The 72,089-nt window shown below is 36.9% G+C and overlaps 4 protein-coding genes and 1 long non-coding RNA gene across 5 annotated transcripts; 2 read left to right on the top strand and 3 right to left on the bottom strand.

Moving 5' to 3' along the window:
- Positions 1-17,580: 17,580 nt before the first annotated feature.
- Positions 17,581-18,471, top strand: LOC140835399 (uncharacterized). Its single transcript, XM_073200890.1, has one exon. The coding sequence runs from the start codon at positions 17,581-17,583 to the stop codon at positions 18,469-18,471; it is 891 nt and encodes a 296-aa protein (XP_073056991.1).
- An 840-nt stretch (positions 18,472-19,311) lies between these two features.
- Positions 19,312-20,204, bottom strand: LOC140835398 (serine/threonine-protein phosphatase 7 long form homolog). The gene is made up of 4 exons (XM_073200889.1): positions 19,887-20,204; positions 19,684-19,802; positions 19,510-19,597; positions 19,312-19,392 (listed from the first exon to the last, which is right to left on the bottom strand). Exons 1-4 carry the CDS (start codon positions 20,022-20,024, stop codon positions 19,312-19,314), a joined length of 426 nt encoding a protein of 141 aa, XP_073056990.1. The 5' UTR covers positions 20,025-20,204.
- A 5,018-nt stretch (positions 20,205-25,222) lies between these two features.
- Positions 25,223-26,191, bottom strand: LOC140835397 (uncharacterized). Its single transcript, XM_073200888.1, has one exon. It carries the CDS (start codon positions 26,189-26,191, stop codon positions 25,223-25,225), a length of 969 nt encoding a protein of 322 aa, XP_073056989.1.
- Positions 26,192-29,056: 2,865 nt separating this feature from the next.
- Positions 29,057-35,927, bottom strand: LOC140833381 (uncharacterized). The gene is made up of 3 exons (XR_012118450.1): positions 35,809-35,927; positions 35,672-35,704; positions 29,057-29,251 (listed from the first exon to the last, which is right to left on the bottom strand). It is a non-coding gene; the product is annotated as an uncharacterized lncRNA (long non-coding RNA).
- Positions 35,928-50,743: 14,816 nt separating this feature from the next.
- LOC140835395 (secreted RxLR effector protein 161-like) lies at positions 50,744-51,328 on the top strand. Its single transcript, XM_073200887.1, has one exon. It carries the CDS (start codon positions 50,744-50,746, stop codon positions 51,326-51,328), a length of 585 nt encoding a protein of 194 aa, XP_073056988.1.
- The last annotated feature ends 20,761 nt before the right edge of the window (positions 51,329-72,089 follow it).

The following is a 72,089-nucleotide window of genomic DNA, read 5'->3' as shown; positions in this document are numbered from 1 at the left end:
AGAAAATATGAACCTGATCCATCGCATGTGCTTGCACCTGATGAGGTTGAACTGGATCCTTCTCTTTCCTATGTCGAACAACCTGTTCGCATTATGGATCGAAAGGAGAAGATATTGAGAAACAAATCGATTCCTTTGGTACGAGTGCAATGGACACGACACGGTGTTGAAGAATCAACGTGGGAATTGGAGAGCAAGATGCGAGATTCGTATCCGCATTTGTTTGATTCTACTACATCTATTCCATTGTATTCGATGTATAATGATCCTTATTCTGATTTTAGTTTTGATATGTACTATAACTGGTGACATATATATGTTTGCCAATGTTATGTATATAGAGATGTTTGAGATTTCGAGGACGAAATCTTTTAAGTGGGGGAGAAATGTAAGGACCGTGTATCGTATTATCGTAAATCCTATGTGATTATCGATAATTAATGGAATTGTCATGTGATTATGTATTTGATGTATATCATGACAATGGAATTGAGAAACAAATATTGTACATGAGTTGATGTTGTATGAATTTGATTTGAAAGGCCGGACGCCAATACGTACAAAATCAAACATTCTGTACAGAACATGTGGCGCCCGAGCGGTAGAAAATTACCGCCCGAGCGCCAGGGTATCTGAAATGAGTATTCGGGCAGAACACCCCGCGCCCGAGCGGTAATGTTCGACCGCCCGAGCGCGGCACAAAGAATTCTCGAGGACAGAACATGCGGCGCCCGAGCGGTAACTTTCGACCGCTCGAGCGCGGAACAACTTACGTTCGGGGACAGAATGTCTCGCGCTCGGGCGCGAGAATTCTACCGCCCGAGCGCGGAAGCGGTGGAAGGATAAGAACGTTTTGCTATTCGATTTCTTCATTTCGTACGTAGCAACTTCGAGAGAGACACGAGAGAATTCGATTTCTTTCTTCTGAATCGACTTCTAAACGCTGTCTAAACGCGAAACAAATTATATATTTGTTATCTGCGCGTCGAGGGCTTCTGACTGAGGTAATTTTCTTCGAGTTCCAGCAGCTTTAAATATCATAGTGCTGGAATAGCATGTATTTGAAGTTGAATTTCTGATATGTAGTAGAATAACCGACAATAAACTCGTAATCGAAGTCGGAATTAAATTATGATATGATTATGATTTGATATGAATTTTTGAAGTTTCAAATGATATTTGAAACTCATATTATTGATTTTGGAGTATGTTATTGATTGAAATGAATATGTAATTGATGTAGATAAAGTGTATCTTCAAGCTACATCAATTGGAACGAAGAATTGAGGTATGTTGCGACCGGGTAACATACGACAGGTATCTGTATTATATGATATATGATTGGATTGATTGGATTGGAATACGTGTCTATGTGCCTATTGGATGATTTGATGTGGCATACATGACATTGAGATTTGAGTATCGATGTATAAAATAAATATTTTGTTAACACACATCATTTTATGCATACATCGATACATGACATGCACGTTGAGCTATGATCCTTGGATACCCTGATATGATTTGATTGGATTCCGGGGTTTGTGAACACAATGCTATGTTTGGTATTATATGACCCTTAAAACATAGACATTTGTGGCCCCATATGATTGGATATGAGATGTGGGATTGACGACGCTTCGTCGACGTTGTCATATGTGTATTCCCATATCGGCCAGTGTGCCAGCTCGAGCATTGATTTGATTTGATAGCGATTCGATTGATTCTGACATGTGCTCAGTGGATGGGCATTTGACCCTATACCTCCACGACATACATGCATTGCATACCATATATCATTGTTTAGATATCTGTGGTATATATGATTGGTTGTTCCATACAGAGCTTTGCTCACCCCCAAGGGGGGCTGTTGTTGTCTTTGTGTGTGGACAATGGCAGGTACTCCAGGATATCAGGAGGTCAGAGAGGGCACTTCTGGAGGAAGCCACAGCTTGGGCTGAGGTTTTTTGTTTATGTCTTGTTCCCAGTATATATGTATATGTATCTATATACCGGGGCATGTCCCGAGGATATGAGTTGTTTGTATATGATTGGTTTTGATTATGTGTGGGCGTGTTTTATGAGTTGAATTTAGATACTATTTTTAGTATTTAAATATCAGAAGAGATGTTTTGGGCTCGTCGTAAAAGAAATTTTAAACCCGTTTTCCGCTGTGATTAATTAACCCTAATCAAATTGTGTTGTAATAACGATTAGGAGCTAAGGGCCCCACACCAGCTGATTGTCCAATTGATAGGTGATTCAGCAGAAAAATCTCAGAAGCCTGGACAGCCGAACAAGTGTTCAACTGACGAAGAAACCCAGCTGATCAGTCCAACTGAACAAAGTGTGAAATCGGTTCCACTGACAAGTCAACTGATTTCACCAGCCCAAGTGAAAGATCGGTTCAACTGACCAGTTCGAAGCCTTAGTTAGAATCCTTCAGTTATGGATGAAGAAAAACTCTTTCAAGTGGATTCCAGCTATGCGAGAAGGTACAAAGCCATTATACAGTTAAAGGCCAATAATGGACGTTGCATCAGAGCATTAAAAACAAAACGCTTCAGAAGGGCAGTCAAAAAGACGAGACACAAAGTCCAAAAAGCCAATTCAAATGCAACGGATACAATAAATGAGTCTCACTGTACGATCAGTTTTCCCGCCTATATAAAGAGAAGATCGGTAAAGACTCAAATATAGAACTCAAGAGAGAAAGGGCACACTTCAAAGTCATATCAGCTTAAGAGAAGCACTCAGCCCGTTCGAGGGAAATCTTTACAGATATATCAGCTTAGATTAGAAGCTTATTTCCCTCATTGTGTGAGAACATCCTTGTTCAGTTCTCACACACAAAAACACTCAAATACAGTCTTGCACAAAGACGCTAAACTTGTGTATATAGTATGTTGGGATCGGTTAGGGAGATCACCGTTGAGCTACAATAGCTCGGTTCTTGAAATATTGAATACCGATGAATTAAATCGAGTTTGGTTAAAAACCAAGTGGAAGATACTCGAAATAATCCTTCGTAGAAACCGATTAAATAAACTATTTAAAATATATGCAAGTTAAATGAGTAAAAATATTTTAGTTGAAGCATTTTATCAAACACTTGTATGCAATATTTTGGTATTTGAAGAACACATAAAATGCTTCAACAATGCATCCTTAAAACAATGGAAATGATAAGTAAATGCAATAAACAAATAGACACGAATTTTTTTATGGATGTTCGGAGATTTAAATACTCCTACGTCACCCCTTCTTCCCCTTGGGAAGGATTCACTAGAATACTTTGATTTATACAACACTTTGTACAAACCCATTCAGCTAGGACTTACCCACTGCCTAAACTGAACTCCTAGCACTCAAGATTGTAGGCATCACCTCACAATCATCATATTGTTTAATGTCTCATATGCAAAGACTACAATCACAAGTTTTATGTCTTTGTGCAAGACTCACTCAACTAATCTTGAACTTCAACTCTCTTGTATATGTGTGAGTGATTGTGTGTGAGGAATATATCAGTTACAGTGTACATCTCAAATGTATCCTCACACAAGGGCTTGTGCTCTCAACTAGCTGATGACTTCATGCTAACTGCCCATGCTTTAAATCCTCTTCAAAAGCTTTTGTTTGATTTTTAATATGTTGTAATTATAAGCCCAAACAATGATATATACGTTAGACACAAGAATATGATCGTTTGGAAAGTTTTTGTACTGATTTTGAAATTGCAACGGTCAAATTCAGCTTGCTGGGCATTTTCCCGACTAGTCAACTGGTCAACTCAACTGGTCGTTCAGTTCAACTGGTCAGCAGCTGGTTCAGTTCAGTTCAGTTCAGTTCAGTGGGTCAGCAGTTGGTTCAGTTCAGTTGGTTGGTCAGCTGGTCAGCAGCTGGTTCAGTTGGTTCAGTTTCAGCTGGTGTGCTGATATCAGCCTAGCTGATTTCAGTTTGTGCAGAACCAGTAGCTTCATTGTCATTTATCAGCATCGTACGCTTCGATTCAGACTTTGACTTTTGAAGATGATTTGTAGATTTTGTCTTATCTTTCCAACGCATACTGAATCGCTTCCTTTCCATAACCGAGCTGAGAGATATGACCAAAATACCTCAGCTGCTCAAACCCAACTGATTGCTGTTTTCGTGTGATCAGTTCGGTAATTGAGCGATCAGTTAGACCATGATAACATCCGATTTTGCCAAACTGACGTGAAATACAATTTGTTACAAATTGAGTTTTCTGATCAGTCCAGTTAGCAGATTTTCATTTGGATTATCCAGCTGGGAGATATCATCAAAACACCAAAGCTCGCCAGAAATTAAGTTTGTGCAGAATTTAGTTTCAGCTTGCTTCTTGTGATTGAAACTTCACACTTGAGTAAATATGTTAGAAACACAATAACAAGTTTTGTTAATATCAAAATCAAGATTGCGAACATTAAATGTTCCAACATAGTCTTTCTCACATAGACATTAAAAAAATGTTGACTGAAAGGTGTTGCCTTCAGTCTAAGTCTAGGAGTTCAGTTTAGGCAGTGGGTAAGTCGTAGCTGAATGGGTTTGTACAAGTAGTTATATAAATCAAAGTCTTCTAGTGGATCCTACCTGAGGCGGTAGAAGGGGTGGCGTAGGAGCAGTTGAAGTCTCCGGACATCCATAACATATCTGGTGTATTTAACTGATTAACTATTGCTTTCAAACTGTTTTGATCTGTTGGATTATTCATCAGTTCAGTTGATATCATAACTGAACTGAAGAATGCAAAAACTAATATGTCTTCTTTCGATTATTCAGTTTACATAAGATAAAATGCTTTCTAAGTTAACAGTCTTATTCACGGAGGATTACTTCGAGTTTCTTCTGCTTGGTTTTTTCATCAAACTCGATTTAATTCATCGGTGTTAATATTCTTAGAACACGAGCTATTGCAGCTCATTGGAAAATAATTTGTTTGAAACATCCGAAGATGCTTAGCAAACGATCCTTCAAAGATCAAAAGAGAAAAAGATCATGTCCACTGCTTAGTATAAAAGCAAAATTATCAGTGTGTGAGAACACCTTCGTGTTGTATTCATAATTCAGTTCTCACACACGCACACACACAATCACTCACATATACGGAAAGCGAGCTTATTGACTAGTCGAGTGAGTCTTGCACAAAGACGTAAAACTTTTGTATGTAGTCTTTAACACATAGACATTAAACAAGTGTTGGATGGAAGGTGCTGTCTTCAGTCTAGGCTAGGAGTTCAGTTAGGCAGTGGTGTAAGTCCTAAGCTGACACTACAAGAAAAATGATTTTCCACAGCATGTCATCAACAACATGCATTTAGAGCACGCCGCGAATATTATTTTTCACGACATGCAACCGTATGTGCGCTGTTGATAGTGTTGCACTTCAAAGAAATAACGGCATGCATTAAAAGCACGCTGCGAATAGTAATATCCGCATAATGCATTTATGTGTGTTGTTAATAAATTATATAAACGACAACGTACAGTTATATGTGAGCTATTAATAACATATGCAATTTTCGCAGCACACAATAAAGACACGTCGTTAATAGTATCATTAATAGCGTACATGTTTATGTGCGCTGTTAAAAGTAAATCATTTTTTTTAAAAAAAATCGTGTTAAGACATTAACGACATACATTTATCGTACCCTGTCAATAGTATTATTCACGGCATGCATATTATTAGCACGCTGCGGAAAATGGGTCTGATTTTTTAAATTAGCGACAATTTTGATAAACCGTTGCTAATATAACGGTATGGTCGCAATATTTAGCGACAGTTTACAATAAACCGTCGCCGATTTTTAAATCGGCGACGGTTTAATAAAAACACCGTCGTTTTTCGTGAAGGTTCCATTAAATCGTCGCTAAATATTGCGAATTATCTATAAATATCCGATTTCCGTTCCATTTTCCTCCACACCACTTCACAACACTTAAAATTTTTATCTCTTATATGATTTTAGTTTCGATTTAGGTACGTTTTTTTGTTTCAATTTTTGATTAATTTTTTAATTGTTATTTAAGATCATGAGTATTGTTATCATAGTTGTTTTATAGTTTTTTATTAAAATTTATTAAATTATAAAAGTAAATTTTTTTTATTTTTACTACAACTTTAGAAAACCGTCGCGAAATGTAGCGACAGTTTTGTAACCGTCGCTAAATTGTCGCTAAACTAGCGTCGGATTATTTAGCGATGGTGTTTTCGATTTTGAACCGTCGCCATGACAAAATCATCGCTAATTTTTAGATGTTCCATGAATATTAACGGCGTACATTGGACGCTGCGGATAGTTGTAGAACTATTTAGGTGAGGTTGGATGATTTGACTGAAAATATTATGTTATTTATTCATAAATAAGGATGATAGATCAAATATTGTTGTAAAAGATGATTGATGATTCTAACGATGCTATGATACATAATATTGAAAAGTAATTTAATTTTATGAAGTAATAATTTTTAAAAACTTTCACTCTTTCTTATTTTATTTTTTTAAAATGTTTTTTGAAGGTTTGACTTCTACAAGAAAATGTAGAACGACGAAGAAGACAGAAGTGGAGTTTGATACTTGTCACTTGAAAGTTGAAAATTATTTTGTGATGTTTGAAGACTTTTTGAAGAGATTTCATTATAATGTGATTGAATTAAATTATTATTATTATTATTATTATTATTCTTTGTTTTGAATATTTATTTAATTATTGTGTTAAAAATGTATATAATGTAATAAAGTTTAAAAAAATCAGGTTGGGTTACACGGGTTATTCAGGTTAAGCGGGTTACTTCAGGTTGGGGTTCACTATTTTTGCGTTGGTTTGATTTTGAGTCGAGTTTGAGTAGAGGTTTTTTGGTAATAATATGCTTCAACCCAACCTAACTCACCTGAATTGATACCCCTATAAATTTTGGATGTATTTTGATCTCTCACTGTGTCAAGGCAGTTAGCTTTGTGTTATTCACTAGTATTTCTTTCTGCCTGTAAACAAAATATATTTTCTAGTGAATCTTTTACTATGAAGCACCGGACATGTGTATACACTTGTATAATTATTTGTGTCTTAATATGTTCACGTAAACTATTTGCATGACAAATTATTTAATTCGCTAAATGTTGTCTCAAGTATTCCAATACTGCTGACAATACTTATATCTGAAATATATAATTCTCCAATTATTTATTATTTATATGTTAAACAATTTTTTCAGTTTATACTGTGGAAATGATTGACCTCGCATCAGCAGTAGATCACCATCATATAAAAAATAAATGAAATTTTTAAAAAATAATAATAAATTAAAACTAAAATTTGATTATTTAAAAGTACAATTTTTTTTTTTATTTTAAAAAATACGTGTGTGATAACACACATATATAAATAAATTAAAGAACTTAAATTGATTGAGTGGACGTCTTTTTCAATAATAACATGTACTACTTTTCATACGCTTTCGAGCGAGCACAGTTCCACCACTTAAACAACTAATTTCCCCAAATTCATTAGAATTTAATAAAATGTGTAGTATTCTCTCTGTTCAAAAATATATATGTGTGCGTGTAAAACTAAAATTACTATTTTTGAAGAAAAAACAGAGAGAATATATATATATATATATATATATATATATATATATATATATATATATATATATATATATATATTTATATATATATATCTTCATTCTAGACAAATTAAAAATTAGACATTTAGTCGATAACTTACAATTGAGTCTAGACTCAATTGTAAGTTGTGACAACATATTATTTATCTTTTTAAATAAAAATATCACATATAATTATACATGATATATTATATTCCACAAAATACCGATTGCTAAAGTTGGTCGTTCTACTTGTTGTGGTCTCCTCGCATGGATTCCAATGAAATCGAGTGGGTTCGTCACGTAAAGTTGCTCTCATGGAAATGGTTTTTTTAATTAAAAAAGGAGCACAATAAAATCCATAGGGCAACAATTCTCCGACAAAACTATTAATTTTATGCTTAGTGGATGATTATTTCATTAATCAGGGTTTTTTTTTTAAAATGGAAATATGCCCTTTTTTAGCAAAATATTGTAATAGGTATCTGTACGAGAAGAGGCTGACGTGAAAGCTACAACAAGGTTAATTTAATCTAAATCAAATCATCAACATTTATTAAGGTTTAATGTTAATTAAATTGCAGAAATTTTAAAAGATGGTTATTTCGGGTAGTTTGGCCTAAAATCACTACTCAAAATTTGAATTTGATATCAGTCTCCATGTCAGAACTAATTATTAAGAGATCCCTAATGTCCCATATTTTTAGTTTCAGCTTGAAAATATAATGAAACGACTTGGTATATTTAAATAGCTTCGTTAACATTTCTGATTTTCCATCCACCATCACCGTAACCGTAACTGTCAACCGTCCGTTAGATTCTCGGTGTGAAGATTGGAACTTGAACCTAACTCAACCCCAAAAGCTAGCTCAAGAGAGGAGGATTGTCCAAGATCATACATACAACTCTCATGTATTTTATCTAACCGATGTGAGACAACTAACACACCCCTCACGTCCAGGATTGTACATGTGGAGCGTGAAGTTTACAAATGGCCCTATTATGGGCAGAACGAGTGTCCCAACTATAGGCAAACACACCTCTCTCACGTCCAGGAATGAACATTTGGGGCGTTGAGTTTACAAATGACCCAATTATGGGTAGAACGGGTGGTCCAACACGTAACGGTGGAACCTGAGCTCTGATACCATGTAAAGATTGGAACTTGGACCTAACTCAACCCCAAAAGCTAGCTCAAGGGGGAGGGCGGTGGAACCTGAGCTCTGATACCATGTAAAGATTGGAACTTGGACCTAACTCAACCCCAAAAGCTAGTTCAAGGGGGAGGATTGTCCAAGACCATATATACAACTCTCAGATATTTTATCCAACTGATGTGGGACAACTAACACTCAGCGTCTCTTCTTTCTTCCGGAGTTGCTTCTTTATTTTGGTGTGTATTCTCCTCAACCAGCGAGCCTTCCGTGTGTTGATTTATCCTCTTCCAACATCTATTCTTCTCTACATGTGACACTAGAATGATTGTAGCTTAGGTCCGACGAGTTTAATAATTTTTTGAGTTTTTTTGCCTCTAACCGATCGCCGGAGAGCCATCTGAAAAATTTCAAGCGACGGATTATTCTTCTCAAGCTTCGAGGCAAATATCTGGCGGGCCATTTTTCTTTCCATTACTCCTTTTGAACTAGTGCTTTCAGTTGAAAAATCATGTACATGAGTTTTTGTAAAAAAAATTGGATAATGAATTTTATATAATTGTGATATTTTGGTTTATCTCGTAGATAAATTTTTGTAGCTTTTGTCCAATTTTCGAAGTTAATTAATATGATTCATTGTTAACATACACAATTTTAATTTTTTGAAGACGATGATATGATTGTTTTTTATGTGAGCGAAATGTGGATATCTAGCGCTACGCTGAAGAATCCTGGTTTATATTCACTGTACAAGAGTGTGTGTGTATGCATATGAATATTAGTTTTTTATTAATTGCATAAATATTTCGGTTTAATTTCTATACTGTTAATTTTTTTTTTTTATCAATACTGTTTGTTTTATGATTTTGTGCCCTTTTTTAAAGTTTTTGGAGGAATGGTTCGAAAATGAGTAGGAGCTAAGACGAAGGTTATTACCCTGTAGGCCGTACGAGTCACTAAGATGTTGCTCTGCTTCAGTTTTTGGGTGTACAAAGGAAGAACTTTTGCCGGCTTTTTTTCAAAAATATGATAAATTAATAAATTTTTATAAAAATACTGCAAATTGAAATTTTTTATAAAACTAGTATAATCCGCAAATAACTGTTCATAATTAATTTTAGAAAAAAACAATACAAGAACTTCTGCATATAACAACACACATATTGTTAGAGTAGATGTCCTGCAAGCCAACGGTTGACTAGGGAATCTATTGACTCAAGTGAAATAAACAATCTTTATTTTAATATAATTTAACTTTTAATGGCTTCGTTATACGTTATCTGTATACCAATGCAATCAGCATAGATAAAGTCCTTGATTATGCTTTAATACAAATGAATTGTAATTCGATGTTGAAACTCATTTGTAAACACTGCATATTCTAAATTTGTTCCTAGTCGATTCAGCCGCCTAAAACAGTGATAAAGGCCGCTTGAGCTCGAGACTAGCATCTGTGATATTGTGTACTGCGTTTCTTGGTAAGGGCATAGAGATGTCCAAACATGCAGATAGGTAGTCATATGATGATTATACCGAACAACCCTCCCTCGGACTTTCCAAGTGGTTATCATTCATCGAGAGGATAAATCCGTGGTTATGATTGTACACCATTAGTCCTTACGACCTGGGACAACACTGAGGCTCTATACGCTAGGGTTGTGCTTTGACTCGTTTACCGGCTCCAGGAGAGTCATCAGGTGGCGAGGTTGGGTACAGTTGCGACATATATAGGAGCCAGTGCATTGTAGTCGGGGATTCAACGCTCACCTACGGGTGTGGATATCCTGTGTGATCTGATCAAATAATAGTGCATGGAATCTCTGGCCAGAGTATGAGATGTACGTTAGAGAAGGAGTTCTCAAATAGTACACGCGATGCCACTATTATAGTTATCACATAGTTATCGAATTAATATGCAACCCTCGATGAACCAATGGTTGCAGATTCGATCGGGATATATGAGATGAAGAGACTGTACTGTACGTTAATCATAATCAGCTGGTTCTTGCAGGCACTATCAGTGATACCTAGGGGATCATGAGGCGATGCTACTAGACACTCTTACCATGATCCGATGGGTGCAATCAGAAATGAGTTCTGACATTCTTGATCAAGGTGTTGATGAAAAGAATGGGGCTAACTAGGGTAAACTCGAATAAGAATTAATATTATGCTGAATCACAAAAAGTTGTGAACCCACGGCTAGCTGTATCCCTGAACCATTGAGGGTCACACAAGCACTGGATCATTTGTTCCCGTTGAGAGAATAAATTCAAGAAGTTGAATTTATGTGATATAGTAAATTCAAGGAGTTGAATTTAAAAGATAGTAAATTCAAGAAGTTGAATTTATGCACGATTCATAAAATTTGGAGAGAATAAATTCAAGGAGTTGAATTTATAGAATTTAAATTATTAAACTTAAAATTGGGTTTATTAAATATAAAATTTTGGAGGTGATAAATTCAAGGAGTTGAATTTATAATTAAAATATTAAATTCAAATGTTGAATTTATAATTGATTTAATTTATTAAGATCAAAAGTTGAGTTTATTAAATATAAAATTAAATATATTAGAAGTATATTTAATGTGTTTGTAGGAGTACAAGTCTAACATATTAAATAATTAAAGTTATTAATATAGTTTGATTAATTAATTAAACTAGCTGGACTAGCCCAATTAATTAATCAAGTCCATTAATGTTAATTATGGAATTTAAATCAATGCTATTGTTTTTAAGACAATAAAAGAAAATTGACCTAACCTCCACTAATATTCCAAATTTTTTCATTCAAGATTTGCATGCCTAAAGAATCTTTCATTAACTTAATTTATTCAATTAATTAAGTAAAATGAATGTTTAGTATTAAAATAAGAATATTTCTAATTCTTAAAAAAGGATTATGCATTCGGTGTTTTTGTTTTTTGAAAAGCGAGAATTGCTTCTCTCTTGAGATTCATCCTTTTCTTTGTTGAAGAAAAAAATTTCGGCCTCCTTACTCTGAGAAAAGAGATTGAGCCGTCTCTCATATTTTTCTCTCCAACGCTAAAATATCTTCCAAATCTTCTAGTGCAATTTAGAAGAGGAACAGATCATCCAGTCGTGGACCTAATTAGAAGGAAAGAAAGGAGTCTCTTGAAGAGAGTTCATAGGGATTCATCAAGAGCTAGATCCGTTATACCGGATCAGTTGGTGCCACGTGATTTATTCACCAAAGGTATAACTTTTAAACTCCCTATGAATGTTTATGACAAAACCATACGAGCGCCCAAAGCAAAACATATTTTGATTGTCAAAATAAATAAAAAAAATTTAAAACTTTCGCTGCGTTTGGGCGTGTAGAAAACCGGGATCCAACACATACAACAACGGTTTTTGTGAAAAACCATTGTCGTATGTTTTTTAACAATGGTTTTAGCGAAAATCGTTGTCTTTGGGGGTACAAAAACATCTTTTTGGAGTCGAAGAAAACGGTTTTTAGAGTCAATGACAACGGTTTATGGAACCGTTGTCTATTAGCGTATTTTTTTTTACAATCCTGTTGTGGGGACCCGGGCTCTAACTCAATTCTCTTTGGGATTAATTAGATCTTTGCTAGAAAATGTGGGTCAAAATTTTGCTTTTAATATCATAAACAAATGTATATAAATCATACACAAGATCTATCTCAAATTTATTTCATTAAAAACACATACATGTCTTGTTCTAACATTATTATACCAACTAGTGTTTTTAGTACAACTACATATCACATATACGATCACTAGTAATCTTCTACGCCCGAAATCACCACGTTATCCTGATCTCTCATCCTCGTCAAGTTCTTCTGGACCCTGATCATGTTCCCCCTGTTGTTATGCACACATACAGACACAACAACAGCCGCAAACTCCGGTGAGAACAAATCCCAGTATAAAACATGTATACATGCATGTCATGCAATTTCATACAAAATCATAACACATGATTCAGTAATTATGACACATTAGTGAATACAGATAAAACAATTCGACTCTTACTCTTCAACTCGACCATATCTAAATCTAGGGATCCCGGTGTGAATAAGACGTAACAAGTCTCCCACCTACTCTCCCAATCGGGGTGGCGGTACGTCTTATTCCTAGACTTTGACCCTGTCTGTATCGAATATCTACAATCGGAGTCGATCTTCTCCTATACCTCGATACCACCGAACATCTAGAAACTTGGCATATCTGCCAATGACTCTCCTATCTCAATGCTTGTATATAATTCAACATAAAGCACAACATAACAAGGTATAGAAATCTAGTATGTGATTAGTGGGAAACTCGAATCAAATCTAATTCGAGTCGTATCTTCGCGAATCAACATGAATTATATCTTTCGTTGTTCAGTCTTTGTCAAGATCGGAGTCTAGAAGTCAAATCTTGCCGATATCAATCTAAAATGGCAATGTCAAATAGCACAATATCAATTCACAACTCAAACCGATACATGTACATATCAATATTCAATCTCGGCACATTTCGACGGAATAACAACGTAATCTCGCGATACCGGTCATCTCAACAACAATAATCAGTCACAATAACTCACAATCTTCATCATAAACACCTATCAATGCTGAAAGCTGCATATCTCAAATTCGATACATGCTGAAAATTAATAACAATCGCATACAATGTCCGTTCTACGATCCGGTTGCGAATATCATTTCACCATAATCATAAGAACACATGATGGTACTCAAAATCTGATTTCTCCAATCATCTCACTTCAAAACATGCTGAAATGTAAAAATAGTTACGTCCTTTCGAAGCTGGTGATGATAGGAATACGAATCTAGTCTCGGATCGAAAATCGGATGGTGAGATCTTGTGCAAGCTAATTTCTAAGCTAGGAGTACTTTGAAGCTTTCCTGGGGTTGTTCTCGGTGGTCTGATGCTGAAGGAATGAAGAATATGCATGTTATATGTCTACCAAGCCATGTGTCAAGTTAATATGCATGCTGGATTTCTCGCACCACCCTACCGCGGGTGCGCTACCTTTTAGACCGCGGGTGCGCTGAGACTACTGGATCACATCCAACAATTCAGAAGGAACGACCGCGGGTGCGGTGCATTTTGTACCGTGGGTGTGGTGACTCTACTGTATTACTTCCACAAAATCAGAAGAAACAACCGCGGGTGCACTGGCCTTTGGACCGCAGGTGCAGTTTCTTTGCTGCCCCAACAATATATTTTGCACTAAAATCGAATCGCAACATCGCTTCTTCGACCTTCGATAAATACATCAAATCATGCATTAATAATTGCTGATTACCAACTCACATCTCGGGCCTTACATTTCTCCCCATCTTAGATATGATCAGATGGCAGAGATGTATGTTAGAGAGATAGTCAGATTACATGGTGTGCCGAAGCCGATCGTATCAGATCGTTAGAGAGATAGTCAGATTACATGGTGTGCCGAAGTCGATCGTATTAGATCGTGTTTTTAATGAAATAAATTTGAGATAGATCTTGTGTATGATTTATATACATTTGTTTATGATATTAAAAGCAAAATTTTGACCCACATTTTCTAGCAAAGATCCAATTAATCCCAAAGAGAATTGAGTTAGAGCCCGGGTCCCCACAACAGGTGGTATCAAGTGTAGGAAATGTTGCAATATTTAGCGACGGATTTTCTAAAACCATCGCTAAATGTAGCGACTGTTTTATAAAAACCATCACATTTTTAAAATTAGCGACGATTTTGTATAAATCATTGCTAATATTAGCGACAGTTTTAAATAAAAATGTCGCATGTTTAAAATTAGCGACGGTTTTACAAAACCCGTCGCTAAATTTAGCAACGGGTTTATTAAAACCGCCGCTAAGTTTAGCGACCGTTCAAAGCCAAACCGTCGCTAAATTTTAAAATGCGACGGTTTTTCATTACATTCGCCACAAGCGATGGTTTATCAAAACACCGTCACACACTTTCTATAAATACCACCATTCTCGGTCTATTTTTCTCCATAAAACTTCAAAACACTTATAATTTTTTTCTCTCACACGATTTTATCACTTCACACAACACTTAAAATTTTTCTCACCACTTCATAGCACTAAATTTTTTTTTCTCTTATACGATTTTACTACTTCACAACACTTAAAATTTTTCTCCTTGATACGATTTTAGTTTCGATTGTTAGTTTTTTTTAGATTTATTAAATTATTAAAAGTATTTTTTTAATTTTTCGAAACAAATTAGCGACGAAAAATTATGGTTACTGACCGTCGCTAAAATTAGCGATGGTCTTGATTGCTAATTAACTACGACAACAGATTTTATCCGTGGGAGGAGGTCACGGATTTATTGTCCGTGACCCCCCGCCCGTGACTCCTCCCCTTCTATTTATTTGCACAATTCCTTTCATTCGGTATCCCATTTTTTTATTTACGTCCCTTCCATTCGGTATCCATTTCTCTTTTCCATTCGGTATCCTATTTAAATTCTTCTGTACCATTCGGTAATTTAATTCGGCGATTTGTTGGTTGTCCTCAGCATTATAATTTGTTGGGTCATCAGTGACATATTCTTCCGTCTTCGGTATTTTTATTTGCGCAACATCAATATTTGTGTTTGTTGATAATAATTCTCGTCGGTTTATTATGCTCATAATTTTTTGTTATCAAGACTTGTGCAGTATTATTTTATTTTATTATTGTTGAATTAAAATTTTTTTATGTTGTATTTTTTGTAAGAATGTTTAACATTGACAGATTATTATATTGTTCGTTGATTAATCATTTTTATCATAAGAGCAAACCTTAAGAGGTAACGTTCTTTTTTTTGTTCATTATATTTATTATTGTTCGTTTATTGACTGAACTAAATTTGATTGACTGGATTTACCTATTGCAACAATTTATATTATTGAAATTACCTTAAGATTATTTTCATATAACTTTTTTCATGTAAAGGTATTTGACCTACGAATTTTTCATATAAGTTGAATAATAAATGTATTATCATATAAGTTGAATAATATTCTTTAATTTTATATGTTACTAATATTTAGTAAATGTATTGAAACCTCCAAATTTTTTTTGTATAATATTTCTGATATTTTTGTAATTTATTGCTGATTCAATTAGAAATTTCGTACAACAACATTTGAAAAGGTAATTTCTCTAATTTCTTATATTTTAGTTGTATTATTTATATTTTATTAATGTAATTATAATTTTGTTCAGCTTCATTATACTATTGATTGTAATTTTGTTCAGTTGCATTATACTATTAATTATAAATTTGTTCGGTTCAGACATGGATACTGTGAGAGCCTTACTTTACGTAGGTGGCTATGCCATTATTGAAGATGGTAGGGTTGGATATAGTATCTCCTCGACCAGGCCCATTAAAATCCCTCGGTCTACTACATTTTCTCAATTGGTGAATTATGTGCATCGTAAGTTTGAGATCGACCAATCAAAATTCTGCATCAAATTGTCAACGAAATATTGTTATAGCTCGTTATTTCGTTACATTGAAGAGCATGTCTATATCACAGATGATGATAGTCTACAATTTATGTTTGAGTTGCCGACACTGGATTACATGTACTTGTATGTTGATTCATCGCCAGTGTTACAGAACGTAAGTGATTACGATTTTGATGCAGTCATGCCGGTAATAACGCAAGGTTTGGGAACAGCTGGTTTAAATGAAGCGGGACTTTCTATGTATCACGTCGATGAACAGTCAGCTCTGACATACTCTGGGATCGACACTAGTCCTTGGGATCACCATATCACGGGTCACACTGAAGAAGACTATGCATGGGGGATGAATAGAACACGAGAATGGGATTTTACTTCAGGGGGTTGGGATCATCATATCACGGTTATATCAGGATTTGATGTCGCATGAGGTTCTAGTAGAGCAGGGGAATTGGATGAATTCATGTGCTGATGAAGAAAATACCACAAATGTCAGACATTTTGATAGTTCTGTTGGGGCTGCAAATATTCCCGCCCCAATTACAGAACACATGGATGAGGATAATGATTTATTTAGGGACAGTTCGTATCATGTCATGAATAGCGATGATGATTTGTATAGTACATTAATTGACGGAGAAGATGATGATGATGTTGACAATACAAATGAAGGGACATCGGCGTGTGTGTTAATGTCTGGACCAAGTATGATCGAGAACATTCCTATTACACAAGAGCAACATTTACGTGAAATTCCCCAATTTTTCAATGAAGTCTACGACGAACAAATTCCAGATTCATTTAGTATTCCTTCTGCATCATGAACAAACTTTTACAATCCTGAAAGGCCAGAGCTCGGTGTAAAAATGGTTTTTAAGAGAAAAAATGATTTAATAGCTTCAGTGAAGGATTTTTCTGTTCGAGTTTGAGACGTGAATATATCGTTGTCCAAAGTTCTCCAACAATTTGAAAGGTCAAATACAAGGACAGCTCCGAAGGTGGCATTGTGTGTGGGGACTTTGAGTATCGTTGAAAAAAAATTTAGGCAATTTCATCATCAAAAAATATGGTGATGATCATACATGCATGTCTAACCAAGTCGGAATAGATCACCACAACCTTGATGTAAACATGATAGTCAGTACACTTTTGGGAATCGTGCGTTGTGATCCTGCATACGAGATCAAATATGTGCAAGAAAGTATTAAAGAAAAATATGGGTATGATATATCGTATGCTAAGGCATGACAGAGTTTGAAACGCGTGGTGGAGGTAGTTTATGGCACATGGGAAAGCTATGTAACTTTGTTTCCTAAATATATGGAAGCTTTGTCGAAGTACAATCTAGGAACTATTGTAGAATGGAAGCATCTTCGACCGTATGACCATCCACATAAAGTTTTGAACTTTGTGTTTTGGGCTTTCAAACCATGTATAGATGGTTTTCGACATTGTCGCAATGTAAACAGTGTAGACGGTACCCATATGCACACCAAATGTAAGCACAAACTACTCATAGCAATAACATTGGATGTCAATAACCAGGTTTTTCCGCTAGAATTTGTGCTTGTAGATGAAGAAAATTATGAGTCTTGGCATTGGTTCCTCGGTAATGTTGCACGACATGTTTCTAGAGGGTGTAGTGGTATGTGCCTTATATTTGATAGACATGCGGGTATAACAAGTGCAGTGCAAGATCTCCCTGACTTCAAGCCTCCTCGTGGTGTTCATCGTTTCTGTTTGAGGCATGTTTGCTCTAATTTCAATAGCATGTTCAAAAACATTCATTTAAAAGACTTATGTTGGGAAGCAGGAATACAACACCAAGTAGCAAAATTTAATGCGACAATGGAGGCAATTAGAACAAATAATACAGCAGATTTCATGTATTTGTCAAACATTCCAAAAGAAAAATGGTCATTGTCTCATGATGGTGGATGGAGACGACGGATAATGATGAAGAACATGTCTGAGTGTATTAATGGTGTGTTGAAAGGGGTGCGACGTCTTCCAATAACTGCAATAGGTGATATGACCTTACAGCGATGCGTGTACTATTTCATTAAACAGCGAGTGCGAAGTGATAAGATGCTGGAAAAAAATCAACCATTGACCGACTATGCATACTCTAAATTTGATATGTGGTCGAAAAATTCAATTGAACATCGAGTAGTAAGATTTGACCAAAGGGATAAACAGCATCCGTCGTGACAGGAGGAAGACCAAGTCGTCAACATCACGTACAAGCTGTCAACATTTCTACGCGTGATTGCACAAGTGGTAAATTCACAATATTTGGAATTCCTTGTTCACATGTTATATGTGCAGCAAAATGGTTTGGTTTGAATCCCGCACAGCTTGTACAACCATGGTTTACACTGAGCGAATACGTGAACACATACGATGGAAGATTCTACCCTATTCATGATGAACAATATTGGGATGAACCTACATTCCAATTACAACACAATAGTGTTCGTCGACAAAGGAGGCATGTTGGTAGAGATCGCATGACACACATAAGAAACGAGATGGATCAAACATCATCAAGGGATAGACAACGTGGGAGGCACAAGATTTACAATAACTTATTGTATGTTATTTTTAAACCATAACATGTGAAGTTATTAATGTAATTACAAAATTTTGTATAAAAATTGTATATTTACGTACATATGAAGATAAATTGAACATGTATTACGATAAATTGTCGGTAATTTGCATCAACAGGATGGTAGCCTATGATGTTGAAGGTACCACTGGCGGCAAGAGCACTATTTTGTGAAATACGATGATTCCAACCAACATAGTCCACTGTGATGGCAGGTGTAACAGGTATGACATAATCCCCACCCATCACAAAATTATATTTTTCAATCCACATTTTTACAAAATCATTGTGATATGTCGCCTAATCAAAGTTGTTTCGGCCTTGTCGCGTCAGTTTATGGAATTTGTCGAAGTTAGTAGCATGTGGCGGAATGCCCTGACGCATTCCAAACTGTCGGAGACACCGCTCTGGTCTATGCATCTCAACTATATGAAAATTTATCAATGTGCATGCTGACCGACATAGATGAATTCTATTTCCATCAAGAATTCTGCCAGCCTCTGGGGATTCCATATCATAAACTGTCCATAGAAATTGAAGAAAATAAAAGGAAAAAAAGATTATCAAGTTGATAATATATAATTCAGAGTGAATTTTTAAAAAATTTCAAACTCTAAACAACTGGTTTGTATATCTACCTGCCCTTCTACCATCCTATTAAGTATATCTCTCATTATACGGACAGAATGATGGGCCGTGTGTATCCAAGAGAATCCGCGTCTCCACCTGCAATTTAGAAAAGTACACAATAGTTTCATTAAAACTAAATAACAAAATAATAATAATAAATTTTAATTATTTCTTATTAGTACTGTACGCCGTATGGTAGGAATGGTATACCCTGAAGCACATCCGCAGCCTGCTCTTCTGAAATACATACCTGTTGCGCTCTAGCATGGCAAAGAAGAGTAATTCTAGACCACACCCAAATCTGTAATAACATACAACAAAAATAGTCAAATCATAAGAAAAAATAAGTACAACAAATGTAATGACCGTAGAAGTGTAAAAATACCTGCAATATCTGAACATGGCCACACAAATCGACCTTTAATCTCATTGATGTGTCGCACAACTCTCTATAAAGATATGCCAACACAGCAGAACCCCAGCTAAACATATTCACTAATTCTATGTCCTCAAGAAACTGCATACATAAGTTTCACAGCAGCACTTTCCGAGTCCCGAAACATACCTCCACCAATGATCATTAATGCAACACAACAGGAATATTGTGCCACGTCCTCTTCAGTACCTTGATCATTAATCATATTATTTAGGCAATGGTCTAGCAGAGCGATCAGATAAAGATGTGCACCTTCAATCTGAGAATATGTAGGCGTAAAACCCAACCAAGTAGCGCAGATCTGTTATAATGTATGTTTGTTGTATGCGGTATCTGAACCAGTGATCGGAATGCCATCAATATTCAACCCCCAAATAAGGGCAACGTCCTGCAGGGTGATTGTTTCCTCGCCCACGGTAAGGTGAAATGTGTGAGTCTCATGACGCCATCTCTCAACAATGGCTGTACGCAAATGATTATCATTATATTTAATAGGACCACATTGAATGACACCATAGAAGCCCATGCGTGCAAGACACAGGCAGACACGTAGGTGAATCCCAGCATTAAGCAATCTCCAAAGACATTTGTCAGACCGGCGTGGCAGAATTATTGCATCCATGTTTTCAACGTTGATATTATTTGATATGTGTCTACCCCGCAAATACAACACATTATCCGTATTTACAGCCATCTTGCAAACAAAAAATCATTAGTTAACAAATATTATATTTTATATCAACAAAATTTAACTACATATTATATAGTAAACGAAATTTATTTGCAATTTTTGGCTCGAAAATATAAAATGTATATGTGGATGACAAATTGGTAATAAAACTAATTACTGTAAATTAAATAATTTCTTTTAAAAATCAATAATACTTCATAAAACGTAACATGTAATTATAATAAATACATTAGTAATAGTTATTATAGTAATAGTTATAAAACGTACATATTAGTAATAGTTATTTATTATAACATGTAATTATAATAATTACAAAATAGTTATTTATTATAACATGTAATTATTAAATATAGTAATAGTTATAAACGTTTACATTAGTAATATTTACTTATTAGTAAAAATTATTTGTTATTAAGTATAGTTATTATTATACAATTAATATTATAATTATGCCAATAATAAAATTACTGTTGTGAATAGTAGAGAATATAGAGAAGAGAGAATGATTTTTGTGTACTTTATTCATCATTGGAGACCTCTATGTATAGAGTAGATTTACAGAACTTGAATAGGTAACAATATCAATAATCATCTATAATATCTTTTCTATAACACTCCCCCTTAGATGATTATCGACTCATTAAATTACTTCTAAGAGATGTGGGAGTTCAAATGTTGCCTCGTTAAAACCTTGTCAGTAAAAACCCAATGGGAAAACCTGAACGAAGGAAAAAGAGTACAACAATAGATACTCCCCCTAATCTCAATCATCTGAGATCCTTCAACTGATGGATCCATATCTTGTGCACCAATTTCTTGAATGTTGAAGTTGGTAATGCCTTTGTAAATAAGTCAGCTACATTGTCGCTTGAGCGAATTTGATGGACGTCAATATCACCATTTTCTTGAAGCTCATGTGTATAGAAAAACTTTGGTGAAATATGCTTTGTTCTATCACCTTTGATGTAGCCTCATTTTAACTGCGCAATGCAAGCAGTATTATCTTCGAATATTACTGTTGGGTCATCTTTGGCTGTTGGGAGTCCACATGATTCTTGAATATATTGTGTCATAGATCTCAACCACACACACTCCCGACTTGCTTCATGCATTGCAATGATCTCAGAGTGATTTGAAGACGTCGCTGTTAAGGATTGCTTCACCGACTTCCATGATATAGCAGTGTCTCCTCGTGTAAACACATAACCTGTCTGGGATTTAGCTTTATGTGGATCAGAAAGATATCATGCATCTGCATATCCGACTAAAGGAGACTTTGATTTTGTCGAATAAAATAATCCCATATCAATTGTACCCCGAAGGTAACGAAATACGTGTTTTACACCATTCCAATGTCTTCGGGTTGGACATGAGTTATATCTCGCTAAAAGATTAACAGAAAATGATATATCTGGGCGAGTACAATTTGCGAGATATGACAGTGCACCAATGGCACTTAGATATGGTACTTCTGGACCAACGATTTCTTCTCCATTTTCAGGTGGTCGAAAAGGATCTTTGTTAGCATCAAGTGATCGAACATACATGGGTGATGCTAATGGGTGTGCCTTGTCCATGTAAAAGCGCTTTAATATTTTTTCAGTATATGATGATTGATGAACAAATATTCCCTCTTGCAAATGTTCAATTTGCAATCCGAGACAAAATTTTGTCTTTCCTAAATCTTTCATCTCAAACTCATTTTTCATGTAATTGGCAGTTTTAGTAAGCTCTTCTGGAGTGCCAATAAGATTTAGATCATCAACATATACTGCCACAATTGCAAAACCCTCATCTGTTCTTTTTATAAAAGCGCATGGACAAATAGCATTATTTGTGTATCCTTCTTTTAACAAATATTCACTAAGACGATTGTACCACATGCGACCAGATTGCTTTAATCCATATAACAATTTATGCAGTTTTATTGATAACATAGCCTTGGGTGCTTCACCATTTTCTTTCGATAGTTGGAATCCTTCAGGCACTTTCATATATATATCACTATCAAGTGAACCATAAAGATAAGCAGTTACAACATCCATAAGTCGCATATCAAGAGTTTCTGATACTGCTAAACTGATTAGGAATCGAAAAGTAGTGGCATCCATCACAGGTGAATATGTTTCCTCATAGTCAATTCCAGGTATCTGCGAGAAACCTTGGGCTACGAGTCGGGCCTTGTATCTTACAATTTCACCATTTTCATTCCTCTTTCGTACAAAAACCCATCTGTATCCTACTGGGATTACATTTTCAGGTGTTCGTACTACAGGTCCAAACACTTTATGTTTTTCTAGTGAGTCTAATTCAGTTTGTATGGCCTTCTTCCATTTTGGCCAATCATCTCTTTGTTGACAATCCTTAACGGATTGTGGTTCTGGGTCTTCATCATGTATGATGTCAAGGCCGACATTTAGGGCAAAGACAGTGTCAACAATCGTATTATTTCGATCCCACAATTTTCGAGATGATATATAATTTATTGAAATCTCATTATTTTCATGAGAATTTGATTCTTCAGGAATAATATTATCCAAGTTTGGTTCATTGATCTCTCTTACTATATCATCCAAGATTTCTTCTTCGGGAGCTTTTGAATTTTCTTTCTCTTGTACCTTTCTTTTTCGAGGTACAATATCTTTTGAACCAATTGGTCGACCACGCTTCTGGCGTATTTTAGATTCATTTGCAGGTTGAATAATAGCTGGTCCTACGGGGACATCAATTTTGACAGGGGTATTCTCTGCATGTATATGTGACTTTGTCACATTCTTTGTATTAACAAAAGCATGGGGCAATTGATTTGCAATTCTTTGCAGGTGAATGATTCTTTCAACTTTTTGCTCACATTGATTATTTCGAGGATCATAATGAGATAGTGTTTTCTCATTCCAACAAATCTTGTGTTGTTCTTCGGGACATAACTTCATTTCCCCTAGATTTGGAAATTCCAATTCATCGAAGTGGCAATCTGCAAATCTCGCAGTAAACAAATCTCCTGTTAAAGGTTCCAAAAATCTAATAATAGATGGTGAATCATATCCCACATAAATCCCAAGTCTACGTTGTGGGCCCATTTTGGTTCACTGTGTAGGTGGGAGAGGGACTTGTACTGCACAACCAAATACTCGAAGGTGAGAAACATCAGGCTCTCGACCATAAGCAAGTTGTAAGGGTGAGTATTGGTGATAATTAGTTGGCCTTATACGAATCAATGATGCAGCATGTAATATGGCATGTCCCCACACAGATGATGGAAGTTTGGTTCTCATCAATAATGGTCTAGCAATTAATTGCAAACGCTTAATGAATGACTCTGCTAAGCCATTTTGTGTATGGACATGAGCAACCGAATGCTCAACTGAAATCCCTATTGACATACAATAGTCATTAAATGTCTGCGATTTAAATTCAGCAGCATTATCAAGACGAATTGTCTTGATTGAGTGATCTGGGAATTGAGCTCGTAATTTAATAATTTGCGCAAGTAATCTAGCAAAAGCTATATTTCGAGTTGAAAGTAAACTAACATGTGACCATCTAGTAGACGCATCAATCAATACCATGAAGTATCGAAATGGTCTACATGGTGGGTGTATAGGCCCACAAATATCCCCATGAATTCTCTCCAAGAAGGTTGGGATTTCAACATCAATCTTTGTAGGGGAAGGTCTTATAATTAGTTTGCCTTGTGAACAAGCTACACATGGATAATCATTGTGTAAAAGAATCTTCTGGTTCTTTAGAGGGTGTCCATGTGAGTTAATTATTATTCTGCGCATCATTGTTGCCCCAGGGTGACCAAGTCGATCATGCCATAATTTGAAGCTCTGTTGGTCAACAAACTTCTGGTTTGTGACAATGTTTGCTTCGACTGTTTTTATTGTTGTAAAATACATTCCAGAAGAGAGTGCACATAATTTTTCTTTTATCTGCTTCTGGCCAGATATAATAGATGTTATGCAAAGGTATTCGAAATTATTTTCATTTAATGTTTCAATATGGTATCCATTTCGGCGGATGTCTTTAAAGCTAGGCAAATTTCTACTGGATTTGCTTGCATATAGGGCATTTTCAATATATAGGCTTGTATTATTTGGTAAAATAATTTTTGCCTTTCCATCCTTCAATAATTTTTGATGCACCCGATATTGTTGTAACATTATTTTCAGCTAATGTTAACTCCAAAAAAATACCTTTTAATTTGAAGAATGGTATGTGTTGTACCACTATCCACTAAGCATTCATCCTGACATTCCATCGTTAATCTAAAATAAAAATATAATTCAATAAGCTAAATTCAATAAATAATGTGTAAAGCTTTCAAATGAAATATTTTATTGAATAATGAAAACATTTATTAAATAACAAAATAAACCTCCATGACAAATCCTAAACATGAACTGAACATCAAAATAAAAACGAGACCACGATAACCTAATAAACAATAGAAATTCAAAGTAGGAACAAGACCAATGAAAGTAATTACTTATTATTTTCTAACACACCACCACCAATCAAATTATCTATATTTCCATCTGGATCAGCAAAGAAATCAGAGACGTCCAAGTGAGTTATATCAATTGGATCATCATTGTCCACAAAATTTATCTCCATTTTCCTTGATTGATTTTTGGTATAGATCCACAAGATGTTTTGCCGTACGACAGGTACGAGACCAATGCCCTTCCATTCCACATCTATAACATTTTTCTTCATATACTTTGGAACTCTTCTCCTTTGCTTCTTCATTATTGGAATTCCACTGCTGGTGGCTTGTTTTATGTTTTTTTCCATTTTGTTGCTGATAGTATCTTCTTTGTCCACGCCCACGCCCACGCCCACGCCCACGCCCACGCCCACGTCCACGTCCACGTCCACTTTCATTGTTATGATTTTTAGTGGAATTAGCATTCACTTCAGGAAATGCAATTTCATATTCTTCAGGAAATGTAGTTCCATTTGCTTCAGGAAATGGTGTGGATCCAGTTGGGCGCATTTGGTGATTTTTCATGAGCAGCTCATTGTTTTGTTCAGCAACTAGTAAGCATGAGATGAGTTCAGAGTACCTTTGAAATCCACGTTCACGATATTGCTGCTGCAGGAGCACGTTTGATGCATGAAAAGTGGAGAATGTTTTTTCTAACATGTCTTGATCAGTGACTTTCTCTCCACAAAGTATCAGTGTGGAACTAGTCTTGAATAATGCAGAGTTATAGTCATTTACGGACTTAAAATCTTGTAACCGTAGGTGCATCCATTCATATCGGGCTCTTGGGAGAATTACAGTTCGTTGATGGTCAAATATTTCTTTTAGATTTTTCCAAAGCTCTCGTGGCTCTTTCACAGTGAGATATTCGACTTTCAACCCATCATTGAGGTGATGACGGAGAAAAATAAGTGCCTTTGCACGGTCCTGCTGGGACATTTCATTTCCTTCTTTTATTGTATCTCCTAAATTCATAGAGATAAGGTGGACCTCGGCATCCAAAATCCATGATAAATAATTTTTTCCAGTCAAGTCAAGTGCTTCAAATTCAAGTTTGGTGATGTTCGCCATTGCAACTTAAAAAAAAAGTAAAAATTATATAATTAGAATCATGACATAAATAGAGTAAAATTGCATTACTATTATTGAAAATAAATATTATAACAAATTATGCATGTTACTACTTTTACTATGCAATTTTGAAATTTTGTTATTCTATTTGTTAAACTAACATCGATGCAGGTGTACATTGAGATGTGCTCAATTAATAATTTATGTATCTATTACAAATTGCACTAATTACAAATTGTAGCATTATAAACTAAAGAAAATAAAACTCTTTTACGCACAATTATTCTAAATACGTAAAACAAATATCACAGAATCCTGCCCAACTTCGTAAACAAGCCATATATTTCTTGAAAAGGAAAAAAAAAATCCAACACTTTGGACTTAAAGAAATTATAAGAAAATTTATGTCTTAAAAAAAATTTACTCCCACACCTAGAATTTCACAGTTCAAGGATTTCAAATACCAATAATTTGTTTAGATATACAAAATCCAAGTAAATTTCAAATGAACTTTATACAAATTTAAATAATTTCAATAGCATCGGGGATGGATTTAAAATACATAGAAGATGAGATAACTTGAAATCAATCTATTGAATCGTTCTAAGATAAAATCATCAATTCAAAAATCGTTAATCAAAATCAAATTTATCCATTCAAACACAATAAAAAAAATATTTTCGGATCCTCAATCGAAAATCTAAAACTCTTTTTTTTTTTATTCTATAATGTCGATTAATTTATCATTTCAAAATGCTTCTAAAATGTTGATACTTTATCTAAGTTGAAACATTAAAATTTTGTACCATAAATTAAAGCCAATTAAATATTTTTTTTTTGGTCCAATTGATATCAAATATAATATTGTGATTGACTCAAAAATTATCATAAAACTAGTAAATACTAGTATTCACACAAAATTTTAGCGACTAATTAAATCATCAAAATCCAAATAATATAAATCTTAAACAACAATACATTTATAATCAATATTCTTCAAGAATATTGTCGAAACATATGATAGTTATCTAAATTCTTCAGGAATACGATAACATTATATTTTATATCAATATTATTCATAGATATGGATAGATCTTTATGATTTTAGATCAAGATCCTTCGGGAATATTGATAAATCTTATTCATTAATATTTTATTCATAGATCTATCAATATCTTCAACATAAAGTCGTGTTGTGCTACTTCAGGAGCATCAACATAAAATTAAAAGTTGTGCTTCTTCAGGAGCATCAATATAAATCTATAATTTGTGCTACTTCGGGAGCATCAATATTAAATCTAAATATTGTGCTTCTTCAAGAGCATTCATACAAGAATAAGAATAAATTATTTATAAATTTTACCTTGAAGAGCGCTCGTGCTGATAACGTGTTGTGAATAGTAGAGAATATAGAGAAGAGAGAATGATTTTTGTGTACTTTATTCATCATTGGAGACCTCTATGTATAGAGTAGATTTACAGAACTTGAATAAGTAACAATATCAATAATCATCTATAATATCTTTTCTATAACAATTACTATTATAATTAATAATTATATAGTTATTATTATACAATTAACAATTAACATTATAATTATTCCAATAATACAATTTATATTACAACTAATTCCAATAATACAATTAATATTATATTTTTTGTAATTAAATTAAGTATAGTTATTATTATTACTTAAAACTACTATGATACGTTCATGAAGTGCTCGATAATGCAAAAATTCTAAATTATTGTGATATAATTCCAAGATTACAATTAATATTATAACTATTGTTATTACTTAAAACTACTATTGTAACGCTCCGAAAATTTTAAGGGTCCACGCGAATCACATGCATACAAGTTATTAAATTTCTTGTATATTTCAATTAATTGGTTTAATTGCATAAATTAATTATGAGGTGCATATTGACATGTTTAAAATATATTTTTCTACATGATTGCATTAAAATGTATTTTTAAAGGATATTCGAGTTGCGATCGAGGAACGGAGACCGAAGGCTGAAAATAGAAAATGTTTTTATTAAATAATTGTTTTTAATTATTTAAAATATGGGTGATGCTTTCATTATTTTTGAAAATAAGGGGTTTTGAGGTGAATTTATACGGTGTGACGTAATTTTTATCGGTGTTGCTTTATCAAGAAAAATACGAACTTTTAAGTAACCCGATTATTAAATTCACAAACCTATTTTATCAAAACCATTTTTATGATTTAATTAAATCCTAATTGAGACTAATCGGCTTAATAGGCCTAAAGCCTAGTAAGTAATTTAATTAGTGTATATAATATACTAAAGCACCTAAAACCCTACACCTTGCAACACAGCCACACGACCACACACTTTTTATTTCAGTAAACTCTCCCCACCACCCCTTTTCACGACACACACTTATTCACCACAAGTTTAAGGAAATTCGAAGGGTTCAAGGTAGAACAAGCCAAAGGTTTCACTCCGTTCTTCATCGTCAATGTTAATTCGTGCGTATAAAATACAAAGGCACGTCATATTCTTTCCTTCAAACATCTATTACACCATAGTATTTATTAAATTGTGTTTTGCATGAAAAATAAGGGAGCATGGATTATAATTTCGTTTTTGCATCAAGGAGAGTTTTTACGTAATGTATGTTGATCCAAAATTTATGTTTAACATGATCCCAAGGGGCAGCCATGATTAGTTAAGGTTTAAGGGTGGGTTCTACATGTTTTAAAGGGTCCTAAGTCATACAACACAGGCTACACACGCACACATCAGAAGTAGTGTAGCGCCCTTACCCGAGCCACTACTAAACAACTAATAAACATGCAATATTAAACTTAATAACAACAATTAAACAGCGGAAACCAAATACTTAATCATCTTACAACCCAAATGAAAACAAAACAATAACGACAGTCTTAAACATTAATACAACCATAACAAATACATGATTCTGAACGTGAAAACGATAAACCACAGAAAACCTCCACTAGATCACCACCGAAAACCCAACTGCTCTAGCCACTGCCCTGGTCGTCCGAACCGTCCAACCTAAGACCTCCCCGTGGAATGGGGTGCCAAAGAAGATAACAAGGACGTGAGCGACAATCGCCCAATACGAGAATGTATGAGTATACAAACTAATATGATGCATGCGAAATGCAGTATGCTCGGATATCAAGGATCAAGTCAGAATCTCATGCTCAGTCTAGAGGTGCCTAAGTGTGTAGTCTCTGATCTGCCCTAGGCATGTGTTGGCTCCCACACTCATCATCAAGACGTGGACCTGCAATGTCCAGGTCATCAGAGCCTGCGGGTTCCGTCAGACACTGTAGCTCTCGATACCCCATCGTCCACAACACAGAATAGGGCTGAGCGGCCCCAACAAACGAGGTATATCTCAAAAGATATCAGGCTCAACATGATATGTCATGCATAATATGCCAAAGGAGTAAAACATGTATCATGAAATAGATAAATATGAAGCATATAAGTGTGTATACTACGCTTGGATATCTCAGTCAGTACATCACGTACCTCACTAAAACAATCTGACAGAAAGCTCTGAACCTAGACAATACCAACATAATGAAATCACTATCAAACCAGAACAAACATGCTACAAGTTCTCCATAATGATCCTTAAATCACTATCTAAGGATTTAGGATTATACCTGCGTCCGTCGTCAACCCGCTGATAATGTCTCGATCTCAGTTCACCGAACCCTCCTCGAGTCGATACTAGCTCCGAAACTACGGTACAACTAGAACTCTCTCTGAAGAATGCGGTGAAGGAAACAAAAGGATCCGCTTCCATTTATAGGCTGCATCCGCACTATTTCAGAAAATCCGAACCAATATTTTTTGCCACGTGTCAGAATATCATTTGTCTAGTTGGATTTCTCGAGATAATGTAATGCGAAGTAGATCGGTTTATCCCTTTTTAAAATTCGGTGGATATCAACAGCTTAATCCCGAATTATCAATTCCTTAATAATACTTAATTTACAACTCATTCATTATCTCTTAATTAATACTTCATTCAAAACAAGGATTCGGGTCGTTACATCCTCCCCTCCTTACAAAGATTTCATCCTCGAAATCAAAACCGAAGTACAATACAACTGAATAAAATACAACTCAAAACAAATGAGGATACTCTGAGCGCATATGACTCTCTAACTCCCAAGTCGCTTCTGCAGTACCTCGGCATTGCCATTGCACTAGAACAAGGGGAATGGTCTTGTTTCTGAGCTTCTTCTCTTTCCTATCCAGGATTAAAAGCGGCTGCTCGACATAAGTCAAGTCTTCTTCAAGTTGAACATCTGTCGGACAAAGAACATGCGACTCATCTGCTACATACCGTCGTAGCAATGATACATGAAAGATATTATGAATGCTGGACAGATACGGCGGTAAAGCCAATCGATACGCCAAATTTCCAGCACATTCCAAGATCTCAAAAGGTCCGATGAATCTTGGGGCTAATTTTCCCTTGAGTCCAAATCTCATCACCTTGCGGAACGGTGAAACTTTAAGGAAAACTTTTTCCCCTGACTGAAACTGTAGAGGTCTACGCTTGGTATTCGCGTAACTCGATTGACGATCTTGTGCAGTTTTAATTCTCTTCTTAATCAATTCCACTACTTCAATCGCTTGTTGCACTAATTCAGGTCCTTGCACTTGTCGTTCTCCTACTTCATTTCAAAACAAAGGAGTACGACAACGTCTACCCTACAAATCTTCGAACGGAGCCATACCAATGCTGTTGTGGTAGCTATTGTTATATGCAAACTCCACAAGCGGCATATGATCATGCCATGCTGGTCCAAAATCCAAAGCACAAGCACGCACCATGTCCTCGAGTGTCTGAATAGTCCTCTTAGACTGACCATCGGTCTCTGGATGATAGGCAGTACTCAGATTCAATGTCGTTCCCAACGCTTTTTTGAAAACTTCCCCAGAACCTTGAGGTAAAGCGTGGATCTCTATCACTGACTATACTTGTTGGCACACCATGATATTTAAAAGAATCTCTTGGATGTATAGTCTTGCCGTGCGATCGAAACTATATTCCTGAATATACGGAATGAAATGTGTTGACTTAGTCAGTCGGTCCACAACAACCCAAATTGCATCACAATTCTTAGAAGATAGCGGCAAGTGGGTGACAAAATCCATCATTACATGCTCCCACTTCCACTCAGGAATAGGAAGATTCTGAAGTAATCCTCTTGGTCGTCGATGTTCTGTTTTCACTTGTTGAAAAACCAAACACTTGGCTACAAACTGGTAAACACTTCTCTTCATACCTTTCCTCCAAAACTTGGTCTTCAAATCCTTATACATTTTCATGCTTCCAGGGTGGATACTCAACTTACTCCTATGAGCTTGAGATAAAATCTCGTCTCTCAATTTAGAATCTTCTGGAACTACGATTCTTCCTGACAAACACAAGGTTCCATCTGTTTGGAATGCAAAGCCAGATGTGTTGTCTCCATTAGCTAACCTTGCTAACTTTTTCACCTTCGGATCAGAAAACTGAGCTTCTCTGATTTTGGCATACAACATCGGTTCAAATAAAATGCGCGTTACTCGAATGTGTTCCATTCCTTTCTTATGACGGAAGTGAAATCCCAGAGAACAACAATCTTCGATTACACTTGATATGAAACTTTTCTGAAGTGCAGATAATCTCACCTTGCGACTAAGAGAATCAGCTGTAAGATTCGCTGATCCTGGATGATACTTGATTTCGCAATCATAATCCTTTAACAAATCCATCCATCTTCTTTGACGCATATTCAACTCTGCTTGAGTGAAGATATACTTCAAACTCTTGTGATTTGTAAAAATCTCAAATCTTTCTCCGTAGAGATAATGTCGCCAGATCTTCAAAGCAAACACAATCGCTGCCAATTCCAGATCATGAACTGGATAATTCTCTTCATGGTTCTTCAACTATCTGGATGCATATGCAATCACATGACCATTCTGGGTTAAAACGCACCCAAGTCCTTGAAGTGATGCATCAGTGTACACAACGTATCCTCCTGATCCAGATGGCAAAGCTAAAACTGGTGCAGTTGTCAAACGTTGACGCAGTTTATTGAAACTATTTTCACAATCATGTGTCCATTCGAACTGCACATTCTTACACGTCAGTTGAGTCAATGGTTTGGCAATCTGAGAAAATCCTGAGATGAATCTCCGGTAATAACCTGTCAAACCTAGAAAACTTCTTACCTCTTGAGCTGATTCCGGTCGTGCCCAACTCAACACTGCTTCGATCTTGATAGGATCCACTGATATCCCATCTTTGGATATAACATGTCCCAAGAAGACAACTCTGTCGAGCCAAAACTCGCACTTGTTCAACTTAGCATACAGTTGGTGATTCCTTAAGGTTAGCAACACAATCCTTAAATGTTGTGCATGCTCTTTAAGGCTATGAGAGTATACCAGTATTTCATCAATAAAGACAATGACAAACTTGTCAAGATACTCCTGGAATACTCGGTTCATCAAATCCATAAATACTGCTGGAGCATTCGTCAAACCAAACGGCATCACTAGAAACCCGTAATGCCCATACCTTGTTCGAAATGCAGTCTTAGGGATATCACGTTGATGAACTCGAAGTTGATGATATCCAGATCGTAAATCGATCTTCGAGTACACTGAAATCCCTTGCAGTTGATCAAACAAATCATCAATCCGTGGTAACGGATATTTATTCTTAACTGTTACTCGGTTCAACTGCCGATAATCTATGCAAAGCTTCATAGACCCATCCTTCTTTTTAACGAACAACACTGGTGCTCCCCAAGGAGACACACTGGGTCTAATGAACCCTTTGTCAAGAAGATCTTGTAACTGTTGTTTCAACTCTTTCATCTCTATTGGTGCCAATCTATAAGGCGCTCTAGAGATAGGTGCGATTCCTGGTACCAACTCTATCTCCGCTTCCACTTTCCTCTCTGGAGGAAATCCAAGAATTTCATCGGAGAAAACATCAGGAAATTCATCGACAACTGGAATGTTCTTCACGTCGATTACATCCTTTGATACATCAACAACATAAATGAGGTATCCTTCTCCTCCTTTTGCTAAAGCCCGTTGTGCCTTTACAGCAGACACTACTGGCATTGGAGGTCGAGCTCCCTCATCAAAGTAAAAACAATTCTCGTTTCGTTCTGGATGAAACTGAACGAGACGTTGATGACAATCTATCGTCGCTCTATACTTAGTCAATAGGTCGATTCCCATAATATAATCGAAATCTTCCATAGCTAATATCATCAAATTGACAGACAAGTATTTACCCTCAAACTCTAGCAAACAGTCTACTACAAGTCTCTTAGCTAAAACCTCTTGTCCCATCGGCGTAGACACCGACATCAAAACATCTAATGACACGTAGGGTAGTTTATGCTTCTTAACAAATATTGATGCTATGAATGAATGAGATGCCCCAGTGTCAATCAATACATATGCAGGAATACCACATAAAAGAAAATTACCTGCAATCACTCTCTCGTTATTCTCCTCAGCTTTTTCTTGGTTCAAGGCAAATACTTGCCCCTGAACTCGTGGGCGTTGCTGAGATCCTTGCGATATTCCTCCACGACGAGAACCTTGAGCAGGAAAACCTTTCTGTTGCACAGTGGCCTCAGACTGTTTTCCACTGTGAGAACCTGTCATAGAACCTCCGCCTCCCCTTTGATTATCCAAATTAGGGCAATCCAACTTCATGTGACCAAAACCACCACAATTGAAACAAGCACCTGTTGCTCTACGACAATTCTCTGTCGGGTGATTGCCTCCGCAGTGGCCACATTGCATCTTTTTCCTGCCAAAGCTGTGTACTCCTCCAAAACAGGAAGAAGAAGAAGAAGATGCAGACTTCTTGAAAGACTGACCCCTTGGTCCCAACGTACTAGAACTTTTGCTAGCTTGCATAGCCTTCCTCCTAGCAATACTGATCTCGGCTTGATGACAAAGATTCACTAATCCTTCGTACGAAGTAGGATCATCACAGACAGAAACCCGATCAAAAATCTCCTGGTTCAAACCATTCAAAAAGTGAGAATATTTTGCTGCAGAATTTTCACTGATGTGAGGAGCGTACGGAAACAGATCCGTAAAACGCTTATGATAATCCTCAATGTTCGAATCTCCTTGCTTAATGGTCAAGAGTTCTATCTCTTTTGCCTGACGAAGAGCTGGCGGAAAGTAGTGATTGATGAAGGCCTGACGGAAATGTTCCCAACGAATCCGCCCATGCTGCTGAACTAGAATGTCAGAAACATGTTTCCACCATTTCTGAGCTTTTCCTTGGATCATGAAATCGGCTACCTCCATCTTCTCATCCTCGTCATAGTGCAGCACTCGAAAACACTGCTCCATGATATCGACCCAAGCTTCAGCAACATCAGCATTCTCATCTCCGGTCAACGGTGGAGGTCCAATCTTCATGAAATCCATAATGTTGACACGATTCCTACGTCTCATTTCATCATGATCTCAGTGACGCCTTCCGTCACAATCTCTACGACGATGTTCTCGTCCAGCCTCATCGTTGCCATAACGGCCATGTCCCACACTTTCGTGACTGCTTCCATCTCCTGACATCTGAAAGGAAACTAAAATCAACTTCTAAATCCTCAAAACAGAATTACTAATGTCCCAAAAATCTTTGCATGCTCTGATATCACCAAATGTAGCGCACTTACCCGAGCCACTACTAAACAGACTAATAAACATGCAACATTAAACTTAATAACAACAATTAAACAGCGGAAACCAAATACTTAATCATCTTACAACCCAAATGAAAATAAAACAATAACGACAGTCTTAAACATTAATACAACCATAACAAATACATGATTCAGAACGTGAAAACGATAAACCACAGAAAACCTCCACTGAATCAGCACCAAAAACCCAACAGCTCTAGCCACTGCCCTGGTCGTCCGAACCGTCCAACCTAAGACCTGCCCCGTGGAATGGGGTGCCCAAGATGAAAACAAGGACGTGAGCGACATCGCCCAATACGAGAATGTACGAGTATACAAACTAATATGATGCATGCGAAATGTAATATGCTCGGATATCAAGGATCAAGTCAAGAATCTCATTCTCAGTCTAGAGGCGCATGAGTGTGTAGTCTCTGATCTGCCCTAGGCATGTTTTGTCTCCCACACTCATAATCAAGACGTGGACCTGCAATGTCCAGGTCATTAGAGCCCGCAGGTCCCGTCGGACACTGTATCTCTCGATGCCCCATCGTCCACAATACAGAATAGGGATGAGCGGCCCCAACAAACGAGGTTATCTCAAAAGATATCAGGCTCAACATGATATGTCATGCATAATATGTCAAAGCAGTAAAATATGTATCATGCAATAGATAAATATGCAGCATATAAGTGTGTATACTACGCTTGGATATCTCAGTCAGTACATCACGTACTTCACTAAAACAATCTGACAGAAATCTCTGAACCTAGAAAAAACCAACATAATGAAATCACTATCAAACAAGAACAAACATGCTACAAGTTCTCCCTAATGATCCTTAAATCACTATCTAAGGATTTAAGATTATACATGCGTCCGTCGTCAGCCTGCTGATGATGTCTCGATCTCAGTTCACCGACCCCTCCTCGAGTCGATACTAGCTCCGAAACTTCCCGACACCAAAAGTGCCCTAGCAACTGACTAGAAACTACGGTACAACTTGAACTCTCTCTGAAGAATGCGGTGAAGGAAACAAAAGGATCGGCTTCCATTTATAGGCTGCATCCGCACTATTTCAGAAAATCCGAACCAATCTTATCTGCCACGTGTCAGAATCTCATTTGTTTAGTTGGATTTCTCGAGATAATGTAATCCGAAGTAGATCGGTTTATTCCTTTTTAAAATTCGGTGGATATCAACAGCTTAATCCCGAATTATCAATTCCTTAATAATACTTAATTAACAACTCATTAATTATCTCTTAATTAATACTTCATTCAAAACAAGGATTCGGGTCATTACAAGTAGGGACAGAATTCTGGTGTGGGTTGTTCAAAGGGGTTCGGCTTTGGGACTTGAGGGCTTGGCTTGGCTTGGTCTGGGCTTGGGTCCAGGGCTAGCTAGGGTCATATATAAGTCAGGGGTAGAGTCTTAGCCATGCTAGGATAGGAACATCAGGGCTGGGGAGGAGTCCTAGCAAGCTAGGACTCCAACCCGTGAGTTGCAAGGGAAGCAACATAGGTTTGCTGCTGGTGCAGGGAAGAGAGGGGCTCGGCCAAGGGGTCTGGGCTGGGCTGGGCTAGGTTCTTAGGGTCCTAAGAGGGTGCACAAGGGTCTGGGCAAGGTCTGGTGCAGCTTTGGTGGCTACTGGTTTGAGTGGAAACATGAAACGAGAGGGAAGTATTTTGGTGCGCAGGCTGCCGTTCTACTTCAGGAGGCTCGTCCGCGCGGTCCAGGGGCTTGGGCTGGTTGGTGATGGTCTGGGCATGGTCCATGGATGGTTAGGGACAGGTGGGCTCGGTGGTGGCTCGGCTGGGAGAGTCCTAGTTGGGTTAGGAGTCCTAGACATACGAGGAAGCACACTCACACACATGCAGAAACATGGGTCGAGTTCCAGCAAGTTTTTGAGCAGGTTAGGTTCTTGTTATTTGGGCTGGGCTTGGTCAGGAGGGTGCCTAGATGGGTTGGCTAGGTTTTGGCTCAAGGTGGATCGGGCGTGGCTCGAGTAAATTAAGAGATGGCTCAGGCTGTTCGATAAGGTGTCTATTTCAAAAATTAAAAGGCTAAAAATGAATCCATGGGTCCAAGGGTGTGGCTCATGTCTTGGAAGGGTAGAATAAATCTTAAAAATGCTATGTTTAAAATTTGGGGTTAAAATAACGAGTTTTGGATTTATTCGGGATTTAATCGCCACACGAAACGCTAATTAACGAGTTAATTGAAACGCCTAGTTTTATGCTTTATAAAATTATGGAAAATTATATTTAAGTTAAAATAATTATTAAAAGCCTAAGTTTTAATTTGGGAATTTTATATTAAGGTTTGGTTTAATTCGAGATTAAAACACAGTAATACGTCGTATTTAAAGATTAATTTAAAAGTCCTCGATTTAAGCTAAATAAAAATATGAGAAAATTCATGTAAGCTTAAAGAACTATTTGAGATATTTTAAAGTCAATGATATTAAGAAAAATTCAAAGTCGATGAGTGAGACGTGGGAAGAAGCTTGCTGAATTTTTTCCTTCAAAATCACGTGGACCAGCCTCTTGGACGTGTGTGTGTGTGTGTGGTGTGTTGCTGGTGGAGAAAATTTCTAGTGTTGTTCTAGTATAGGGGCGTGATTATGGTGTATATTAGTTTAGGGTTTTAGGGCTTATTTTTTTTTATATAAATACTTGAGTAGAAAGCTAGGCCTAATAACCTTGGTATAATAGGCCCATTAAATAGTAGTTAAAAAATATTTTGTTTAGAAAATATTTCGAAAATATTAGCCGAGTTCCAAAAAAGTCTTTATTTTCGTCAAAAGTCGATTATCGGTTTAAAATATGACTCGGCGTGTAAAAACACCTCAAAATACCACATTTTCGAAAATACTCATTAAAATATATCATATATTAAATAATTAAAAATAAAAATTTAAGAAAAATATTTTCCCTTTATGGTCCCTGATCTTCGTTTATCATTCGCCTCTCAAATTATCTTTAAAACATAGTTTTATACATTCTAATATAAAACTCAATTTTAAACATGTAAACATGTCTACCACATTCAATTAATGCAATTAAAATAATTTATTAGATATTTTTCATATTCCCTAGATTTGCATGCAATTCGATTATATTATCGCATTTTGGACCTTACAGTCAGGAACTGTTAGATACCCAAGAATCAAAATTTTGTAGTAAAAGATCATGGTAGAAAGAATTCAAGGAGTGAGGATCATAATTATAATCAAAGGAATACATCAGGCAATTAGAAAAACTCCTTATATGGTTGGGGATCCATGGTCTTGAGACCAGGGAACAAAGAAATATGTTAAAAAAAAAAAAAAAGAGGAAACAAAGAGATGAAACTGCAAATTTAGAGGAAAGTGATACTAAATTTGCAAGTAAAGCCATTGAGGATAAAAATATTGCGAATAATGATAATCTTTCATTTAGGCGGGAGTGCACGGAGCATGAAAGATCAGTTTTCATGTGGGACGAATTCTGATATCCGTTGTTTGTGTTACTGGATAATTGTTCAAGGTCCTTAAACCAATGGTAACTGTGCCTTTTAGCCAATTATCCAATTGGTTATGGGGAAAGATAACGATTGAATATGACGATAGGGAAATGCTTTACTTGATATACATATCTATGGTCAATTTCCATGCATTTCTACAAGTGTCCCCTTGACACTAAAGAAATAGCTGAAAATGGAGTCACAATCCCAAAATCATGTAGGGTAGCTTCGTTGAAATGCTGTAACAAGGAGAATGATTGATAAACATGGAGCACATTTATAACTTGGAAGGGATAACACTTTCAGAAAAGTGCATCTAAGATTAAAATTATAACTTTGTTGCCTCGAAAATTCAGAATATGTTTACAGTCATGAACTCTTGGTTCCTTTGATTATATTCCTCATGTTGATGTAGACTTGGAAGTTAAAAGTGATCTAGTGAAAAAGCTTTATGAAGACTAATTTGCTGAATCCACGGAGTATGAAAATGGTTAACAAAAATCCTAGATATGAGTAATATTGCTCCATGTGAACTTGTTCCGGAGAAAGAAAATATTGTGTTGGAATTTCTGTTTAACATAAACCATAAAATATTATGTGTATTAGATATCAATGTTGTCTCGCATATTATAACACCTATTGACAACACGCAGCTGAATAATATATCACACAAATAAATAACTTAAACAAAAATACTCGGAGATAATTATGCACGAGTATAAATACTTGTGTGATGCCTCAGAGCAAAATAATCATTGAAAAACAATTTGAGTTTACAAAACCACCACTAGTGATTCTATAAAAACTATCTTCCTTAACACGTTGAAGAATCAAATTGTATCATAAAACAAATAATCATATTAAAACGTATAAAGGAACGCAAATAGTATGCCGAAAACTGGAGAAACAAAAACACGATCTTCAATCAACACTTGTACAAGTGTTGCCTTCAGATGTCTCCAACAATAATAGCAATACGTTGTAGCAACGGCGATATTCAGACAACGACGCTTTGAGACTTAATTATTCTCTCTCTATTACTCGTCGTGCAAAAGTCTTTTCAGCCACTACGTTCTCCTCTTTATATAAACTTCTTTTCTCCTAGAGTTTTTCCCGAAAAGGAATCCTAAAAAAAATGAAAACAAGATTTTTATAAAAATAAATAAACTCTTTTAAACAATAATATGATATCATGAGAATCTTAGGATAATTATCGAAGACATAGAAAAGAAAAACTCTTAATTTATTATTTCACACAAACTTATTAATATGGAAAAATAATTTTAGGGAATAAATTGTATTTTGGAAACCAAGATTTATTTTCCCTTTCATATTGTTTTAGGACAAAAACTTGTGTGAGACGATCTCACGGGTCGAATTTGTGAGACGGATCTCTTATTTGGATCATCCATGAAAAAGTATAATTTTTTATGCTAAGAGTATTACTTTTTATTGTGAATATGGGTAGGGTTGACCCGTCTCACAGATTAGTATCCGTGAGACGGTCTCACATGAGACCCACTCCTGTTTTAGTTGCAAGTGAGGATCAAATAGAAGCATAACATGCATTCCGGTATGGCACAACGGGGCCGATCGAGCTTAAGAAATAGGGGTAGCCATAATTTGATTAATTATTGGTGGCATTGAAAATTGAAGTTTAGAATTCATTTTGAAATTGAGAGTCAAGAATGGAATACTGGCAGCAATTTGGGAAATAGGAAAGCTGAAGAATGTTAGGGTCGATAGGGACTTTGTTCATCCTAATATTGGGGTGAAGAACGCATTATCATACCAAATATATATAGGCAAATTGGCCAAATTGTCTACGGAGGCATGTTAGCCCATAAAATTATAATTTTGGTCCATAGTGAAGTGTGATAAAAATTGGTGGTTGTTGTTCCAGTGTCATAAATTTAAGTTGCATAGTCAGAAGGTAACGAAAATCAATTGAGTCAAGGCTTGGTAGTTAGTCAGTTGAGCTCATGTTGGGTAAGTCCAGGTTTCAGTTGTGATCAAGTGCGGTTGGGATATGGATACTCCAAGAAAGCTCAAGATATAAGAACTGATATCTGCTTGATCAAGGGCTGGCAAAAAAGAATAGAAGTATTTGATATCCTTACTACTTGACGAGAGAAGAAAGTGTTCTTATGTAATTCACAAGAGAAGAACATCGAGAGAATAAGGAGTAGATTGAGTGTTGCTAGAGCTTTGTATTCAAAAATGATGTTGTAATCGGACACTATGTTTCCTAATGAGATCGCCTCTCATGGATGTAGATCGAATTGATCGAACAACGTAAATCTTGTGTTCTTTGCATTTCGTTCTTAAATTATTTACTTTCAGGGTGTGTTGGCAATGATTCATAACTTTCTGAGGTATCAAACCAAAAGATGTATCCTGGATTGCATATTCTTAGGCAGTCATCTTGATCAATACATTACCAGTTCTTTATCAACAACTGGTATCAGAGCTTGGTTCTTAGAAGTGACACTCACAGGATGATGGCTAAGAAAATTGAACTAGATCGATTTGACTGTAAAAGGGACTTTGCACTCTGGCGCAGGAGGATGCACTCCATATTGGTTCAACATAAGCTTGCCAAGGCTCTAGAGGGAAATAACAAACTCTCAAAATCTCTATCAGATGAGAGGAAGACGGAGATAATGGAATTGGCATTCAGTACATGGACACTACACTTAAGTGAAAAAGATCTTCACAAAGTCTCATCGGAGAGGACAGCTGTGGGTATCTGGGCAAAATTAGAATCTCTCTATATGATCAAATCACTGAAAGATCAAATCTATCTTAAAGAAAAACTATTTGGCTTCAAGATGATCGAGTCAAAGACAATTGGAGAAAATTTGGATGAGTTTAACAGACTCATCCTGGACTTGGAGAATATTGGGATAGAAATTGAGGAAGAAGATAAAGCTATCTTGGTACTCAACTCTCTGCCTAAATCATTCTCGGTATTTATGGATACGATGAAATATGCCAAAAGAATCACTAGTATTTGAGGAGGTGCAAAAGGCATTGAAGGCAAAGGAATCACAGAATATGATAGAGAAGGACTCTAAAGATATAGGTGATAGCCTCCATATAACGGGCAGACCAGATAAGAGAGAAACTATAACAAAAAATAGAAGCAGATACAGGTCAAAGACAAGAAAATTGAAGTGTTTCTCATGTCACAAACAAGGACACTTCAGAAGGGATTGCCCTGATCGATACAGACTAGGAGATAAAGCCAAGGATCAAGGTGAAGCATCCACTATCCAAGATAGCTATGAACGTGCTGAGGTATTATGTGTTTAAGATTTCATGCCTGATCAGCATCGGGTTCTTGATAGTGGATGTTCATTCCATATGACACCAAATAAATTCTGGTTTGAAATGATAGAAGAGATTGATGGTGAAGAATTCATTCTTGGAAATTACAAAACATGTAGGATCACAAGGATCAGATTTATAAGGCTTGTGATGGAAAACGGTACTGAAATAATTCTCAAGGAAGTAAGATTAGATCCAGATTTGAAAAGGAACTCCTTAGGTAGCCTTAACCAGGATGGATATACCTTCAAGGCCGAGAGAGGAACATTGACAGTCTACAGAGGTGCACTAAGTATGATGAAAGGACAAAGATCAAATGGACTATATGTCCTCTCAGGGAACACATTTGTAGGCTCAGCAACTGCAGTTGAATGACAACACATAGCATCTCAGACTAACCCACATAAGTGAGAAAGGTCTTCTTGAACTGCATAAACAAGGCTTACTTGGAGAGAAGCCACTGAATCAAATGGAATTCTTTGAAGATTGCATAAGAGGAAAATATACAAGGGTTAAGTTCAGTATGGGAAAACACACATCTACTGCACCTATGGACTGTTCATTCAGACCTCTAGGGCCCGTCAAGTGTACCATCGAATGGTGGAGCAAGGTACTACATGACAATGATTGATGGTCATTCGAGGAGAGTATGGTTACATACTTTGAAGAATAAAAGGGGCATTTGAAAAATTCAAGAAATGGCTCACACTTGTAGAAAATCAAACTAGTAGGAAGTTGAAAAATTTGAGGACAGACAATGGGCTAGAATATTTCTCAAATGAGTTCCATGAATTCTGTAAAAATGGAGGGATATCAAGGCATTTTACAGTACCTAATACTCCCCAACAAAATGGTCTATCCGAGAGGATGAACAGAACCATTTAGGAAACAGTTAGATTCCTTATGTAACATTCAGTGCCACCAAAATATTTTTGGGCTGAGGCTGCCAATACAATTTGTCATCTAATAAACAGAAGCACCTTGGTACCACTTGGATTTAAGACCCCAATGGAGAAATGAACATTAGCATCTCCTTAACTAAATGACTTAAAAGTGTTCAGATGTGCATAATATGAACATGTCAGTTAGAGAAAGCTAGATGACAGGGCAATCAAGTGTATTTTCTTGGGATATCAAGAAGGGATCAAAGGCTACACACTTTGGTGCATTGAGCTAGGAAAACAAAAGACCATAGTCAGTAGAGATGTTACCTTTAAGGAGGACCTATTCATATTGAAGAGTCAATCAGCTGAAAGAACATCCACTGAAGTTTTTGATAGGGAAGGAAGCAAAAAGATTAAGGTGGAGCTGTCAGGAACAAAATCTTGTGATCAAAGCGCTTTCTTAACAGATGATGATGGGTTAAGTATTGATACTCAAGACTCTTCAGGTTTACAAAACTACAAGTTAGCAAGGGATAGAGAAAGGAGGATCATAAAACCTCTAGAGAGGTTTGGACATGCAGACTGTATGTCTCATTGTGGGGACCCGGACGCTAATCATTTTCTTAATCATCGTTGGAATTTAATTATCAGTTCTGATAAACAGGGTCTAAAAATTTTTTTTTCTTTTTAAAATGCATCTGCGGAAGGTAATGGAATCTAAATAATATACATCTCTGTATAAAAACTATATTTCAATATAAAAGTACAATATTGTACAAACTAGGTCTAAGGTTCAACTACTAAAGTTCTAGTAATAAAACCTACTCTACAGTAAGTCCGGAATCACCACGCTAACTCGTCTTCTCTCATCATCTTCTTGACCCCGATCCAGCCCCACCTGTTGTCATGCACACATACAAAACAAGAAAACAGCCGGATAACTCCGGTGAGAATAAATCCCAGTATAAAACATGGTAAGCATGTATAGAAACAATCTAAATCATAAAACATGCTATCATGATCATATTCAAAAGTAATAGATTTCATAATCTATGAAATTAAATCAAAATAAGCATGCAACTCAATTCAGATAAACATGCAATTTAAATCAAATCATATAAACATGCTGTCATAACTGAAAGCAATAAACATGGGTTTCATAATCTATGAAACCATATCTATAACACATGCAGCTCTAGTCAAATCATGTCTAGACTCGACTCAACTATAACTCTAGGGATCCCGGTGTGAATAAGACGATCTATCACCTACCCTCCCAATCGGGGTGACGGTACGTCTTATTCCTAGACTTCGGCCTGATCTGTATCCACATCTACAATAGGAGAATGATCTTCCCCTAAGCTGTGATATCACCGAACATCTAGAAGTTTGACGGATCTGTCAAGACTCCCTATCTTAAATGCAATGCATATAAATCTATAAACAAAGCAGTGGCATATCAGCATATAAACAAGAATATTCATATCAGAATATAACAATAATCTAGTATGTGATTTTATTGGGAAACTCAAATGAGATCTGATTTGAGTTATGTCTTCCCAGATATCACATGAATTATACCTTTGTCGTCCTGGTCTGACGAAGACGATGATCTGTATAAAACTCTGTCCATATCAATCTGAAATGACAATATCGAATATGCTGTATCAGTGAATAACTCCATACACAATCTGTTCTGATCAATACTCAAATCAGTATACAATCTGATCAATATCTGAACAAGATACAATCTGAGTCATATCAGTAATATCACAATCTAATCGAAATTATATCTGAATCTGATTAATCTAACTCAACTGATGTTTTGACGGCACAACAATACAATCTGAATAACCCCGTCAATCCGAACATCACAGATATAATACTGGAACTCCTAATCTGTGTCAATAGAATTCATACTCTGAATACTAACACAATTCTGATATCAAAATATCAATCAATATCTTTCACAATTCATAACAATTGCATAACCAGTCTATTCTGAAATCTGACTTCGATTATACAATATATATGGTAGCAGAAACACCATATCTGAATCATATTAAATTCTGACAACATCATAATGTCAAAACACTGCAAAACGTAATGAAACTTACGTCCTTGTTTAGCTCGAGTCGAGAGGAACACGGTACTGCGTTCGGATTTGAATTCTGATAGACGGATCTTCCACAATCGCCAATCTAAAAGGCGTAAGGATTTTCTATCAAAATCTTCGCCCCTTTCTCCATTTTTCTGATGAATTACGTGCCATTCATCTGTATATATACTGCATGCACCATCTGAAACGTGGCATCATTTTTCAAGCAACACGCATGACCGCGGGTGCGGTCGTGTCATGCACCGCGGGTACGCTCATGCTTCGACATTATCTTTCATTTTCTGAAATTCAACACCGCGGGTGCGTTCTTGTTCTTACCGCGGGTGCGGTGTTGTCTCGAATAAAATTTGCCAACTTACTGTCCATGCACCGCGGGTGCGGTCTTGGTTGCACCGCAGGTGCGGTGTGGCTTCGGCCTTTCTTGCAAAAATCCACAATTGCATGACCGCGGGTGCACTCCTGTTCTGGGCGCGGGTGCGGTCTTGCAAACCCTATTTTCTCATGTCTTTTCTTCCCTCATTGCATGTCATGCATTTTCATATCTTCCGAGTCTCATGTTAATAACGATTAATAATCTTGGTTATCGATTCTGTAATTCTTGGGCCTTACATTTCTCCCCCTCTTAGATCTGAGTTCGTCCTCGAACTCATAAGTAATCACATCAGAAATATCAGAGGAAATTCATAAGAGAGTTAAATCAAAACTCAAATATCTGATTCCGGTCTGGAATAAGAATTTGTTAAGTATAATGTCATAATACTTCTCCAGTCCTTCTGACAGAATCAATCTTGCCATGTTGGTTATACAACATCTGTATAAACCAATCACAGTTCATCACAAACCAATGCTGGTAGTTGTTATCCAGTCTGCTTATCTCAGTTAAGGGCATATGCAATCTTTAGCTTCAAATACCAATCATTATCATCGGACGTTGGTTGCTTCAGTCTGTCCATTCTGAACTATCTTGATAGCTATTGTTATACAGTAATTCATATATTGACGATAATTCATAACAATGAGTGCTAACCTCCAGCACTAAAGCTGTATAGTGCTAACTTCCAGCACTAAGGCTGTACCGAAGTCTTCTAATATCTGGATAACCCATTCTGACTGCCTGTCAATCTGTGAAACAATCTAAAAGAGAGTTCATGATATATTCTGTCACGAATATAAACTCAAGCAAAATCACAATCTGATATAATCTACTATTGCATTCTGATCTTTCTGACCACTTTTCTGACACCGATCTGTGTTATTTGGTCCTATTTGTACATGATCTTGTACAAACTAATAAAATATAGATTGAACAATCTGTCAATCATAATCATATCATATCATATCTGGAAAGTATTGAAGTAATCTCATTATGAAATTCATCGAATTATACTCCCCATTTCTTGTCAGACCTATACAATTTCTGTAATAAATCTTCTGATCTCTATCTTTCTGTCTTTTCTGTTCGCACTACAGACATATCAGTACAATTTCTGCCAATATTTCGATACAAACTATGTCATAGCTGATTTAATCGGTCTATATCAAAACATCTGTTCGAATATAATCCATTCTCAATTATCAAACTGGAAACTGAATCCACTACGGTGCATTTCTAACTCTATCTGTGAATTCCAATCCGAACTATTTGATACCCACAAATCAGTTAATAACATAAAGTAAAGAAGAAATACCTACCTGGTATTCGGCTCTGACTGTCGATATCAATTCTGTTATACAATTCTGAAACATTCTGATATCACAAACTAATGAATCTCATACAAAACACAAAATCACATATCTGTTACTCGGTTCTGGTTATTACATTTAAGTTCTGAACATTCTGATCACATTTCTGAATAGCTGTACCTCTCGAAAATAACTCTGATACAAGTGACCTGTATATATTATCAACGGTTCACCACAATCTGTATCATATACTGATTCAAACAACAGTAATATCAAATCAGAAACGAAGTATCAATATCCTATTCAGATCTAGTGAGTTCAATGAACTCATAAAACAAGGATTGCTGATGAATATCTTCATGTCATTCTGATCAACTGGTATATCTCATCTGCAAATACAATATGCTCTCCAAAACAATATAAGATGTCTCAAATACTGATTTAGAACAATATCAATACTCAAGCAGATATAAAACAATAGTTGAACAAAATAATCTGTCAAATCAGACAAAATATATCTCTGACAATTCTGACATTTCTGAAATTTCTGATGTCGGTTTCTTATCAATTCCTGATTGCAATCTCAACTATATCGAAATCAATCTGTATACTAACTTCAGATAACGCATACTCTGAATACAATCTGTTTCAAGCAGGATTCTTATCTGAACAATTTCTGTATACAATCATTACAGTTCTCAGAATATTCAATACAATCTTCAAATATTCTATTTAGTCAATCAGATACTGCAAATATATCAAAATTTCATAGATATAATGAGCATAGAATTCATCAGAATATCTCTGAATATACTGACACGTGCCAAAGAGTATCACAAAATCAGATGTACTCCTGGTCGGTACTTTTCTACTGATTTTTTTTTTCAATTCTTTTAATTCATTCTGTACACTCAATATCATTCTGTATTGAATTCTAGAATAACCATCCGTATCTATTCTGAATTCAATTCTGAAATATATCTTTCTGCTATAAGTACTTCTAAAATCTTATCTAGCAATATCAGCCAATTAGTATATTATTGGCAAATCTGCCAATGCTAGGCTCGATTTCAGTAGGTCTACTGAATACATAGGGATGCAATCTGCTCCTTTCTATATTCATCGAGTCATATACAACACAGATATCAAAGGAATTCGAAATCTAGAATCCTTATCGTGAAATCTCTACTCATCAGCCATATCTGGTCTGAATCTTATACTTTTCTAACTGGAATCTATAACAGTTCTGTACTTGTTTAGCATATTAACATCAATAGTGCGATCGAATCAGAATACACAAGTACATTATAATCTAACTCCATCTTATTCTCATCTTACTGTAGTATACAATATATCACAGAAATCTCTGAGATCAATCTTTCCTCCAAACAGTAAGGAAATCAATACCACAGTATAAACAGACTCCACAGATACAGCATATCTCCATGCAACTCAATCCAAGATATTTGTATGAAATGCATTAGTATATATCAATACAGATGCATCATAATCATAAAGAATAGTACCTGTTGTGGATTCTGGGTCTGTTTCTCAATTGAACGCTGTTCCTTAAGATCTTCGGGACCATCTCTGGGGACAAACTTTAGCAAAATGCCCCAGCTGTTTACAAATATTACATCTACCAAGCACTCCTTGGCATTGTTCTGAAGAATGTCTCCCTCCGCAAGTCCTACAATAGACATCAGTATGGCTTGGGCTGGAACCACTTGAACTAGAGGAACCACTTCCCAACTTCTTGAATGGTTTCTTACGAGTTTTCAGCAAATCTTGCTTCCCACTCGTACTGCCGCGCTCATATCGAAGAGGGGATTGCTGTGTCTGAGGTTGCTTCACACACAGCCGTGTCAATTGTCTAATCAGACTTGCATCAGCTCTCTTCGCTCTACTCAAAATATCCGCAAAATGGTAAGGTCGCTGCAGATTCATAAATGCAACTACCTCCGAAGTCAACCCTCTGATGAACTGATTCACTACAGCTTCATCATTTCCAGCTAAATGAGGAGCAAAACGCATTAGAGTAGAGAATCTAGCAATATATTCATCAATATTCAATTGACCTTGGCTCAAATTCTCAAACTCTGCTTTCTTGTCCTCTCGGTACGAGACTGAGAAAAATCTTCGATAAAATTCAGTTCTGAATATTTCCCACGAAATCACTGTACCTCTCTGTTCCCACATTCTTCTACTGGTAATCCACCAATTCCTGGCGGCTTCTCGTAACTGATAAGGCACCATTTAACTCTCTGTTCATCTGTACAATCAAGTAAATCGAACAATATTTATATATCATCAAACCAGTTCTGACAATCTTCGGACGTCTCGATACCATTCAGAATCGGCGGCTGCAATAACTGAAATTCTTTCATCTTTTCTTCTAGCAGAATTTCTGATGCCTCTATCTGTTCAGATGAAGTACTGCCCTTTTCAGAAATTCTTTGAGGCGGTATATCTGATAATCAAACAGATTAGTACATAATCTATACAATCTGTCTCAGCCCTCCTCTGATCATATACCTCTGATCCAGACTCGGTTATGATTCAGGCTTAACAATTACATGCTGCAATCAACTCAGATACAAACAACATGTAATAGGGAAAGCAGTAAATCATGCTAGCACACACAATGTAAATCAACATTGAAATAAATCTCATGTTAGCAATCACATGCAAGGAAAGAAAATTCAATCTACCCCGCTCATTCTCTTCTATCTCAATCTAAAGGATCTATCAACACTGACTATCTCAATCTAAAAGATCTATCGCTCTGATTATCTCCTCCTAAAGGATCTATCGCTCTGATACCACCTGTTGTGGGGACCCGGACGCTAATCATTTTCTTAATCATCGTTGGGATTTAATTATCAGTTATGATAAACAGGGTCTAAATTTTTTTTTTCTTTTTAAAATGCATCTGCGGAAGGTAATGGAATCTAAATAATATACATCTCTGTATAAAAACTACATTTCAATATAAAAGTACAATATTGTACAAACTAGGTCTAAGGTTCAACTACTAAAGTTCTAGTAATAAAACCTACTCAACAGTAAGTCCGGAATCACCACGCTAACTCGTCTTCTCTCATCATCTTCTTGACCCCGATCCAGCCCCACCTGTTGTCATGCACACATACAAAACAAGACAACAGCCGGATAACTCCAGTGAGAATAAATCCCAGTATAAAACATGGTAAGCATGTATAGAAACAATCTAAATCATAAAACATGCTATCATGATCATATTCAAAAGTAATAGATTTCATAATCTATGAAATTAAATCAAAATAAGCATGCAACTCAATTCAGATAAACATGCAATTTAAATCAAATCATATAAACATGCTGTCATAACTGAAAGCAATAAACATGGGTTTCATAGTCTATGAAACCATATCGATTCTGTAATTCTTGGGCCTTACACTCATGCCTTCTCTTTGGCATCTCAAATCGAATATGAACCCGTAAACTTTCAAGAAGCAATGAGATCTCAGGAGAGGGATATGTGGCATGATGCTATGACAGAAGAAATTGAGTCACTCTTGAAGAATAACATGTGGACATTGGTTCCAAAGCCTAAAGGTCAAAAACAAATTGGTCCAAGTGGATTTTTAAAAGGAAAAGTGGAATACCAGGAGTGGAAAAACCTAGGTACAAAGCAAGACTAGTGGCAAAAGGATTCTCTCAAGTTGAAGGAATAGATTTTCATGAAGTATTCTCACTTGTTAAACATAGATCAATCATATCTATGTTAGCAGCAGTGTCATAAGAAAACCTGGAACTTGAGCAACTTGATGTCAAAACAGCCTTCCTTCATGGAGATATTGATTAAAGAATTTATATGCAACAACCCTAGATGTTTGAGGACAAGTCAAATCCACCTTTGGTATGTCTACTAAACAAGTTCCTTTATGGCTTAAAACAATCCCCTAGACATGGTATAAATATTTCGGTGACTTCATGATAGCACACAAGTTCACAAGAAACAATTATAATTGGTGTGTATATCATAAAGAAATCAACACTGGAAAGGCCATGTATTTACTATTATATGTGGATGACATGCTAATTGCAAGTCGAAACATGTTTGAAATACAATCCCTGAAAGCTGAACTTAGTGCGGAATTTGAGATGAAAGATATTGGGCATGCCAAAATGATTTTAGGCATGGAAATCCAGAGAAACAGAAAATTGAGGGAACTATTTCTGACTCAGCAAGAATATATTGTAAAAGTTTGAAATGGAAAGTTCAAAATCAATATCAGGACCTATGTCTCAACATTTCAAAATTTCTGGTAGTCAATCCCCAAAAAGTGGTCATGAGGAAAAATACATGAAGCGAGTTCCCTATGCAAGTAGTGTTGGGAGCCTAATGTATTTAATGGTATGCACAAGGCCTGACATGGCCTACTCGGTCTGTGTAGTAAGCAGATTTATGGCAAATCCTGGAGAAGAACACTGGCTGGCACTAAAATGGATACTAAGATATATAAAAGGCACAATGAACCATGGACTAATGTACAGAGTAGGCACAGTGAATGGAAATCCGATTAAAGGCTATGTGGACTCTGATTATGCAGGGAGCATAGACACTAGGAAGTCTTTCTCATGGTATCTATTCACGGGGAATGACAATCCAGTGAGTTGGAAAGCCGCTCTCCAACAGGTGGTTGCTCTGTCATCCACCGAAGCTGAATATATGGCAATGACAGAAGCCTTCAAGGAAGCAAAGTGGATGAAAGGATTAATGACAGAATTTGGTTTCGAACAAGAGTTACTGACAGTGTATTGTGACAACAAAGTGCAATACATTTATCCAAACACCAAGTCTTTCATGAAAGGTCAAAACACATAGATGTTAAACTCCACTTTGTAAGATCCGGAGAAGTGCATATTCAAAAGATAAGTACCAAATATAATCCATCAAATATGTGTACTAAGGTTATATCCACAAACAAGCCTCATCATTGTATGGAACTGGTGAATATAACCGAGCCCTGCACCACCTGATAAAAGTGATGCGATAGAAGGTGCCCTCATTATAAGCTTAAATTGATGACAAGTTGGAGATTTGTTGTTCCTGTGTCATAAATTTAAGTTGCATAGTCAGATGGTTACAAAAATCAATAGATTCAAGGCTTGGAAGTTAGTCAGTTGAGCTCATTGCTAGGTAAGTCCAGGTTTCAGTTGTGATCAAGAGTGGTTGGGATATATAGACTCCAAGAAAGCTCAAGATATAAGAACTGATATCTGCTGGATCAAGGGCTGACGAAAAAGAATAAAAGTCTGAGATATTCTTACTGCTTGACGAGAGAAGAAAGTGTTCTTATGTAATTCATAAAAGAATAACACTGAGAGATTAAGGAGTAGATTGAGTGTAGATAGAGCTTGATGTTCAAAAATGATCTTGTAATCGGACACTGTGTTTCCTAATGAGATAGCCTCCAGTGGATGTAGATTGAATTGATCAAACCACGTAAATCTTGTGTTCTCTACATTTCGTTCTTAAATTCTTTACATTCAGATTGTGTTGGCATTGATTCATTATTCATTTTTCTGAGGTTGCGAACAAGCTGACGTATTCTAGATTGCATGTTCTTAGGCAATCATCTTGATCAATACATTAGAAGGGATTCTTTCTCAACAGTCATGTTGTGAAGAAATGGATTCTGACCCATCATATTCAAAATTGCAGTTGAAGGAGTTAGTTCAACGGATGGGCCACCAAGACACGTTTCATCAGTGGGAGAGTCCGAGTCAGAGTTGTATCTATGTTCGATGAAGCCTGAAGCGAAAATTTAAGAATGGGTTCTCTTGTTGATATAAATAATGTTAAAATTCATTTAACATATAATAAATACAAAAGAATCAATATATTACATAAAAAAACAATAAATATTTGAAATATTTACATGAATAATAATCGTCTAGCTAGTTTAGAGGAAAAAATATATCAAATTTGTATAATCCAGTTTTTGGATTATTTCTTTTTCAATCAACAACGTAGCTAGCTCATTTAGTCTATTTTGTGACATTATTGATCAAAGATAAGTGTTTTTTAACTTCAACTTCGATAAGCTTTTTTCTGCTTATGCAACTGTTACTAGGGTGATTAACAAAATTTATAGGCAATATAAGTATTTGAGAATAAATCATTCATTTTTTTCAAACAGTGTACCATCACTATAAGAAATTTATTAATCAACAACACACATACGACAACAGTTTTCACTAAAACTGTTGTTAAAAAAACTTTTAACAACGGTTTTAGTGAAAATCTTTGTCATAGAACGTTTTTTTAAGCAAAAGGAAATGGTTTTATAAAATTGTTGTATTTTGGGGGACAAAGACAACGGTTTTTAGGGTCAATGGCAACAGTTCTATCAAACCGTTGTCTTTGAGCGTTTATGATGAACTGTTTTCTATTAGCATGTTTTTTTGGACAATCAAAAACCGTTATTGATTATTGTGTTGTTTGAACTAAAATTAAAACCGTCGCTATTTCAAAATTGCGACGGTATTGCTTCAAACCGTCGCTAACTTTAGCAACAGTTTAGAGTAAACTCGTCGCATGTTTTAACTTAGCGACGGTTGTACTAAAACCGTCGCTAATGTTAGCGGCGGTTTTAATATAACCGTCGCTAAATGTTAGCGACGATTTTAATATAACACTGTCCTTGGCCTCATCTTTGAGCCTCCATTTCTGCAACAGCTCATCTGAAGGTTGTCCTCTACGGATTCGGTCTAGGAAATCAGACTTGACTGTCAGATTAGATAGTCTGGGAGCTCTTCCCTTGAAATAAACCTCTAACCCAAACCTCTGAATCTTAGACTAAAGAGGTCTCTGCACTGACAACTGTGCTACAACTGCCACTTTTCTGCTCAAGTCGTCTGCGACAACATTAGCTTTTCCCGGATGGTAGCTAATTTCGCAATCGTAGTCTTTTACTAACTCCAACCACCGTCTCTTTCTCATATTCAACTCTTTCTGCGTGAAGAAATACTCGAGACTCTTGTGATCAGTGAATATCTGGAATTTCTCTCCGTACAAATAGTGTCTCCAAATCTTCAAAGCAAAGACAACGGCGGCTAACTCAAGATCATTAGTTAGGTAGTTCTTCTCATGCACCTTCAATTTTCTGGAGGCATAAGCTATAACCCGGACATGCTGCATCAACACTGCGCCTAACCCGAGCTTATATGCATCGGTATATAGCACAAAATCTCCTTGTCCTGTTGGCATGGCTAACACTGGCGCTGAAATAAGAGCTTGCTTCAAAGTATCAAAGCTCTTTTAACATTCATCACTCCACACGAACTTGGTATTCTTCTTGGTCAATTAAGTGAGTGGCACTGCTATTGAAGAAAATCCCTGAAAACTGCAGATTTCTGATGCATTCTTCGGTTCAACCCATTCCTTAACGGCTACTACCTTCGCTAGATCCACCTCAATGCCACTGCTAGAAATTATATGACCCAAAAATGCTACCTTCTCCAACCAAAATTCACACTTACTGAACTTCCCAAATAACTTGCAACTCTGCAAGGTCTGTAGAACTGTTCTCAAGTGCTGACTGTGCTCCTCGTGGCTCTTAGAGTATATAAGAATGTCGTCAATGAATACTATGACGAACTGATCTAAGTAGGGCTGGAATACTCGGTTCATGAGGTCCATGAAAATTGCTGGAGCATTCGTCAGTCCAAACAGCATTACCAAGAACTCGTAATGCTCATACCTGGTTCTAAAGGCTGTCTTGTGAACATCTGCGTCTTTCACCTTCAGCTGATGATACTCCAATCGAAGATCTATCTTAGATAACACTGAAGCTCCCTGCAACTGATCGAACAAGTCCTCGATCCTTGGTAATGGGTATTAATTTTTTATCGTTACCTTGTTCAATTCTCGGTAATTGATACATACTATCATGCTCCCATCTTTCTTTTTTACGAAGAGCACTGGTGCGCCCCCATGGTGAGAAACTAGGGCGGATGAATTCCTTGTCAAGAAGCTCCTGAATCTGTTGCTTAAGCTCTAACATCTCGGCTGGAGCTAGGCGGTACGGTGCCTTAGAGATTGGCACTGTGCCTGGCATAAGATCAATAGCAAACTCCACCTCTCTCTCTGGTGGAAGGCCTGTGACGTCATCAGGAAAGACGTCTGGGAAGTCTCTAACTATTGGCACATCAGATATAGACGGAGTGGGCACGTCAGGTGTGGAAATATTGCTGGCCAAGATGGCCTGACACCCCTTAGAAATAAGCTTCCGTGCCTGCATGGAAGAGTTCATGCGAGGGAAACTTCTCATCTGGCTGGTTCAAAACAAACTGCTCCATACCCAACGGTCTAACCAATACCGACCTTTTTTGAAAATCAATCAGGACTCGGTTCTTCGTCAGCCAGTCCATACCCAAAATAATATGGAATTCTGGCATTGTAGTAGCCCGAATTCCAAATTGGGTAATTAACGGATTAGTGGTGATTAAGAAGGTTTAATGTGTAATTTTGACCGTGGTCATGATCGGACGGACCGAAGATGGTTCGGTAGCACCGAAGAGTTCGGACGATCCGAAGTGAGTTCGGTGGATCCGATCATGAGGTGTCAAGAGCCGATGGACACGTGGGAGTTCGGACGTTCCGAAGTGTAGGTTCGGTGGATCCGATCATGAGGTGTCAAGAGCTGATGGACACGTGGGAGTTCGGACGTTCCGAAGTGTAGGTTCGGTGGATCCGATCATGAGGTGTCAAGAGCTGATGGACACGTAGGAGTTCGGACGTTCCGAAGTGGGTTCGGTGGATCCGAACATAGCCTATAAATAGTGCTCGGAATTCCTCATTTTGGATTATCAATTCTTGAAGTTGTGTCTCATTTTGAGAGGTTTGGAAGGTTTCTAGGGTTAGTTGTCGGTCGAGCGATAGCCAAGAGCTGCCAGGATTGGTAGTGTAGCGACGCCTGAGTTACGAGGCAATCGACATCAAAGGGCTGTCGACGGACGAAGGTAAACCCTAAACCTTTGGTAGTACTAGGGAGTACTGGTTTTGCTAGTCGAGCATGGTAGTATTGTTCATTGGGTATGCTTTTGATGCGTAGGCTTGTTCTAGACCTGATTAGCGGTGTTGCGTAAGGCTAGGCTTGCTGTGATAGAGGTACGAAAGTACTATCCGAGATATCCTGGTCGAGTATACATTCTTATATGTGTTGCATGATTATGTGGTGCATTGATATATGTCATATGATGCATGCTATTATGTCACGTTTTATGATGCATGTTGCATTTCATGTTGAGCCGTATCTCCTTCGAGATAGCCTTTACTGTTGAGCTGTATCTCTTTCGAGATAAGCTATATCTTGTGGGGCCGCTCAGCCCTGTCTTGTCTTGTGGACGCATGGACACCGAGAGTACACAGTGGCCGACGGGTCGGGAGGGCTTCGGTGATCTGGGACATTTTAGGTCCACGTCTGTTCTTGTAGTGGATGCAGTGACCCAGAGGAGTACCGCGCGGCACTATCCACTTGGCGCCTCTAGACTGAGCATTTTGAGATCCTTTGTTACTCCTGTTTCTTGACTACCCTGGTATCATATCATAGCATGTGCATTTCATATAGGTTTGTATACTCATGCTTTTGTACTGGGCGTTCTTATCGCTCACGTCCTCGGTTTTGTTTATCTTGGACACCCCATTCCCTCGGGGCAGGCCTCAGGTTGGACAGCTCAGGAAGTGCAGGAGGAGGACGTTGAGTAGCTGGTTGGCTTAGTTCTTCGGTATCTATTCTATTCGATATGGTTGTTCAGTATTTTCCATTTTAGTTCGAGTTGTTCTGGATTTCGATTGGGTTGTATAACTATCGTTTGTTGGCCTTTTCCGCAATTATCTCTGATTATTATTAATTAAGTTAGTTGCATGCTTAGTTCTTGATTAGTAGGTGATTCTGGAACGGGTCACTACATTTATGGTATCAGAGCATGCTTACGATTTTGGGATATAGATTCTGTTTTGGGATTTTCGTGGACCATTTTACCATTTTCCCTATTCTATCTTGTAGCGATGGCTGACCACTTTGGTGATGAGAGTAGTCAGGGAAGTGTAGGTCGTTGGGGTGACCAGCACGATTTGTTAAGCGTCATAAGTTACCGTATGTTCTCTAGACGTCATTCTTTCCGTTTCTACCCCGATGGGTCATTCGGTGTTAGCGAAGCGTCTAGTGCTGGGTTGTCCCTTAGATTTTGAGGGTAACGAATTGATTGCAAATCTTATGATCTTGGAGATGGAAGATTTTGATTGTATTCTAGGTATAGACCTATTGACTACCTACCGAGCTACCGTGGATTGTTACCAGAAGCTTGTTCAGTTTCGTACGACTGAGAGCTCTAGTTGGTTTTTCTATGGTGAGGGATCGCGACCTCCGATGCCAGTGGTATCTGCTCTGAAAGCCTGTCGTGCTTTAGAGGCGGGCGGGGAAGGCTACCTCATCTATGCGATTGTGCATTGATTATCGCCAGCTGAATCATGTGACGATCAAAAACAAGTATCCATTACCTCGTATCGATGATTTGTTCGATCAGCTTCAGGGTACCTCTGTTTACTCCAAGATTGACTTGCGATCGGGTTATCATCAGATGAAAGTTAGGGATGATGATATTTCCAAGACTGCATTTCGTACTCGATATGGGCATTACGAGTTTCTAGTTATGCCATTTGGATTGACGAATGCGCCAGCAGTGTTCATGGATCTGATGAATCGAGTCTTTCGGGATTTTCTAGATCAGTTGTGTTCAACAACAATTGAGATGTAATAACGATGTTGTTATTTCGTTTTGTTCATCCTCTAAGCCTGATTTCGAGGACGAAATCTTTTTAAGGGGGGGAGAATGTAGTAGCCCGAATTCCAAATTGGGTAATTAACGGATTAGTGGTGATTAAGAAGGTTTAATGTGTAATTTTGACCGTGGTCATGATCGGACGGACCGAAGATGGTTCGGTAGCACCGAAGAGTTCGGACGATCCGAAGTGAGTTCGGTGGATCCGATCATGAGGTGTCAAGAGCCGATGGACACGTGGGAGTTCGGACGTTCCGAAGTGTAGGTTCGGTGGATCCGATCATGAGGTGTCAAGAGCTGATGGACACGTGGGAGTTCGGATGTTCCGAAGTGTAGGTTCGGTGGATCCGATCATGAGGTGTCAAGAGCTGATGGACACGTAGGAGTTCGGACGTTCCGAAGTGGGTTCGGTGGATCCGAACATAGCCTATAAATAGTGCTCGGAATTCCTCATTTTGGATTATCAATTCTTGAAGTTGTGTCTCATTTTGAGAGGTTTGGAAGGTTTCTAGGGTTAGTTGTCGGTCGAGCGATAGCCAAGAGCTGCCAGGATTGGTAGTGTAGCGACGCCTGAGTTACGAGGCAATCGACATCAAAGGGCTGTCGACGGACGAAGGTAAACCCTAAACCTTTGGTAGTACTAGGGAGTACTGGTTTTGCTAGTCGAGCATGGTAGTATTGTTCATTGGGTATGCTTTTGATGCGTAGGCTTGTTCTAGACCTGATTAGCGGTGTTGCGTAAGGCTAGGCTTGCTGTGATAGAGGTACGAAAGTACTATCCGAGATATCCTGGTCGAGTATACATTCTTATATGTGTTGCATGATTATGTGGTGCATTGATATATGTCATATGATGCATGCTATTATGTCACGTTTTATGATGCATGTTGCATTTCATGTTGAGCCGTATCTCCTTCGAGATAGCCTTTACTGTTGAGCTGTATCTCTTTCGAGATAAGCTATATCTTGTGGGGCCGCTCAGCCCTGTCTTGTCTTGTGGACGCATGGACACCGAGAGTACACAGTGGCCGACGGGTCGGGAGGGCTTCGGTGATCCGGGACATTTTAGGTCCACGTCTGTACTTGTAGTGGATGCAGTGACCCAGAGGAGTACCGCGCGGCACTATCCACTTGGCGCCTCTAGACTGAGCATTTTGAGATCCTTTGTTACTCCTGTTTCTTGACTACCCTGGTATCATATCATAGCATGTGCATTTCATATAGGTTTGTATACTCATGCTTTTGTACTGGGCGTTCTTATCGCTCACGTCCTCGGTTTTGTTTATCTTGGACACCCCATTCCCTCGGGGCAGGCCTCAGGTTGGACAGCTCAGGAAGTGCAGGAGGAGGACGTTGAGTAGCAGGTTGGCTTAGTTCTTCGGTATCTATTCTATTCGATATGGTTGTTCAGTATTTTCCATTTTAGTTCGAGTTGTTCTGGATTTCGATTGGGTTGTATAACTATCGTTTGTTGGCCTTTTCCGCAATTATCTCTGATTATTATTAATTAAGTTAGTTGCATGCTTAGTTCTTGATTAGTAGGTGATTCTGGAACGGGTCACTACAGGCATAGGCAACACAATCAAATCTGCATACACTAGGTGGCCTTGCAGTTCGAGATCAATGTCTCTGATCACGCTAGTAGCTGAAAACTCTTCCCTTGATGGGACTGTCACGGAATAATCCACGTCAAGGCCGATGGTCTTGATATCCAAGTGATTAGCAAACGTCTCTGAGATGAATGAACGAGTGGCCCCAGAATCTATCAAGACCTTAGTATCTAATCTCTTAATGAAAATATTTCCTGAGAGATGTTAGCACAACACAAAACTTATATCTCAAAATTCTAACCTTAACTGCCTGCATAGTAGAAATTATTCCCCAAGTCACTCAAAAATATTACTATCACACTAATAATCCCAAATAAATTCAACACATGCATGACAAAATAATATAAGCCTAGGTAGAAAAGTTTACCGGTCAGTAATGTCGTGTCTGGGTTCGCCTCCTGAGCATGCATGGCAAACACCCTGCACTGGGTCGGCTGCCTCCACTGAGGGCACTCCTTTAGCATGTGGTCACTTTCTCCGCAATTAAAACACTTACCTGACCCATACAAACACTGTCCCGGGTGCTGGTGGTTACACTTCGGGCACACCGAGTACTCTCCTGGCCTCTGGGGAGCCTTCTGCTGCGGAACAGGGCTCTTGCCTTTGGGTGGCCCCTGATAATGCTTCTTCCCTGGCGGCCCCTGGTAAGACCGCTTAGGCTATGGTTGCTGCTGCTGCTGATGCTGGTGTTGCAGTGCTTGATAGGGCCTCTTGCCCTGCCTGTCATTCTCGATATCACTCTGATCCTGTTCTGCCGCCAAAGCTCTAGACACGACGACTGTGTAAGTATTAGGACCAGCAACTCGAACATCATGGCGCAAGATTGGCCGCAATCCATCAATGAAATGCGTAAACTTACTATGGGCATCATTAACTATCAGGGGCACAAAGTGACACCCCCTCTCAAACTTCCTGACAAACTCTGTAATACTACCGTCTCCCTGTCGCAGTGTCATGAATTCCCTGGTCAGTAATGGAACTTACTTTTTCAGTGAAGTACTTGGAGTAAAATATCTCCTTAAAGCCATCCCAAGAAAGGGTATGCAAATTCACTGATACCGACGCTCTCTCCCACCACAGTCTGTGTCCCCGATCAGTAGAAATGTTTCACACCTGACCCTATCTGCATCTTGCAGCTCCATAAAGACAAAAATCAGCTCGATGGACTTAATCCAACCCTCGGCTATCATCGGGTCAGTGGTTCCCGAAAACTCCTTTGGTCTCATCCGCCTGAACCTCTCGTACACTGCCTCTGGTCTGGGCCTAGCCCCCGTATCAACTGCAGCCTGGTTCCCCGCAAATTATGCGAAGAAGTGAGTCATACCCTTTGGGCTCATCCGCCTGAACCTCTCGTACACTCCGCTCCTCTCGAGCCTCTTTGTCCTTATCCTTAGCTTCGCAGTTAACCATACGTCTAGGAGACATATTGTTCCAAAATTTACCCAACACGTAAACCCAACATGCATGAATATGATATCAATAGCATAAGATGCACGTAATTTGAACTTGAAACATGGACATGTTGAAATCATAACTTAATGCTTAATACATAACAAGAATTTAAAAGCTTAAAACTTACAGACTTGATGTGTGACTTCGTGAGCTTCTTGTGACTGGCAGTAGGCATAACCCTTTACAAGAACACCGCTCTTATACCAACTATAACATACCGTACTTTTTACTACTTAAAATTTGCGGAAAATTAAAAATTTTCTAAATTATAAAATAACTCTCAATCTCGATTTAAAATAAACTGTACGTCTCAAAAGTGGTTGCAACAAAAGATCTAGAAATAAAGTTTGCCAAAAGCATTTGATTAAAATCTCATAACCATTAACATAAATCAGAGTATTTTGATCATTTCATAAAACATAAAACATGACGGTCCTCGGGTTTAGCCTCCCGCTCAGTCCAAGCCAGCTCCTTGGTCCCCACCCCTAGTCTCCTCCAAGTCATCCTCACCTGCATCGATAAAGTCTAGTGAGTCTAAAGACTCAACACGTATAAACTGGAAGTAACGAGTAGTTCGTAATAAAACCACATGCAACTTCAAAATAGAGGGTACATACATGAACTTGAACTTGCAATAAAACTTGAACATACATACATAACATAGACGTGCCATAACGTGAAAACATTTCATAAACATGGTTGCATACTTGCACATACATAACTTCATCATTTTTGCGTAGAGGTATGTTTAAAAGCAAGTGACCCATAAATAAATACGCCTGATCAGACTAAACCACAGTATTGGGCTGACAGAGAAGATCCATTGCCACATACAGGAAATCCACGTTCATGCTTTAACGGGTGTATTGGTCCTCGTTCATGCATTAACGCTTTCCAATCATGATCTAAACTCGTTCATGCTTTAACAGGGTGGATTGGTCTCTGGTAATGCTTTACCACTTTCCAATCTCATACATAAATTGGTCACAAGACATTTAGCATACCTCAAAACTTAAAAGTACTTTTTTTGCACGTTGAACATACTTACTTGACGTTGAGAGATTCGTTGGATTTCGGTTGGGGCCACTGCTGCACATGCTAACAAGATTTCAAGCACTTAATTTTCATACTTAGACATAATAATCGTGCTCACCACCCAAAATGACAATTTCCTTATGACGTTCTAAATTGCTCGGGACTTGACCTCGTTTAATCATTATACTAAACCATAACATCTACCCCTAAAACAAATCCTAAAATGACGTGTGAACACTTCCCAAAACATAGAAGACATGAGCCTAAAATAATGTTTTAAAAAGTCATGAACGAGCACCTAGGCGCTGGACAGTGCTGCGCTAGCACTGCCGCAGGCCTAGCGCTGCGGCGCCACAAGGGCAGCGCCGCGACGCCAAGCTTGCGTAGAACGGGCACTGCGGCCCTCCCTGGCGAGTGCTGCGACGCTAATCCTGCACACAAACAACCCAAAATAACACATTTTGATGCAATTTTAAAAGTCACGCTTAACCGACTCGAACCGATGCAACGAGACTCATCTTAGGACGCTATGACAAGGATTCAACTCAAACAATTGTCCCCAAACAAAGACGCACAATAACCCCGCAACATAATCCATAAACATGAAGTTTGACACCAAAATATTTTCTACGACTTCTAATGCAACCAAGTGCCTATCGATCGAGACGAGGAACCAAACATCAACCCCACAATACTTAAACACAGCAGCAGTCACCCGTCGATCCCCAACGAAGCCTCCAACCATAAAACTTCAAGAACGCATCAATAACATATTTTTTCAGAAAACACAGTTTGAACAGTCCCACAAAAAAGGTCATAACTCACTCAATTTTTATCCAAATATTTCGAATCTTATATCAAAGTGAAGGTATCGAAAAGTTCTACGTTTCATATGTTGAAAGTTTTCTCAAATTCTCGACCGAAAATACGCAGTTTTCAAAATACAGTGAAAAACGAAATTCTAGATCAAAGATTTATTTCAAAACTGATCCAAACAATTTTCTGCTCAAACTATGAACATCATACCTAATTTTTACGCATAATAAACATCAACATAAATACTATGACAAAATCGACGCAGGAAAAACAGAATATACGTGCCTTATGATGTTAAAGTTTACCAAACCGACGATAAGCGGAGATGGCGCGATGATTGATCCGGGATGAACGTTGCGCTAAAATCATTGAAGAAAACACACAAAAATTTGCTGGAAGATGGAGAGGGAAGGGGGCGGCTGCAAGGACTCTTAGAACCCTAGGTTTCTTTTTCAAAATATGAAATGAATGGTGTGTATGTGTGTGTTGTGTGAAAAACATGAGTGAGTGTGTGTAAAAGCGTGTGTGTGCGTGTGTTTAGAAATAATTAGGGGATGATTTTGCTTAATTATACCATTAACCATGCTAATTAAGATACTAATTAAAATGTTAACTCAATTAACAAATTAAATAAAAATATTATCCCTACTAATCTTTAAATATAATCCCCTAATTAAAATAAAGAGTACAAGCACTAAATCCTTAAAGGTTTTAAAATCTTAAAATCACCTAATAAATAAATTAGGCTTTACAAGATTAACACTTTATAAATAAATTAAAATGCCTCATTCTTAACTTAAAATAAAATACCGCGTTAAAATTTTCGCCAAAAGTCATCGCCGGTCTTTTCCTCGATCCCGCCCCGAATAATCGCCTGAAACATGAAACTCGGAAAACATCTTAACGTGTATCACGTAAACATAATTATTAAAATAATTTATTTAAATAAATCATGCATGGATAAAACTCAATTTAAATTTAAATAAATGATTTAACAATTAAATAAATACATGGGTTTTACATGCACTGCAATTTGGGCTCTACACACCCACCGTCCAGGGCTTCCTGTCTCAATGGGAGACTTGCAACAAAATTGTCGTTGGGGTAAATCTTTTTTTTTATTTTGTTATTTATTTTTAATGATTATAAATAATAAATAAATAATTTAATTTGATAAATAAATAATATAATAACATAATATAATTTTCAAATATAATATATATATATATATATATATATATATATATATATATATATATATATCTGTGTGTGTGTGTGTGGGGAAGTTAATTTTGTAATAATTTCAAAAATATTTATTCAATAAATTAATTGTTTAAGAAATTATTATCCAAAAATTTTGGTGATCGACAAAATAAAAATAGCACTTCACTATTTAAGGAAACAACTGCATATCTTTTATGTAACAGATATTAGCTTAAATACCCAGCTCTGCAACCAGACTTTTTCTCAACCGGCTTAAGCCAAAAGAGTTCTAGCCTCTCTAACAAAGGTTGAACTAGAGAAACCTGATCGCCTGACTTTAAGACCGTCAGTAATTCAAACTGCTCAGAATAAAAGAAGATAAAACTCTCAACCGGTTGACTGAAAGACAACATTAAAGAAGGTTATTTATTGCCTACTTAATGAAAGACATTCTATGACCAGTTCAGAACATTCAAGAGCTTGCAACGTTTCAAAATCAACGTATTCCTACATCAGTCCCGAGAAGGATCTGCATTTATATCATTATCCCAGAAAGGAAAGATCATTTATCTTTAAAAGATCTGTGGATAAAAGCAGTCACCATAAAAAGTAACTATGTAGCAAACTCTTCATAACGGGACTCAAGGTAAATGTCAGCAAAGAGCATTTAATGCTTATCTGAAGAACATTAAATGCAGTTGCAGCTGATGGTGACACAACATTTCTCTATTAGAAGTTAACGTTACTCAATCTTTTCGACCGTTGGAACTATATTTTATATTAGAGAAGGAAGTCTGCAAGAAATAGTGTGCAATACATTATCAAATTCACAGGAGTAAAATCATCACATGCTTGCATACTTCAAAGATTCAGAGCGCACTCAAAAGCTTACTTACTTCATCGCTCATAAGCACGCACTGAACAAAAATATATCTGATCATTCTAGGATCATCTTCGTGCTACCAAAATCAATTTACTTGTATCTGTAACCTTTCGGTTATTTAGATTAAGTTGTGGTGTTTGGTGAACCGAGTCTTCTTAAAATCCAGAACTGTAAAGTGATCCACTAAGAGTTCCAAAACAGGCAGTGTGATAAGTCCTGATTAGAGTGGGTTGTTACAAATAGTTTTTGTAAAGACAAAGTTTTTAATGGAATCCTTCCTGAAAGGGAAGAAGGGGTGACGTAGGAGTATTTATTTATGAACATTCATAAAAAAACTTTTTGTCTTTACTTCCAGCAAGCACTTACCTTTCACACTACATCTCATTGATAAGTTGGCCAACAAGTTTTAATTTATCATTAGAAATCTTGAACTGTCTTCCGCACTCCACAGTGGTTCATATTTCTAATAAGTTTGAGAAGAATTCTCAACCGCCTAAAATGGTTGAAAAATCAGTTTTAGAAAGCAAATTTTGAAAGAATTCACTCACCTCCCCTCCCCCTCCTCCTCCCTCTCCCTCTAAACTATTTTTCGATCTTAACTTTAATTAATTAATGTAAATAATGAATGCCTCAATATAATTTATAAGTAAACATTCAAACAAACGAATTTGATAATAATTATTTTATTAAATTTATAAATAAAATTTTAAAAATTTCTTGTTTTATTTTTAAATGTTTATTTATTTTTAAGAATTATAAATAATTAATAACTGTTTTTAATTTAATAAATAAATAATATATTTATAAATATGTAATCTATATGAATTTTACAATTTTATAATATTTTTAAAATATTTAATTAACATATAATTAAAACAACAGCACAATTTATAAATTATAACTAAACAATATTCAAACACATAATTGAAATTTTGGTGCATAAATTATACTATTTTAGTAGAAAACTTACACCAAAATAAAATTTTAGTCATAGATGGCCTATTTCACTATTTTAGTGTTGCTATAACTTTAAAATAATGCAATTGTTACATTAAATATAAAACATATCCACCCATTCAACACTAAAATAAATATTGTCGTAATATTTGTTGGAACATTTCATGTACGCAATCTTGTTTGATTTGATGTTAACAAAACTTGTTATTTTGTTACTAATGAACTTACCTAAGTGTACAGTTAGCTGAACGTAACTGAAGCTATCGAAGAATGCAAACTGAAAGTATCAACTGATTAATCGAACTGAACCAGTTCAACGTATTGTCCAGCTGATAGGTGGTTCAGCAGAAGACCTTCAGAAGCCTGGCCAGCTGATGAAGAGCTCAACTGATGAAGAGCCCAGCTGACCAGTTCAACTGAAAAAGTGAAATCAAATCAACTGACGAGTCAACTGTTTCACCAGCCCAACTGAAAATCAGTTCAGATGACCAGTTCAAAGCATCGGTTAGAACCAATCAGTTGCATAACACGACAAGTTTATTCAATGGAATCCACCTGTTCACAAAGGTACAAAAGCAATTGTTCAGTCAAAGAAAAATCAACAGACGTTGCATCATGTTTAAAGCCAAAACGTTCAAGAATGGCTATCAGAAAGTACAGACATATTTTGAGAAACAGATTTAAAATACAATGGATACAATAATTGAGTCTCACTGTACGATCATACTTTGCGCCTATAAATAGAAGATGAAAATCAGTGATATACATAGCAATAAGAGTGTGAAGAAAAAGAGCACGCTAAAAACCTTATCACAAGAAGTAATCAGCCCAGTTGTGAGGGAACACTTCAACATGTTATCAGCTTAGTATAGAAGCTCTTTTCCCTCAGTGTGTGAGAACACCTGTGGGGACCCGGACGCTAATCATTTCTTTAAACGTCATTGGGACTAAATTAATCAATGATAATAAACATGGTCTAATATTTTGTTTTAAAAAAATACAATGCCGAAACATAATGTAAATCAATCTGAATTACATATTAAGTATAAACATACAAGTCTTGTATTGTCTATGATAATTCAACTAGGTTCAACTACATATCAGTGCTGAAACCTAATTTAATTCTGAGCCCGGATCTCCATGCTAACTAGTCCTGCCTCGTTCTCTTCTTGACCCTGATCTTGTCTCACCTGTTGTCATGCACACATACAAACAAGACAACAGCCGGATAACTCCGGTGAGATATAAATATCCCAGTATAAACAATGTATACGTATGTATTTCATATAAACCATATAAAAGCATAAAACCGATATCTACAACATGTAACATAATCAGAAACATGAGTTAATATCAATCTATCAATCATACTCTGAACATGTATCAATCAGAAACATGACTCAATAAACAACTCTGAATCACACTCTGTGACTCTAAAACTCTGACTCGACTCGTCTTAATCTAGGGATCCCGATCTGAATAAGAACACAACGTTCTCCCATCTACTTTACCCCAGCTAGATGATGGTACGTTCATAGTCCCAGACTTTGATTGTCTATATCGAAGATCTGCAATAGGAGTCGGTCTTCTCCTCAGTCTATCGATATATATATATCCAAAAGTCCAGTGACTTGGCGGTTCTGCCATGACCCCGAATCAACATTTATTTATACATTTCTCTTCTCGGTCTGACGAAGTCGAAGTCTCGAAGTCAAATCTGTCCATATCTGTGGGGACCCGGACGCTAATCATGTTCTTAATCATCATTGGGAGTAATTAAAACAATTATAATAAACAGTGTCTAAATTTTTTTTTTAAAATAATGCGGAACGTAGTGACATAAAACATATATACATCTCAGTATATAAAAGTATTAGTCATATACCACATACATTTATTCAACTAAGGTTTAACATCTAATGTCAAGTGTCCAAACCCTATCTCTAATCCAAGTCCGGAGCTTCCACTCTAATCACGATCACTCCTCATCTCTTGGACCCTGAACCTATCCCACCTGTTGTCAAGTACACATACAAACAAGACAACAGCCGGATAATTCCGGTGAGAATATAATCCCAGTATAAATCAACGAAGCATGCAATCATATGATAAACATAAAAGCATGGACAGATAACGGCAATATATATCAAAAGCTGAAACATAATCGATATCAAACTGTCGACAATGCTCGTGACTCCACGACTCAGACTAGACTCAGTCCTAGCCTAGGGATCCCGGTTTCCAGACATTTGCATTCCATATCAACCAACAGTAATAGAAAAGACTCCAGTTCTATCCACGTCGATATAGCATCGATCACCAGTAATAGAAGAAGCTCTGTTTCTATCCACGTCGGTATAGTATCGATCAACAGTAATAGAAGAAACTCCGATTCTATCCACATCGATATGACATCGATCAACAGTAATAGAAGAAGTTATAATTCTATCCACATCGATACAGTACCGATCACCAGTAATAGAAGGAGCTATAATTCTATCCACATCGACATCCAATTATCCGGTGACAGGCTATGGCACTACCGCCAATATACTATCTCATGACATCGTGCAATGTGCCTGTGTCGATCCCACCACTATTAGGCACTTCTGTCATAAGATTACTCGACTAATACCTGCTGTCTATATATCAAGAGAACAAGTAAACGGATACCTGCTATCTATATATCAAGAAAACAAGTATATCAATCAAATACATGCAAATATCAATGCAATAAAATAAAGTATGTGATTTAGGGAAACTCAAGTCTAAACCGACTCAAGTCGATCTCCCAATACACATTGACTTATACCTTTCTTTCGTCGGTTTCCGACTCAGTCGAAGTCCTGAACTCAAAGTCTGTCTGGCAATGACAATATCAAATAATCTCATATCAATATGCTATTCAAATCGATACAACTCTGATCAATCTGGATTTAATTCAAAATCAACGGTATAACGGTACAATCTCAATATCCCCGTCAATACAACATCACCAGATAACAGTTACAATCCATAACCAATATCCAATATGATCTATAATCCAGTCCCGATTCAAATCTGTCCGGTATAAATCAATATACCCTAAAAATTCATAACAATTCCATAATCAGTCAGTTTCTCAATCTGACTTCGATTCTACGATGTCTAACATATCAAGAACATCATATATGAATCCTATTCAATTATGACAATGACATAATTTCAAAGCATGTCAAAACGTAGCAAAACTTACGTCAAGTTGTAGCCTACGTTGATAGGACTGCAGTACTGAAGTCAGATTACAATTCGGACGGACGGATTTCTTACAAAAGGCGTAAGGATTTTCAACACATATACATGAACCTTTTCTCGATTCTTTCTTGTTTATTCTGAAGGAAACAAACGTATATATGTATATATATCCTAAGTTGCATGTAAAAGAAACGTGGCTTCTTTTCACAATTCTTAAGCGGCGCTCGGGCGGTCGATCATTACCGCTCGAGCGCGGAACCCTCTGTCCGAGACTTACATTTGATAACCATTGGCGCTCGGGCGGTAATATTCTACCGCTCTGGCGCCATACTTTCTGTCCGAGCACTTTTCTTGTTAAACACTGGCGCTCGGGCGGTCATTTCCTACCGCTCGGGCGCCAACAGTTCTGTCTAAAACTTGCACCCTTCATAAGTTTTGACCAATCTGGTCTCGTAATAGCCCGTCTATAATTATATCATTTAAATTCAATAATCTCAATTTAATAGTATCAAAATCTCGGGCATTACAATATCTAATCTGACATGACAATATCGAATAGACACAATATCAATATACAATTTATTCAAGATCTGTTCTGATCAATACTCAATCCGAAACATAATCTGATCAATGTCCAAGATATAATGATACAATCTATCAATATTGAATCTGATCAAATATCAATCTGTTGATATTTCAACGGCATAACAATACAATCTTGATAACCCCGTCAATCTCAACATCACAGATATAATATCACAACTCATAATCGATATCAGTATGAATCATAATCTTCAATAATAACAGATTGTCATATCAAATCTGCGCAATCTCAATCATATCAACTCTAAAATCATAACAATTATATCATCAGTCCGTTCTTTGATCTGACTTCTATTATATACTGATCAGTATATCCAAAACACATAATAATAGTCATGTCTCAATTTAAAATCAGTAATGATACAAATCTGATATCAACTCTCAATCAATTCCTTCCGTAAATCATAACAATTTCATACGGTCTCTGTTCTTTAATCCGGTTTCGATTATACGATGTCTGATATCGTAAGAACAACATATATCAATCGTATCTAACTCTGGCAATATCATAATTTCAAAGCTTAACAAAACGTAACAAAACTTACGTCCAGTTGAAGCTCTTGTCGATAGAAACTCGGTACTGTACTCGGATTCAAAATCAGATGGGTGAATCGTTACCAGGTCAAATTTCAAAATCAGAATCTGAAGTTTCCCTCGGTTCTATCTTTTTTTCTGAATAGTGAAATCAAGTTGTATATATATACATACACAGTGCATGAGAAGGCTAGGTGGCGTGATCCATGCGCTGCACGTCTCGCGCATATGCGCGACACTACTCGGCGCATATGCGTGAGAGCTCAGGTCTCGGTGGGTAACATCACGACATCTCGCGCATATGTGCGCCTCACATTCGCGCATATGCACGAGACCTACTGTCTCGGCATATCACCACTCGCGCATATGCGCGCCCTGCTCGGCGCATATGCGCCAACTTCTCTGGAAATTCTCACTTGTGCTACTGGTCACCTCGCGCATATGTGCGCCCTCACGCCGCGCATATGCGCAAGGTCTTCTGCCCGTTCCACGCATAGCTCGCGCATCATGTCGCGCATGTGCGCGAATGGCACACCCTCGCACATATTTCGCGTTTTATTTCGTCTTTTCGTTCTAATCCTTTCCGTCTATAATCACATCAATTATCGCCAAATCATTTCAGATCAATTTCATATTACAGTAATAAAAATTCTCGGGCCTTACATTTCTCCCCCCTAAAATACGATTTCGTCCCCGAAATCATACGCAATCAATTCAGATATATCAGAATAAATGTATAACATAGTTTAATCAGAAAACTCATCTTAATGAATCTATTCTGAAATCAATCTCATATCAGATTCTGTCTTTCATGTAATCTCTTTGATATTCTGTAAATCTTACTGTGTTTTCAACAACAGAATAATCTTCCTTCTGAAATATCTTTCTTTTACGGATCTCTGATTCCAATCTGGAATATTAATTCAAGAAGTAAAATATCATAATACCACTCGAAATAACTCTGATTGAATCAATCTCGCAATACTGGCTATACAACATCCGTATATATTAATCAACAGTTCGTAACAACTCAACACCATCAGGTGTTATCGAATCTGTTTATCCCCATCAAGGATATATTCAATCTTCGGTCTCAAATACAAACAGTCATCGTCCGACGTTGGCATATTCAGTTTGTTTATTCTGAGCTATTTTCATTCTCTTCTGAATCAGCTACATTTTCTTTGCCATATCTCTGACCGTATCAGATCCTATCTCAGGTATCTCCGAGATATTATCCTTATACAAAGGAAATATGCAGTTCTCACTGTACAAGGCCTCGTTTGCAGCTATCTCAATACTCATTCGATAGCTATTGTCACACGTTTATTCACAAAGTGACAATACATCGTGTCAGCTAGTACTAAAATTTAGCACTACAGTTCCACAAATATCCTCCCATATCTGGATAGTCTGCTCTGGCTATCTGTCAGTCTGTGGATAATATGTGAAAGAGCTCATGGTATATTCTGCCACAAGTACAAAATCAATCAAAAATCACAATCTGATATTATCTATTTTAGCATTCTGTTCAATCTGACCATTTTTTCTGACATCGATCTTTGTCATCTGGTCATGTTTGTACGTCATCTTGTACAAACTAACATATGCAGATTGAACAATCTGTCAATCACAATCATATCACATCACAATCTTGAAAATATTGTGGTAGTTTCATTAAGAATTTCATAGAAATGTACTCTCATTTCTATTCAGATATATCCCAACTTTGTAATAGATCTTATAGTTTCTATCTCTCTGTTTTCATCTGTCGGCAATGTAGACATTTCAGTACAAATCTGCCGTATCTAATATTATCTGTTTCTATGAAAACATTTTCTGCTATCAGAATGCATACTGAATCAATTATCGTGCACTTCTGACAATATCTGATATTTCAAATTTGAAATATCTGGCACAAACAAATCAGTTATTAACATACAATATAGTATTACTTACCTGATGTTCTGATCGACACCCTGTTCTGACTATCGATATCGAATTCTGTGATATCAATCTGAAATATTCGGCACAAAGAGACAATTCTGTCACATATCTGTTATTCTGATTGGTGCTCTGCTCTGATCATCATAATCAAATTCTGAACATTCTGATCACATTTCTAAACTGCTTGAATTTTCGAAATCAGTTCTGATTCGGTTTGAACTGTATATAATCTCAACGGTTCACAATAATCTGTATCAAACACGGATTCAGAATAATAGTAATATCGAATCAGATTCGGAATATCACTCATCGATATTGATCTAATAAATTCATAAAATTAAAATTTCTGGCAATACTGTCAATTCTGACTAACCGAACACATTTTCATGTTGCCCAGATCAACTGCTATATCATCTTCAGATATAATGTTTGAGGCTCAAATAGCTTCAATATAACAATCATATATATTAGCTTGCTACACTCGTGCAAATATGGATTTCTGACATTTCTGACACCGATATTAT

Source organism: Primulina eburnea, chromosome 6, assembly GCF_022965805.1.
Source record: "Primulina eburnea isolate SZY01 chromosome 6, ASM2296580v1, whole genome shotgun sequence".
Lineage (NCBI taxonomy): Eukaryota > Viridiplantae > Streptophyta > Magnoliopsida > Lamiales > Gesneriaceae > Primulina > Primulina eburnea.
This window is presented reverse-complemented; position numbering and strand designations above follow the sequence as displayed.

Bases quoted from the DNA above. Each gene is read 5' to 3' on its own strand.
- LOC140835399 (XM_073200890.1), top strand. From the start codon at position 17,581: ATGGAAGCTTTGTCGAAGTACAATCTAGGAACTATTGTAGAATGGAAG.
- LOC140835398 (XM_073200889.1), bottom strand. From the start codon at position 20,024: ATGCAGTTTCTTGAGGACATAGAATTAGTGAATATGTTTAGCTGGGGT. The intron at 19,803-19,886 runs GTATTTTTACAC...ATGTTATTACAG, and splicing joins GCCATGTTCAGATATTGCAG to ATTTGGGTGTGGTCTAGAAT. The intron at 19,598-19,683 runs GTACTAATAAGA...TCTAAATTGCAG, and splicing joins TTCCTACCATACGGCGTACA to GTGGAGACGCGGATTCTCTT.
- LOC140835397 (XM_073200888.1), bottom strand. From the start codon at position 26,191: ATGGCGAACATCACCAAACTTGAATTTGAAGCACTTGACTTGACTGGA.
- LOC140835395 (XM_073200887.1), top strand. From the start codon at position 50,744: ATGTCTCAACATTTCAAAATTTCTGGTAGTCAATCCCCAAAAAGTGGT.